Source organism: Taudactylus pleione, unplaced genomic scaffold (genome assembly GCF_031769625.1).
Source record: "Taudactylus pleione unplaced genomic scaffold, aTauple2 ptg000090l, whole genome shotgun sequence".
NCBI lineage: Eukaryota > Metazoa > Chordata > Amphibia > Anura > Myobatrachidae > Taudactylus > Taudactylus pleione.
In genome coordinates this window covers 7,901,646-7,973,734 of record NW_028284492.1, presented here as the reverse complement: position 1 = coordinate 7,973,734, position 72,089 = coordinate 7,901,646, and positions in this window count along the sequence as shown.

Genomic DNA, 72,089 nt, shown 5'->3' with positions numbered 1-72,089 from the left:
CAATCGGTCCCCCTTCACAGAAACCGGACATTCCTGAACCGACCAGGATGGTGAACACTCTAAAGTAGAACATGAAAATGAACACAGCAGGCCCTTCCATTGCCACAACAAGACCTGCAGATTTCTTTTAGTTCAGGTATCTCACTACGACCTTTTCAATCCTCCCGGAACAAGTTCGCGAGCGACAGGTCCACGCTATCAGCCTTGTCTACGACTTGTTTCTCCACCAGTTGATTGACCTTTTTGCAGTGAGTGGAATGGACCCAGGTATCTCTCTCAGCCACCTTCAAAGATGTAGTACTTGTCAGCAGCACCTGGTATGGACCTTCCCACCGATCAGTCAAACAACCTGAACATAAGAAATTTCTGATCATAACATATTCTCCTGGTTCAACATCATGACAGTTAGTTTCAGGCATATCATTGGACAACAATTTCAGTTTCTGCTGCTGTTGTTTTAACTGCTTACTCATTGATATAAGATGCTTTACAGTTACCTCATTGTTACCCTTCAAGTCTTCCTGTGGACTTATAATCAAATGAGGTTGTCTACCGAACAGTATTTCAAATGGGGACAGATTTAGAGGGGGTCTAGGAGTGGTCCTTATACTATGTAGGACCAAAGGTAACGCTTCTGGCCATCCTAGTCCAGTGTCTGCCATGATTTTACTGAACTTATTTTTAATAGTCCTGTTCATCCTCTCTACCTTGGCACTGGCTTGCGGTCGGTAGGGGGTGTGAAGTTGACTATTAATACCCATCAGCTTACACATATTTTAAAAAACATCACCTGTGAAATGAGTACCCCTGTAACTTTCCCCCACTTCTCCTATACCTCCACTCTCAACCACCTCCCTCCATGGTCTTGTTACCCCACTACTAAGCCCCATTCCCTCCTCGTTCTGTCTGTCACCTCCAGGGCTGCCAAGAGAAATTCTGGGCCCGGGTACTGCAACATCCTGTGGGACCACATCATGTATGGCTGCACCCATTTGTGAGTGGGTCTAGCATGTGAGATGCACCCACTCACAGGAGCATGGCATAGCACCCAGCAGCTGGAACTAAAGTAGTCACTACTGTATTAGGATGGCGGGACAGTCCCATAATAGCTGCATTTCTTGTCAGGCTGTATATAGATGCTAAAATGTAACACACAAATTAAAGTGCTTCTACTTTACTTTGTACATCTCTCATGTAAATAACACAAACAATCTATTTTCTATCATAGAGATAGATGTATGAAGGACTTAATTTTTACATAACATCAGGTCGTCTTATACACACACATTCCGCAGCACATATCCTAACCCACTGCTCCATGCTCCTTCTTCACTATCTACCCCTCTGTGTCACCCCTGTCTGTCTGCCCTTCCCCTTTAGAATGTAAGCTCTCACGAGCAGGGCCCTCATCCTCACGTGCTTCTCCTCCCCCTACTTATAGTATAATTTACTCCTAACTCCCTACAATGGCACCTACCACCTGGTTGCTCATGTCCTGCTGCTTGTGTTTTGCAGCTGAGTTTATAACCTTGTCCTTGTCCTGCATTGTTTTGTATTACTATTAACTGTTTTTCTTGTGTGCTCATTTATGTACTGTGTAAGGCGCTGCGGAACCTTTGTGGCGCCATATAAATAAAGGATAATAATAATAATAATAATAATAACTCTCAATGATTTTAGGGACACTGTATCTGCATACAAATTCCTGAACTATTTTCTTGGCAGTAAACGCAGCAGTATTAGTGGCCGCTGGGTAGGCCTCTACCCAATTAGAAAATGCATCAGTGCACACTAATACATACTTAAGATTCCTGCAGGGTGGTAATTGGATGAAATCAATTTGTATCACCTGGAAAGGTCCATCAGTCGGTGGAATGTGGGACGGTTCGGTAGGGATCGCTTTCCCTATGTTTTTCCTCAAGCAGGTCAGACAGGACATTGCTATCTTTTCTGCTTGTGAAGAGAAACCTGGTGCGCACCAGTATGCTCTCACCAACTTGCACATACCTTGCTTTCCCAGATGAGTCAGACCGTGTGCTGCCTCAGCCAGGCTGGGGTAATATGCCTTGGGGGCTACTGGCTTACCTTGTCCATCCCTCCAGAGCCCAGAGGACTCTTGCCCACATCCCTTGGACTTCCAAATGGACTTTTCCTGAATTGAACACAAATTTTGCATCTCAATTAATTTCAGCATATCAATTGTTTGAAAAGACATAATTTTTTCAGTGAGAGAAAACATTTTTAACCCTGCTGCCCATTTTGCAGCTTCATCGGCTCTTTTGTTGCCCAGCGACACTGGGTCATCCTCACATGTATGGGCTTTACACTTGATTACTGCCACCGCTTTGGGCAGTTGGATTGCTTCTAAAAGATGTTTTATGTGTCGTGAATGTGCAACTGGTGTGCCTGCTGCTGTCATAAAATTTCTCAGACGCCATAGAGCCCCGAAATCGTGCACCACCCCGAATGCGTACCTCGAGTCAGTGTAAATGTTAGCAGATTTGCCTGCTGCCAGTTCACACGCTCTAGTTAGTGCTACTAACTCTGCTACCTGGGCTGAGTGAGGAGGACCAAGAGATTTAGCTTCTATGATGTCTGTGTCATTTACAGCAGCATAACCTGTACATAATTCACCTGTGTCTGTTTGTCTATGACAACTCCCATCCGCGTAAAAAGTCACATCTACATTCTCTAAAGGTGTGTCGTATATGTCAGGTCTAGCAGTAAAGGTCTGATTCAGATATTCCATACAATCGAGTGTATTATTATGTCTGCTGAACTCACCCCCCACCAGCAACTCGTCTCCTTCCACCCTTTGTACATCATGTTGTACATATGGTAAATACATTGCTGGATTCAGCATGCTGCAACATTTAACAGTGATGTTTGCAGGTGCGATTAGAGCTAGTTCCCATTTGGTAAACCTAGCCGAAGAGACGTGTCTGGTTTGAGCAGAGTACAGCAGAGCAGATACAGCGTGGGGAGTGTAGACAATCATACCATGACCCAATACTATGTCCTCACTTTTACTCACCAATAGAGCGGTAGCTGCTACACTTCTCAAACAGGTGGGGAGTGATCTCACCACAGTGTTCAATTGTGCACTGTAGTATGCTACGGGCCTACTGGCATCACCATGTTTTTGTGTAAGGACACCTGCAGCACAACCATCGGCTTCCGTACAATACAAATCAAAAGGTTTTTCATAATCAGGTATTCCCAATGCAGGTGCTTTTGTCAGACTATCCTTAAGATTAAGGAAAGCCTGCTCTGATTCCTCTGTGTGTATGACATGATTGGGCTTGGAGGAAGAGATTAAGTCCTGTAAAGGTAAGGCCAAAATAGAAAAACCTGGGATCCACATTCTACAGTATCCACACATTCCCAAGAAGGTATGAATTTGCTGTTGATTCTGTGGCAGTGTCATGTTCTGTATGGCCTGAATTCTATCATTTGTGAGATGTCTTAACCCCTGGGTTAGGCAGTGTCCCAAATATTTTATTCTGGATTGGTATGGCTGTAGTTTGTCCTTAGCCACCTTGTGTCCTGTATGCGAGAGATGAAACAACAACAGTTTAGTATCATTCAAACATGACATAAACGAATCAGAACATAGCAATAAGTCGTCCACATATTGAATTAGAACAGATCCATTGGCAGTTTGAAAAGATTGTAAACAGTCGTGCAATACCTGGGAAAAGATACTGGGGCTGTCTATGAAACCTTGGGGCAACCGTGTCCATGTATATTGCACACCTCTGTATGTAAATGCGAATAGATACTGACAGTCAGGGTGGAGAGGCACAGAGAAGAAAGCAGAACAGAGGTCAATGACAGTGAAATGGGTGGCATTTGGTGGGACCTGCATCAGGATGACAGCTGGATTTGGCACTACGGGGAATTGGCTCTCTACGACCTTATTAACACCTCTAAGGTCTTCTACCAGCCTATAACCCCTCCCACAACTCTTTTTCACCGGGAAGATGGGACTGTTGGCTACACTAGCTGTACAGACTAAAATTCCCTGTTGTAATAATCGTTCAATTATTGGAAAAACCCCTAATTCTACCTCCTGTTTTAGTGGGTACTGGGGAATTTTTGGAGCTTGCCTACCACTTTTTAAAGTTACCATTACAGGGCTTACGTTTGCCATTAATCCAGTGTCCTGTCCATCCTTAGTCCAAAGGGAATCTGGAATTTGGGACAACATTTGATCTATCTGGGATGGATTTTCATTTAAACTGGTAGAGTGATACTTTATACTTTGGGGAGTGTCCAACATATCCCGCACCTCGTGCGCAACTCTCTCGGGGATATCTAAAAATACACCATCAGGGATGCAATATATAACACATCCCATCTTACATAACAAGTCTCTGCCCAGCAGGTTAGTAGGAGCCGCAGCAGCCAAAAGAAAAGAATGCCTGGTATGCAACGGCCCAATAGTAACCTCTGTGGACTTTGTTAAAGGATAATGTTCCACTTTACCTGTTACACCCATTGTTGGTACTGTCTCGTTGGTCACCTGTAAATTAATGGGAGATTTTATCACTGACCTGGTTGCCCCTGTGTCTACAAGAAAAGGATATTCAGTACCAGCTACATCAACCATCATGACCGGTTCTTCTCTAGTACTTCCCATTAACCTGGCTATCTGTAGACTACAGGTATGACCTGACCCCAAGCGTTGGCTACCATTCTACAATAAAGCATTAACGGCCACAATTGGAGCTGGTGCCTGCTGGACATTTGCTGTTCTCTGTGCATATCCATTATGGGGATATCCAGGTACTCTCTGGTTTGGGGGTCCTACCCTTTTTACTCTACAGTTTTCAATTAAATGTCCTGGCTGGTTACAATTAAAACATATTCGTGGATCGGATGAAGACACGGGTTGTTGTGAGGTTTGAGCAGGGGGAAAAGTTGGTGGATATGGGTAGGGATATGGATGATAAGGGTATTGTGGGGAATATGAAGTTTGTGAGTAGTGTGGGACCTGTAGTTGTGTAGAATAGAGCTGTGTTTGCTGTTGCGTGGGATTAGTGAGGGCATATAACTGTTCAGGTGTAGGTGTGTGTGTAGATGCAAGTGTGTCTGTTGGCTGTGATGTTACCGTCATTCCTTCCAGAGCTTGAATACTGACAGCCATTAGTTTTTCGCTCTGGGTCTCTTCTTTGAGATGTTCTTATCATGTTCTATGGCAGATTCTATGAGTGTATCTATTTTGACTCCCCTCCAGCCAGGTTGTGAGGTCTGACCCGAGTCTTTAAGTTTTCCTTAAGACCGTCCATGAGTACCGTGACTATCATTCCCCTGTGGTGAGTGCTATCTTTAATATCTTCTATCCCAATGTACTGGGTGATAGCCTGCAGAGCCCGGTCGCAATACTATTCTGCAGATTCACTCTCCTTTTGCTTTATGGTGAAAATTTTGTTCCAGTTAACTACTACCAGAAAATATATACCCAATTGAGTTACAATGCGGGAAATGTTACCTTGGTTTACTTGGTCTGTTAAGGGAACGTCACCTTCCAATACACAATCCGTGATAAATTTTGTCACGTCAGTATTACAAGGTAGACAGGCCCTTAACACCACACGCCAATCTTTATTAGTTGGCTCATGAGAACTACCCAAATTCCTCAAAAATCTTTGACATTTGGCTAGTTCCTTTTTGGGATCGGGGAAATCATTTATGATGGAATTTAGTTCTGCTCTTGTCCAAGGACAATGCATTACCACTTCCCTCATGGGCACTACACCGTTCGCATCTGCATTTCCATTCGGAACAGTTATTGTCCGAATGGGATGCAGACCGGTAGCGCTGCTACCTTTGACCTTGTTACCTGGCTGGGGGTTTAATCTGTTGCTGCTACGTATGGTATTAACAACTTCCTCTATGGATGCAGAGGGTGTAATCACTTCCCTTGCTGTTACCGATGGAGATGGCGGCACCACTCATGATTGTCATGGTGTAGCATCTATCATTTGTACAGCATGGGAAATGGCAGACATTACAATAGGCTCATCATCCACATCATGAACATTTTCTTTATAGTTGCTTAAGAGAGGGTACAAATTGCTTGTTACATTTTTGTGGGTATTTTTGATAACTGTACTTGCACCTCCATCCACATAAGATGGGGGTGGTGTGCGTGAACTGCTGGCAATACCTTCCGCAATGCTACCTTGCTGCACGTGCGCACCAATTTGCGGCTTGCCGCATTGCAATTCAGCGTTGCGGATGTATTCTCTGTCAATGCACTCGCAATGCTAGTAGCATTGCTTGCGCACTTTTAAGCCACGCATCCCCTTTATGCTGCCACAACTTTAAACATTCATAATATTTTATCTTTTTCTCTCGGGAGCGCATCAGACTGATGTAATCCCGGACATTATCTAATACATCTTTATCAAAACTACCAATTCTGGGAAACGGTCTAACACTCTTCATCATCATTTTAAACCATACTTCACAATACCTTATTGCATAAGTACCATACTTAGTATGCATAATACGATGGGCCGATCCAAGCGGCGCTCCCATTCCGAGACAACTCCTACGTTTTTAAATAAAGATTTAAACTGGTGAAAGACAGTCAAGATACTTTCACTTACCTGCGAACGTCTTGGAAAAAAGGCGTATTCGCAAACCTTATGGAGGACTTCTAGACGCTTCCACTCACCTACGGAAGTAAAGGCCGCTTCCGCTCAGCAATCCCTTTTTGACTACCTTTCAACTGCTAGGGGGCAGCAAAGTACCCCTTGTGCTCCAGTTGATTTTGTCCACTCTCCCACCAGCTCACAATCACAATCTAGCCAAGATTATGCGGTTCAATTATAGTGTTCAAATAAGCCTAACAGATCACACACATTGATTACTGAATGCTATAATCACGCTGGGGGCCGAACCCTAACAAAAATAACAAACCATACACCTGCTTTGTGTAAAGTAAACGGTAAGCTGCTACCGAGTCACTAGGCCAACTCCTGCGCCTAGCACTTAAGGGTCCTACAATACCCTTAACATTTAGGTCCCGTGTTACACCCTAAACAAACACTCACAGTTACACACTTTTTTCCTGCGCAGAAAAATACACGTTAACCCAGATATTGATAACAATTGAAAAGAATGTAAACCTCAACGGCTTTGTTTAATCATGTGGCAGCACAATCGGAAGTACGTATACGCTATTGTGCGACCAGTCGCATACACAATAATGCGACTACCACACAACCGTATGACAACCTTTAGCTGCGTACACAAAAGTGCGCCTTTACTGTGCACAAAACTGCGACTCAGCCACGTGTTCAATACTGCGGCACCCCTTTAAATAGAAGAAGCAGCTGGAAAAATCAGGTTGTGTAAACAATGTAACAGGTTCGTTAGTTTTATATAATATTTATTGTCAAAAATGTATCAAAACATATATTATGCCTCTATTAGTATATGTTTTAAAATAAACATTAAAAACACAAATTGTTGCAGAGTATACAGTCTTGCGACTCACTTAGAGTCTGTGTGGTTTCTGATGTATTTAAAAACAAGTTCAAAAGGTATATATATACTTGCCAGCCAATCGGAAAATTGAAGAAGTATACTTCTATGAAAAAGGATTTGAATAGCACTGACAGCCAAAATCCTTAGGAGCAAAATGAGTAATTCCGATGTCACTGAAGGCTCAAACCTAATTGAAGGGAGCCTGGATCTCCGTGACTCTCCTGAACCAGCACAATTTGTCCTGATTGGGGACACTAAAATCCTCGTCCGGCAGCCGCCCCCGTGGGTAGCAGGGGGGGATACGTATATGTGCCGTAATTTGTAGATGTCCTCTGTTGGAGCAGCGGGGTTCACGGTGTCACTAGTAGGGCTCAACCTTATTGCGGGAGCCTGGATCTCCGTGTGGTTTCCGCAGGAATGACGGGTCTCTGTGAGGTTAAAGAGGAATTCACCCAGCAGAGAACCCGAAGTGGAGGAGTGATAAAACGCTGGTAGGAATGTCCAAATGCAGGAGAAAAAATCACGTGGGCTAGTCAGCAGATGGTGTAACCGGCTTTTCAGTGAAGCGGCAGGTGGAAATAAACCTGTAGGTTTAATCAAGGGATAATACCCTGAAAGCATCCATGCTTAAAAGTGGCTGTAAATAGCAATGTGTCCTTTAGTAGATCTCTGCAGCAATCAGGAAATCTTGGCAGGGGAATCACCTACGCGTTTCAACGCTATTCTGGCATCTTTGTCAAGATGTGTCAAAGACGCCAGAATAGCGTTGAAATGCGTAGGTGATTCCCATGCCAAGATTTCCTGATTGCTGCAGAGATCTACTAAAGGACACATTGCTATTTACAGCCACTTTTAAGCATGGATGCTTTCAGGGTATTATCCCTTGATTAAACCTACAGGTTTATTTCCACCTGCCGCTTCACTGAAAAGCCGGTTACACCATCTGCTGACTAGCCCACGTGATTTTTTCTCCTGCATTTGGATATTCCTACCAGCATTTTATCACTCCTCCACTTCGGGATCTATGCTGGGTGAATTCCTCTTTAACCTCACAGAGACCCATCATTCCTGCGGAAACCACACGGAGATCCAGGCTCCGGCAATAAGGTTGAGCCCTACTAGTGACACCGTGAACCCCGCTGCTCCAACAGAGGACATCTACAAATTGCGGCACATATACCTATCCTCCCCTGCTACCCACGGGGGCGGCTGCCGGACGAGGATTTTAGTGTCCCCAATCAGGACAAATTGTGCTGGTTCAGGAGATTCACGGAGATCCAGGCTCCCTTCAATTAGGTTTGAGCCTTCAGTGACATCGGAATTACTCATTTTGCTCCTAAGGATTTTGGCTGTCAGTGCTATTCAATCCTTTTTCATAGAAGTATACTTCAATTTTCCGATTGGCTGGCAAGTATATATATACCTTTTGAACTTGTTTTTAAATACATCAGAAACCACACAGACTCTAAGTGAGTCGCAAGACTGTATACTCTGCAACAATTTGTGTTTTTAATGTTTATTTTAAAACATGTACTAATAGAGGCATAATATATGTTTTGATACATTTTTGACAATAAATATTATATAAAACTAACGAACCTGTTACATTGTTTACACAACCTGATTTTTCCAGCTGCTTCTTCTATTTTATGTTTTTTGGACTATTGGGATTGACTAACCCTATCAGCTGTGAATTATAGGCTGTGGTATCCACTCATTAAGCGCCAGGTACTTTATCCATTTTACAGGCACCCCTTTAAATGTTAGGTCCTATCAACAAAGGAAAACAAACTTTTTCCTCTCTTGTCCCTGGATTCTAGTCAGCGTCCCTGGCTCACCCGAAAATGGGTAGCGATCTCTCAGCACCGAGCGGTTGCAGGTAAACCCTGCATGTGGCCACTCCACCCTTTGGTGAGATATAGATAACCGTATGTGCCGTGTGAGTAGGTAAGTGACTTCACTACGAGCCCCCAACTAACGATACTGCCTTTGAACCTCTATACACCCCTGCCTATACCTTCTGATATCCTGCCTATAAACCTCTAAGGATGACGCTATTTTGCGTATGCAGTTATACAGTATATAAAGACTCCAGACCTAGAACCTGTGGTTCCAAAGCACAAAGTATTATTCAAGTAAAAGTACAGTCAGTTACACGCTAGTTATAAGTACAATTTAGCGCAAAGGAATTATACAGACCCAAGTACAGTTATACATACGCAGCGCTCTGGACCAGATGTAGGCATCAGCAAGAAACCCTTTGTCAATCAGCATTCAGCACGAAGACTAGAAACCCAGGGTCAGAGCACACATATTTATACCCCCCTAGAGATCGACAACACAATAGAGAAGTTTGTTGCTAATACCATTGGTCCTAAAGGAGAGGGCATATGTTACAAGGCATCTAACAGGTTGGTTCAAATAGACACAGTCCAGCCTCTAACAACTCTCTGGTTTCCTGCCTCATGCAAATCCTAACAGTTGGTCATATAATGTACATTTTGTTGCTTGAAGTCTCTGCGGTCTGTAAGTTGAGAATGCATGTTGCGATCTCTACATCGATGTTACCGGAATACTGTTGAGAGAGTACGCATCAGTACAATACCAAACATGGCTTATTTATCACGTATAAAACCTTAGTTACAAAATAATCTTTATTTCATAGCAATTATAGTAAATGTGCATACTTGAATCTTATACCTTAAAGCTTATGGAACCTTGTATGTGAATATGTAATGTGTGAGTATGTGGGGTTTGATGTAAAGACACTAGTTAACTTGGGGCAGATGCGTGAGCATGAAGCTAATATTCAGCGTTTTCATACAGGATCTTATGCATTCGCTAATATGCGACTAGTTAACTGCGCAATTGTGCGTATTAATGTGTGTATGAGAAATGGTGTAAGATGCAATCGCATGATGCTAATAGTAATATCGCCACATGTACTAAAGGGTGAGTTTATCTACAATGGTGCTTGGCGGCCATTCGCAAAATGGCATCTTGCAATTTCATTTCCAAGATGGCATCTTGCGGCCAGTCGCAAGATGGCATCGCTGCGATTCAATTTTAAACTGATCTTGTCTCAGCCAATAATCCAGCTTCGACAGTACCTTGAGAGAACGCATGGCCCAACACCGGTCTGCGATCAGGGCAGCTATAGCCACTGGTTCTGATGAACAACCAGTGGCGAGACATTTTGCCGCAGTGAGGCATAATCTTGCGTCTCTCAGGTACAAAATTATTGACCATGTCCTCCTCCCATTAAGTAGAGGAGGTAACCGATCTCATAAATTGTTACAATGTGAAACGCAGTGGATTATAAAACTAGACACCTTGTCCCCTCGGGGCCTTAATGAGTCATTGGGACTGCATTGCTTTATTTGACTCTTTTCTAGCTATGTTGAATTTATTAGTTCTGATTATGTCAATTTAACCATGGGAGTTGTTCAGTATCTAATGGTATCAGATATGATTAGTGCGCATATTTTACCTTTCCTGATATGTATATAGCACTCACTACATGTTCCTGGTTGTGGATTAATATATCCTACTGGTACTTTTTCTGGGGTGCCATTTGGCTGCTATCTAAATATTTTGTAAGTTGTGGGGTATAGGTTCTTCAGTGGCACAAGTACTTTTAAGAAAACACAAAAATATTTTTTTGTTTTTCCATTTCTTGTTTTTTGTTCTTTCGTTATTAGTGTCATTATTAGTATTATTGTTTATTTTGCTATGTTCTTTATGTGATTTTGTAATATTTGGGTGATTCATGTCTCATTTGATGTATTATGTACTTCATTGTAATTGTAACTATTTTGTAATTGTGTATGTTGGTTGCTTTAGGTACTTGAGCTCTGACATCACTTCCCGTACGTCTGCCTGTGGGCACCGGAAGTGTGCAGTGGCGTCTTACGAGCTAGAGGGAAAGTGGCTTTATATGGAGGGTAAGTGTTGTACTTTGTTATTACTTGGCTTGAAAAAGTGCGATTAAAAGCACTGAAAAAGTTGCATATAAGAAGCAGACTGTTGTTCTTATTTATTCGACTGGAGTGCCGCCATGTGGCCTATATATATATATATATATATATATATATATATGTATAGGTATATTAATATAAAATCCCCACAGCAAATATAGCAGAGAGGTTCTGGGGAGTGTGGTGCTGCCTGCACTCACTGAGCGTGTGACCACCAGGCACGGCTTTTCCCACGAGACCACACTCCATTAAGTTTTTCACACGCGCAATAGTGCTCCTGGGGGTGCCATCCATATATGTTTGCTTACCTCAGAAATTGAGCTTGGGCCGGCCCTGCCTGTGCACCTGCTGGGTGACCTGTTTGGTGTACTGAGGACCGAGTTTGGGAACCACTGCCTTAGTGTATATATAACAGTCCCTGATTCTTCTCACATTACATGATGAGATTATAGCACCATGCTGTACTTATCGAATACATTTTAAACTTGCTCTTTTCATATATTTTAAAGACATTAAACAGAACCCGTCAATATTCAGATAATTGATTGATAATTGATTTCTAACATTGATAAGTGCACAGTGTTCTGTTTGTATAAAATAACAGTTTTTCTATGCTGTCCCCACTATGGAGAGAGTATAGAAAAACAGTGCACATTGCCTGTAAATGTATAGATGTATCTTGAAAGTCACCCTGTGTATTACTCTGTGCTCTCCCCCTATTTGCTAATCATGAGACAGGAAGGTGATGGAAGAGTCAGTGCAGATGACTATGCAGGATGACTGAAACAAAATACTGGCAATTGCATTGTTTTTCTATACCAAGCAGAGTGAGCATAGTACGGCTGAGTGTTTTAACATCTACTCTCTTTTCCAGTAAGCAGTATATAAAGAACAAACTATCTCAAAAGTGACACGTTTTCTTTATATAGACAAACATACATCATATAAAATAATATTGATAATTTGTAATCATATAGCAAAATATACATCAATGCTATCACAATACTCGGAATGGCAATGTTTAACACTGAAAAAGACGATTTAGCCTAATTATGATCTTTAAGTTCTGCCTATAATAGCCTATTAAAGATTCAAAAACACACTGTTCCTTTTTGACTGTCTGTGAATAACTGATCTCTCTTTGGGGGAGATTTATCAATCCTTCTACAGTAGAGAACAAGTGAAGGTGTTGCCCGTAGCAATCAGATTACAGCTTTCATTTATTTAGTGTATTCTAAAAATGATAGCTGGAATCTAATTGTGCAGTATCCAGCATATGACTTATTGAAGCAAATACATGTTTGAGTGGAATTACCCTTTAAAATTTTAACTAGAACTTGTAACATAATTAAATTAAAGTAATGTAATATAAACTATGTATGTATAAATTGAGACAGAGTTGGATGCCCCTTACTTGAAAATCATGGGTGTGACATCCTCATTTTATTACAATTTCTTTTATACATAATTAAATAATCATAAACTATTGTCATATTTTCTTAAAATGTTGCAGCTACTGTACCAACTCTTTCAGTTGTCTTGCTGTCAAAGCCACCTTTCCTCTGATCATATTCATGTGGATGAATATATTAATGGATAAATAAAAATATACTACGGGAAACTTTAATTATCTCTTTCTTTAATCCATAATCTTCAGCTATGGCGTATTAGGTGTACCTGCCAAGAAAGCAATGACACAAGTGAATGTTATCTTATTTTTGACCTTGCTATTTGTTCACATGTCCAATATATATGACGCAATCAAGCTTATTGTTCCCTGTGACCTGTTTGAAAAGAACTACTAAACAATACTTACCACATACTGCACTGCACTTTCTTCTACTGATAAACGGATGTCTGAATCACACAATCCCACCATGCTTACAATTGCTCCTTCAAAGACCTTTTAAAAAGGTATCAAATAAAAGCACAACAGCTAGCTAAATATAACCGCTAATAGCTGTTCCACGTGTATAAATGTCATATTCGTCACATACTGTAGCTGACACACTTTTTAGATTAATGACTGTTTAATGAGTCATATGTTATAATTTGTTTTGGTTTATCACAAATATTCTTTCATAAATCCAACAGGTGAAAATTGTGAATATACTGATATCGTATCGATATTGTATTTGCGAGGTCTCTTTCAGTATTTTACTCCAATTATATGATGTACACTGTTAGAACATACATCACTTCATTTAAACTGGTTTAGTTGTGTCTGCAATGAAGAAACTTGAGTTGTTGGGAGATAGCAAAAATATAGGTAATTAGTTAAAATGGCAATGGTATTAACACGTAAATTAGTTTTATTTACGTATGGATAGGCACAACCCTTCATTGGCAATCAGATTATCTAGGTTTGGCATAAATGGAAAAACAAACATAAAACTTTCGGCAGTTAGTTAGGAAGCATTGATGTACCTCCAAAAGTCATTAGCAACTGTATTCCTATTTCCGTGTTATGATGACTAGCAATAAAATATATGACACAGGACCAGATGGCAAGCCTGGCAAATATGTATCAGCTTGGGGTGACTAGCAACATAGAACAAATAATTCTGTTCTTGTGAATGCAATTAGATTTGATCATATATATATATATAAAACACAACCTAAAAAGACTGAGTTTAGGTACCGAAAACATAATAAAGGTTTATAACGAAGGCTTATGCTGGTTTAGACAGAGGAGTAGAGCTAGATAGCACAGATTAGTGTGATCACATAATGTTGGAGGAGTACGCTCTGCACTGTCTCCTCTGAACCACCGGGCCCCGTACTGCAGGCGTGCGATCTTGACCTAGCCAAGTGAGCTGTGCTACTGCGCATACATGGCTTATCCAAGCGCCTTCCTGCACCACGCATTGTGGAAGGAGGTGTCTCTTTGTGTCTCTCCTGTGAGGAGAAGGTGAATAATGTGCCACTTGATCACCACCACTAGTTATGCTAAGTACTCCACTGCCATCACTGTGTATTAACACAGGTGCGTGACTCACTATAGAGCACGCCGCCTGTATGTATTAACTCTGACACGTTCCTGACTGGATCTGTTGAACCTGCTGCACACAATGTATGTCTGCTGCATGAACCCTGGGTTATTACTGCTCCCACAGGCTGCATAGCCGGAGGCTGCCATAGTCTGTGTTAAGATTCAAAGTGTTCTGATTATAAGTGTAAATACAATTTGATAACTAAGTCGGAGTTACGCTGGAGTTAAACTGGAGGAAAACGAAACTCAAAACCAGAACACTTTCTGAACAACAAGAAGCAACATACTTATGTGAATGAACAAAATCAACATCTTCTGCTGTATCCAGGCAACTACTTACTGCACTCACTGCTTGGACACTGCAAGTGCTCCCCTGTCTGTGTGCTGCTCTTGTTGATTGATCTTTGTTGAACAGAACACTTTGGACTGGATCAGCTCGGGTACATTGTAATTTTGTCCTCATTCATTTTGTATTGCCTTTTCCAATTGTGTCACATCTATCCACATTAATCATTTGTTTATAAACTAATTCCTGCACCCACTACTCACATACCTCTCCTTTATATATCACTTTTGGAGCTGCGCTCATACATTAGCAGCACTGTTCTTTACATGTATTTTTGAACATTTAACAACTTTAATCCACACTGACTCTATATCTCACTGTCTCTACATCACACAGCCTCCACTCCAGTTTACATCTCAATTATTACCTTGTCCACAGCATGAACACCCTTACTTCACACAACCCCCATATTCTATGTCCACATAATCCTCTACTTTATCCGTCCCTCTCTTCCCCCTCCTGTTTCCTCCACTTGCTGTTCTTCCTTTTTTTCTCTCATCAGTCTGCTTCCAACCCTCTGCTTCTTTCCCCCACTTCTCCTATACCTCCACTCTCAACCACCTCCCTCCATGGTCTTGTTACCCCACTACTAAGCCCCATTCCCTCCTCGTTCTGTCTGTCACCTCCAGGGCTGCCAAGAGAAATTCTGGGCCCGGGTACTGCAACATCCTGTGGGACCACATCATGTATGGCTGCACCCATTTGTGAGTGGGTCTAGCATGTGAGATGCACCCACTCACAGGAGCATGGCATAGCACCCAGCAGCTGGAACTAAAGTAGTCACTACTGTATTAGGATGGCGGGACAGTCCCATAATAGCTGCATTTCTTGTCAGGCTGTATATAGATGCTAAAATGTAACACACAAATTAAAGTGCTTCTACTTTACTTTGTACATCTCTCATGTAAATAACACAAACAATCTATTTTCTATCATAGAGATAGATGTATGAAGGACTTAATTTTTACATAACATCAGGTCGTCTTATACACACACATTCCGCAGCACATATCCTAACCCACTGCTCCATGCTCCTTCTTCACTATCTACCCCTCTGTGTCGCCCCTGTCTGTCTGCCCTTCCCCTTTAGAATGTAAGCTCTCACGAGCAGGGCCCTCATCCTCACGTGCTTCTCCTCCCCCTACTTATAGTATAATTTACTCCTAACTCCCTACAATGGCACCTACCACCTGGTTGCTCATGTCCTGCTGCTTGTGTTTTGCAGCTGAGTTTATAACCTTGTCCTTGTCCTGCATTGTTTTGTATTACTATTAACTGTTTTTCTTGTGTGCTCATTTATGTACTGTGTAAGGCGCTGCGGAACCTTTGTGGCGCCATATAAATAAAGGATAATAATAATAATAATAAATTCTGCAAACCATTCTGCCTGGTGAGTAAACCAATACCTGGTTAAGTTATTCATTGTGATGGACTGGCCTCCATCACACACCGCTGCCACCTATATCAACATCTATAGGTTCTGCCAATACATAATGATTAGTATATGACTGGCACATTTACCTCTAGAAAGTAAAGTCAATTAAACTGTGTATTAAACAATACTAACTGAAAGGCAGCAACATTAACATTAGGCTGCAGTTTCTGGGCTTGTTGTATCCAGTAAAATGTGATATAAAACTAAACATCTGATAAGACATAGTTTTGCATTTAGGAGTCTATTCATGTAGATTGGTGGTATAGTTTTTTTTATCACTCCACTTATACAGTGTTCTGGCTGCTTGTTTTGTAGCAATTTTTGTAGTGCAGGCTGTTTAGTGAAGCACTCCGTTATATTGCCTAACTGCGATCTTCTTTCCCCTTTCCTTTCATTGTCCTTCGTGTGTTATCGGGGTGGGTGTTTTTGTTTTGTGCATGTGACAAAAAAGCCCACAGACTAGCAAGAATAGAAAAAGCAGGAAAACAAGCAGCAGCAGAGGCTGATGGGAGAAAAGGGGGCGGAGTTATCACAGAGGAATGACGGAAAAAACAGGGAAGTGGACATGGTAGTAATCGACTTCCCTGACATTAAGGGTATAACGAACAGATTACGCCGTTCAAGGACGGTGAATCTGTAACAGCAGAGCCGGCCCTAGCCAATTTGGTGCCCTAGGCAAAATTTTGGCTGGTGCCCCCTAGCAGATAATCCCACCAGCAAATATATTATGTATGACCTGGCTGTCGCAGTGACGGCCCAAGCTTAATTTTTTTGGTGAGCGAAAAAAGATTTTGGTACCCCTTAATGAATAAACCCTTATATTTATATGTTCAGATCGCATTTTGGCATGCATAGTCGATATAATTAGTTGTGCAGTTTGTAATAATCTTGTTCTAGGTGGAATAGTAATATAAATGTGGGCTCCCTTTATAAAAGAGTTACGTTACCATACAGAATCCTTAGTAATAAAATACAATGGCCCACAACAGGAAAAAATAAAACACATTAACCCACATAGGAAAAAAATAACCAAACACAGTGGCCAAATAGGAAAAAAACAAACACATTTGCCCCAATATGAAAAACAAACAAATACATAGACACCCGCAGAAAAAAAATAATTGTAACAGATAAGAAAAAAAAATAAAAAACAGTACTTACACACACATACAGGCATATAGAGACATTACATAAAGAAACACACAGCAGATGGTGGCTCTGGTCGATTAGACCAGTGGTCGGGGAACAGGGGTAAAAATGAAATTCCTGAAGGTAATGGATGGACAGCCGGGCATGCATATGTCCGGCTGTTCCGCAAGGAGGCTCTAAGCCGGACGCCCGCTGAAATGTTATTACCAGCGGGCACCCGGCTCCTTCCCTGCAGTGCCGCGTTAGCTGGAGGCTGGAGTTCTCTTCTGAACTCCAGCTTCCCCCTCTCTCTATGCGCACTATGGGAGAGATGTCATGATGTCTCTCCGATAGTTCCGAGGAGCATCTGGGCGGTCAGGACGGCGGCAGATGCAGGAGCGGGGATTAAGGCAAGTGGGGGTTTTTTGTTTTTTTTGTACAAGCGGCACTACAGGGGCATTATATGGGGGCACTACTACAGGGGCATTATATGGGGGCACTACTACAGGAGCATTATATGGGGGCATTACTACAGTGGCATAACTATGGGGGCACTACTACAGGGGCATTATATGGGGGCACTACTACAGGGGAATAACTATGGGGGCACTACTACAGGGGCATTATATGGGGGCACTACTACAGGAGCATTATATGGGGGCACTACTACAAACTATGGGGCCACTACTACAGGGGCATTATATGGGGGCACTACTATAGGGGCATTATATGGGGGCACTACTATATGATTTCCTTCCTTTCAAATGAAGGGGGTAACGTCAGCGTATCTAAATATATTTTGGGGTAAAAGGTAAAAAAATTCCCTGACCCCTGGATTAGACTGTGGTTGCATACATTGTGGGTGAAATGGTTGGTGTGCGCATGTGTGAGACAGTGGATGAGTAGAGGTGGTATGCAAGAAGCTCTTTGGACATATAGCCCTGTCTAGACCATCAATTACATAAAGCTGAACACCTTCTCTCTCACATGCCCATCCCTTCAATTGAATGTTACACCTTGCCACCAGATTTTCCCTCAAAATGCTATCTGACCCACATGGCCCCAGGTTCCCCCTGACATGCCCCCACTGCAGCCAGGTATTTCTCACCTATATGCCTTAAATAACCCCAGCATCTGCCACCCTCCAGCAGTGTGTTTGCATCATGTCCCCAAGTGCCCAAAATCCTACCATCTGCCCCCCTTGCAGAATGTCAACCACATGCCACCCTGTGCCCTATATGTCTGTGACATGCCCCACTTTGTGCCCCAAAATAACCACAGCATCTGCTCCCCACATGCCCCCTGTGCCACATATACCCCCAGCATCGTTGACATGCTAATTCCACAGCAGGATTTTCCCTATATGCCCCGTGCCCCAATCTCCCCCAGTATCTGTCTCCTCCAGCAGCATCTTCCCCACAATCCCCCCTGTGCCCAAAATGCCCCCAGCTGTCCCCCAACTGTATGCTCCACATATTCCTCTGTGCTCTAAATGCCCCAGTACCTTTTTCCCTATCAGCTATGCCCCAAAAGTCTATGATATGCCCCGTACACATCAGTGTGTTCACCACTTGCCCCACTTTGTGCCACAAATGTCTCCAGTGTTTGTGACCAACCCCCCACAGCAGCATGTTCCCCAAATACCTAGAGTCTTCCTGACATGACCCTTTGTGTGCCCTATATGCTACAAGCATTTGCACCCCATCTGCATGTTCTCAATATGTCCCCCTGTGCCATGCACCCTCCACAGCAGTGGGCTCTCCACATGTCCCACATCCCTGTCTGCTTCTTACCTTTGCTGCTGCAGCTGCAGGACCCGGGGACGCTGTATGAGATCGGTCACAGGGACTGATCACATGATCAGATAACAGCCAACCCGGAGCTTGTCTGCCACCCCATTGCATTTCATCTCTGTCTGGACTGCAGTTGCTGCATGGCGATGGCGGCAGCACGGCCTCCTGACTATGGCATTCTATGTGGCCGCGTATGCGACGCATGGTCGGGCCGGCCCTCACGTGATCACAGAGTCACCTGACAGGCTGCGCTCCGATCGCGGCAGTGGGGGTGGGAGGAGCTGCAGAGCCGAATGCCCCTAGGCATTCAAGTCGCCCCTAGGAATTTGCTTAGAATGCCTATGCCTAGGGCCGGCTCTGTGTAACAGGTCTGCTAATTTTTTGTTAGACCCTGGCGATAAGTAGGGTTTTTTATTGTCGTTAATCACGACAATAAAAATTAGTTACTCATCATTGCAATAAAAAAAATTACATGAGGCTTGGGTGAGGCAAGGCACAGTGCAAGGGAAATCTGATAAGTAGGTCAATGCATAGGCAGAAGTAGGTACATAATTAGGCAGAGGTGAAGAGAGGCATAGGTAAAGTTAAGCCCAATAAACAAATCAAGTTACAAGCAGAGGTTGTTACACAACAGGGATGAACAAAGCACTCTGGAACTAGATATAGGAAACAACGAGGTCCTGGTGACACCAGGAGCTTTCTGGAATAGCCAAACACTGAGGTCTGAACTAGGGAGCCGCTGGATGAGGTCACTGGCAGCACAACAGTGAGTAGCAACACATCCTTGGTGAAAGATTTCTGGATGAAATTGGATGGATCTCTGCATATGCTCATTTCTGAATAGTCTGCATCTTTATTCTCAAGCCCATGACTCCTCTTCTATGACAGAAGCCAGGTGTTACAGGAGAATGTCACACTGCAGCACCCAGCTCTTGTCACTGCAGATGAGCTGGCATTTTGGTGTCACCCCCTCCGAGGGCGACAACCACATGCGGCCTGCACCCCCCTCATGATGGCACTGAATATACTGATAAATTTGATGTGTGACATTTGTACCTCTGTTTGTGAATTATTGAATGAGTCTAAATCTGTATACGAAGTGCTATGATGCAGGAACCTCGTTTTTTCACACCAAGTTCCTGTGCCTGAGATGGACGCAGCACTGATATTTATCCCATTTCAGTGATATTTTGCTACTGCACATGCAGGAAAAGTCCAGGAATCCCTTCTGTGCACATACGAATCCAAGTGTCTGATGGCGTTCTCAATTGTATATGGCACAGGTTCTCAAACTCAGTCCTCAAGGCACCCTAACAGTCCAGGTTGTAAGGATATCCATGGTTGTGCAGAGGTTATTTAATTAGTACCTGAGTCAATTTGATTTACCTGTGCTCAACCATGGATATCTCTAAAATCTGAACTGTTGGGGTACCTTGAGGACTGCATTTGGGAATTTCTGGCATATGGCCTCAGTAACACTTGAAAAGGGGTTTGCGATCCCTGGGTGTATAAAGGTTAAGAGTGGGAAGTTATCTAAAGTGATTGAAAAAAGTGGCTGATTCTTGAGCTTGTTATGGGAGTGTCACAGGCATGTCTGGGAATGTTGCCGCCTTTCCAATCGCAAATCTATTGCTTCAGAGGCCATGTTGAGTTGGGTTTGTGGAGAGTAACTAGAGTAGCTAGCTACCGCAAATGTCGATGGTGCAACCAATGTTGTGTCAATGTTGGAGTGTTTACATTCTACATTGCAATTGCACAGAGCATGCAGCCTGAAAGCGGGCTTCCCAATGCTCGTACACGCCATCGGACCATAAAGCACAGAACAAAGGCTGAGATTAGCATTTTGTGTGGGAGATTGAGAGTGTGACTGCATTAGCAACTATCTCTGAATCAAGCCCTTTGTAGGTTGTACAACTAAGAGGTCTATTTATCAAGCAGTGAAAAGTATGGAGAAGTGGACCAGTGGACATGTTGCCCATAGCAAGCAATCAGCTCCTACCTATTATTTTATAGACTGTACTTAATAAATGCTACTTCAAAGCTGATTGGTTGCTATGGGCAACTCTCCACTGGTTCTCTTCTCCACACTTTTCACTGCCTGATAAATAGACCCCTTAGTCCTGTGTGGATAAAGCCGTAGCGCAGCGTCTCTGGTACACTTTGAGCAGCTTTTTGGTGCGTCTGCGATGCAAATAAGACTTAAAATTGAAATAAAAAGATAGTACGCTACATCTCTCAGAGTGGCTCAGTCACGCAGTGCATCTCATTCCATATGGCATATAGATGTATATGTGTATGAGGAGAGGACACAACGGTATATGGTTATAGCCATATTTACTTCTTTGTGCTATTTGCCTCAAGGTTTTTCGCAGTGTTTCCCTAGCATTTATATCTATGGGATGTATTCAATTAGACCCAAAGCAAACTGATTGCGCCGCATGGGCAAATGCTATTCAGTTGAACAGTATTTTCACTGCACGGTAAACAAGGGGTTAACGCATGCTAATCTATTGCTTGTATGTAAAATGAGTTTTCCCCACACATTAAACTCCAGATGTTGCCTTTTCTCTCTTTTCCTCACAGCTCTTGCAGTCCACCCCTGTGGTTTAATGCATGGGGTAAACCGTGCTAATTTAACTAGCCAGCTCGGGTATTATGAATGCCAACACATTCTAATTATATTACAATTTACATTTAATGTGGAAGGCAAGAATTAAGATCTCAAAAAGGCTCTAAACTATAAAGTGCTGAAAACAATTGGAAAGGAAATTAGCATTTCTCTAACAAACGCCCCTTAGTGCTTTATATCATTCTCAACCACTTACCAGGCTGGACTTTCCCTGATCATCTGAATGCGACCAATCAGAAACGGCCACTGAACGTTTGCTGAAACATAATGTTCTAGCAGCCGCCAATCTCAGACGGACCTCCCAACCCCTGTGCATCCTTGAATCCTCCCCCAGTGTATGTCATGCAGCCAATCACTGCTGAACGGACAGCCCAGTGGCACTACCCCCCCTACCCAGCAGCTGTGGGGAGGAGCAGCCATCAGGGAAATGTAAATAAAGCAAGCCCCAGTTCCTCATTGTATACCCGGCAGAGGGAGAGAAGAGAAGCCACCAAGGATATATAAAGTCCAGATGTCACGATGACAGTTATCGATGGTCTGATATTCTGCAGTCAATGTTTTAAAAATCGATATTAATGTGGTGTTTAAAACAAAGTACTTTGCACATTAGTTAACATGTACTGTACTGTATACACTCAATCATAATATATTCTTGCTTCAGCAAAGATTAGATAAAGTAATCCTGGCTGGTGATAATAATACAATCTTCATCAGTCACCTGGACAGATATAGACACCCCAAACCCCACATATCCTACAAAACATGTAATTTGAAAATCTCCAAGGCCCTAGCCAATCTTTATCCAGCATCTCTTATTTGATCTATGGAATGCAGAATTAGGTAGCCTACTGCAATGAACAAATCTATTTACTCTCCATTGAATAATGTCCATACTAGGCTGGACATGAGTGTCCTAAGGTCTTAGCTCTTCTCTGACAATGGCTGTTACACTGCATATTGTTGGCACTCCTACTATAGGTCATGTCCAACATTGGCAAGTCTATGACAGAATTTTTGCTCCATCACAATTACAATGAAAATACAAAAGAGAAACAGAACTGTACTGGCGAACCACTTTGCAACAAACTGACCTCCAGAAATCTCAGGAATACTATCAATCACATAAAACCTTTCGTAATATATTGATAGATTTCTACAACCACTGGTAACAAAACAAAGAAGCTACTTAAGGGACACTTTACACATCCTTTAGATCATAGAAAAACTTGAATGGAAACATACATACAGTATGAACATATATTCTGCACCATTGACATCAAATTGTTTTACACCTGTACTGACCACAAGGACAGCTGCAAATACCCATAACATTATCTGTCATCACAATTTGATCTACCAATTGCACAAATTGATTGTAAATGATGGGTTAGAACTGCGCTCTGCTGTATGGGCAGATGGGGTGTGAGTATGTTGTATTTGTTTTTGGGGTGCTGCACCTTCCTGAGAACAGGAGTACTGGGTCCTGCATTGCGATAGGGTGAGGTGGAGAGTTTGGACGGTGCGCTCGCCCTATGGGTGTGATGCTAATGTAGTTACCTGTCGTGATCTGTGTGTGCTCAATGTCGAGTAGGTATGTTAATCCTGGGACCGAACAGGATTAGCATTGTGACTATTCCAATAAATCGTTTGGTCACCAAGTCTGTTGTTTGTCTTCATTTCCTCATCCCACACCTCCATTCCAGCCGACCCACCTCCCCCCCACACCCCATCACTCCCTACTCGACATTGAGTACACACAATTGCACAAATCAATTTTCCTACAGCCAGCAAAGACCTTATATAAACCATAATTTCTTTTGTTATAAAGAAGAAATCTACAAACAGATTAAAGGCACTGCTATGGGCACTTCATTTGTGCCCAGTTACTCAAATTTGTTCATGGCTAAATGGGAGGATGACAAGTATATTCCAAACACTTGACAAAGACTACAATTGTTGAAACACGTTGGTGTTCAAGGGGAAGGTACAACCACAAATGTGAGGATCTGTTTGGTTACATCAGTGATCGTGAAGACAGGGGCTTTTTCCGGGATTGCGTCCTAATTCGCATGTGTTTGCTGGTGTACAGATACACCTCTCCATCTGGTACGTTACCTAAACCCTTAAAGTGCTGGAGGATAATATATTTTAAATAATTTTGTTTCCAAATAAAAAGATTGTACTTCACTATATTTGGCAATCTTTTTTCTTTTATATATCTGGAATATATGCCAGGTGGCAATTGATGTGGAAAAAAAAGGAAAAGAAGAACCACCTACAAAAGGGATCTTCATCGAAAAGAATTTGTAGGACTATATTTGATAGTTTATATTGACCTAGAAGGAAGCGCTAAGACTTTACTGTTTTTTGTTGGATGTCTATGTATATAGAGTTTTGTGACCTCTATTTATTGTCCTAGCTGCATCCCATATTGAAGCGCACTGTTATATGAAATTCTTTTTGGTACTTATTCTGTTGGCACAGATTCATAGACAATGTCTCCTTCGTGTGGAATAGACCTGAGAATCAACCCAAAAATTTAAAAACAACATACATTAATAAATATAGCATTAGCCTACAATTTACCACTACTACAAGTAGATTGTGCTTTCCTTAGACCTAGAGATTTTCACTGAAGATGCAGGATTGAAAACACAAACTCACATTAAAAATGGATCACAACAATTTACTACTGGCAAATAGCAACAATCACCATGGTTAAAGAATATCCCAAGGAGGAAAATTCCTAAGACATACTGTAAAAGGAATTATACCAGTTCAGAAACCTATGGAAGACAAATCTTGGAATTGAAAAAAAAAATTCACAGAAAAAAATTGCAAAGAAGACAGTGGGCCTGATTCAGAGCCGGATGCTCTTTCAGAGCGCTCGCTCTGAATCAGTGCCCTCCCTCTCTTTTTTTAGAGCGGCCTCCTGGCCGCTCGCATAGCTGTGGGTGACCACCCACAGCTATAGCAAGCGGCCAAAAAGATGGTCGTGATGGTCAAGACCATTGCGACCATTGGGCTTGCGACGAGACCCTTGTGGTAGGGTCTCGTGGCCGCAAGCCCTGGAGTGCTTTCGGCTCTATTAGAGCCGTAAGCACTCCCACTGACATCACTTGTGATGTCAGTGGGGCCGGCCCCAGACGGTAGGTGTTCCCATGGGAACGCCTCTGTCTGGGCAGCCACGCCCCCAGCACGCCCACCAAAGGGGGCATGCTGTCACTCACCATCACGCCCCCCTTTGTAGCGAGACCCATAGCGACGGCTTGCCCATCACTATCCGGGTCTCGTGCATGCGCACTGGGTCAACATCGACCCGCTTGCGAGCGCTCAGCGTTCGTGAGCGGGTCTGAATTAGGCCCAGTGTACAAAAAGAACAAGTGAAAGTACAACAGATCGACAGAACAGAACTGATGAAATATAAACAAATATATAGCTGACAAAATGGATACTATTTTTATCACACAATACCAAAGTAACACCAAGGTGATAGATAATGTGATTAAAAAAAAGCACTGGCATGTTCTCAAACTTGACAATAACTTTAAAAATGTCATCACAGAAAACCCCCACATTGGGCCTGATTCAGAAGTACATGCAGTTCCCATGTAATGCCCATATTCACATAGTTGAAAACTTGTTTACAAATGCACATACCCAACGAAATAAAAAAAACCTGTACAGCGCATGGGTTACACAGAGTGTATGTACAAAGATGATGTTGTGAATAGGAAAGATGGTTCCAGAAATGGGACAGCAAAGTAATGGGCATTCCTGGGTGGTGACTAGGGGGTATATTTACTAAAGTGAGAGTTTTTAGAAGTGGAGATGTTGCCCATAGCAACCAATCAGATTCTAGCTATTAAAGTGATGGGCATTCCTGGGTAGTGACTAGGGGGTATATTTACTAAAGAGAGAGTATTTAGAAGTGGGGATGTTGCCTGTAGCAACCAACCAGATTCTAGTTATTATCTTCTAGAAGGTGCTAGTTAAATGTTAAATAGAATCTAATTTGTTGCTATGGGCAACATCTCCACTTCTAAAAAGTCTCACTTTAGTAAATTTGCCCCAGGGGGGGAATGCAAAAAAAATTCAGTCTCAGGGACGTGTTGTGGGCGTGTCAGTGAAAGCAGCTGCGTTCCCAAATACACCGCTGCAGCCACAGATGCCATAGTCAGATGGAGAAACTGCACCTACCATAGGGCTGGTGCAAGTGCTGATGGTATGTGCAATGGTGTGCCGACGGTGGCATCTAAAGAATCACCAGCATTATTACAATGTGCAGAGACACAGGAAGTGGGCATCTCAGTCCTGGCATATTCAGAGGCATCCTTCTACACCAGGGGGAGGCTGATTCAGCATTGCATATTATTACAGTGACCACTCTGGCAAAAGACTTAAGAGCAGATGCAGCCGCAGCCACCTCTGAATCAGGCCCATTGTATATAAAACAAAAGCAAAAAATCTCTGGAATGCAATAACACATACAGTAGCTTTATATCTACTAAACAGAAAAGGAACAATGAAGAAGAAAAGATTCAACAACTGTCTAGAATGTAAGTTATGTAAATCCCTAAAGATCCACAACACATTGCCTACCCTCAAATTCAATCAAAATAATGAAGAAGTGGACCATTTTCTTGCAACAATCAAGCCAATTAAAAATAATAATAATAATAATTATTATTATTATTATTATTATAATATATATATATATATATATATATATATATATATATATATAGTGCTCATTCTCCAATAGGACTCAAAGTGCTTGAGAGAGTATCTATGAATATACTGTAATAAGAGGTTAGATATTCATGAAAATACAGAGACCATGGTGGTAATACAAAGGGTGTGGAAGCCATTTTGTCTCATCAGATACTAGGATTATTCATCCCACCCCCCAAAGGATCCAGGTAAGGCAGCCATTTTGGGTAATCCGATACTAGGATTATTCATCCCACCCCCTAAAGGATCCAAGTGAGGTGGTTGCAATGTGTGAATAAGCAATACATGGAAATAAGACATACCTGGATAAATTGAGCAGTGATCTGACAGGAAACCCACAATGGGTTGCCCGTCCTGCCCTTTAAAGTACTAGGTGAGGCAGCCATCTATGGCACATTGCATAGGTTATAGTGGGGCAGGATGAGCAATTCACAGAGGTGTAACATGTGGTGGGAAATTAGACAATAGAAAAGTAACAGTTGAAGTGTTAACCATGAAGAGGCAGTAAGGAGATACAGTAGGAGGCAGTATCAGTATAGGGCAAATAGAAATAAAACAGAATTTAAAAATTATACTTCAAGATGAATGTGTAAATTAAATCATGTGTACCAAACAAAGTGGGCAACATAAAGGTTCTGCAATAAGTCACACAGGACACAGGGGGCTAGATGAAAATGCTCCAGGAGAAGTGCAGTGCAGAAGAACACCAGACATGTACCACTGCAACAGCAAAAGGCCAGGTGGGGGTGGCCAGAGGGGGACCAGCGTAGGGTCCAGAGGCCTGGGAGGTCCCTCCGCAGCAGCAAGGAGATCAGCACCATACAGAGTGCTTGGGCAGCGGTTGTGGTACAAAGAGTCAGTGATGACCAGAGGAAGCCTGATCCAAGTGGCAAGCAGGGAGCTGATAGAGCCAATCACTAAACAGCAGGCTGAGGAGTCAGAGGTACAGACAGTCCAGCGGGGTAGTATGCAGGTAGCAAGATGGTGGCTGCAGCAAGAAGGTGCCCACTGGCATCTCCAGCACCAGTATCCTTCTCAGGCAGTGTCAGTGACTGGGGGTCTCTGCAGGCAGTGCGGCTAGATGCTCACCTCAGGGATGTCTGGGATGCACGCCTTGGGTGGCGACAACATGGTTAGCAGCGAGCAGGGCTGCGCCTTAATGTGGGAAGCCCAAAGATGCTGCTGTGGACAGCGAGATACAGGTCTAATATACATGCTGGAGTGTCTTTGTGGACTACAATTTGTGCACCAAATAAAAAGAAAGAAGTAGCACAGACGGTGTAATGGTTAGCATTACTGAGGTCATGGGTTCGATACCCACTACGGGCCTAACTGTGTGGAATTTGTATATTCTCCCTGAGCTTGCGTGGGTTTCCTCTGGGTGCCCTGGTTTCCTCCCACACTCCAAAAATATACTGGTAGGCTAATTATGTCCCAACAAAATTAACCCTAGAGTGTGTACGTGTACATGTGGTAGGGAATTTAAATTGTCAGCTCCACTGGGGCAGGGACTGATGTGATTGGACAAATATTCTCTGTAAAGTGCTGTGGAAAATGTGTGCGCTTTATAAATAACTGGTAATAAATAAATAAAGAAGAAAACTTGAACAGCTGAGCACATATTTAATATTCAAAAGTACATAACAAGAATCCAAAGGCATGAAGTTCTATAGAATACAGAAAATGGGTACCAATTAGTGAGGAGGAGATCTGATTCCTGCGTTAAAAAGAAGCAAAACTAGGGCTGACTGAAAAGTAATGAGATTGCCTCTGTGTTTCTGTCCCATAAGTAGACGTGGCAATGCTATGCTGGTTATTGTAAAGCTCATACATCGATGTGTCTGAACCTGCAGTTGGACTGCCGTAGTCTTCTTTGTTTGGTCACAGCGTGTGGATGATCTTTGTACTTTTTGTCATGGTGGATGAGGAAGATGTGTTTGTGAGATTATATCAGAGATGTGTGATTGAATTTTGTGTTAAACTTGGAAAAAGCGGAAATGAAACACATGAAATGTTACAGCAAGCATATGGTGGAGAAACAATTATCCGTGCTGCAGTATTTCGGTGGTGGAAGTACTTCAAAGAGGGTAATACAGATGTCAACATTGCCAAAGCTGCGGAGATGTTGCACAATGACAGAAGGTTACTTTATGCAAACTTTCGGCTTCATTTGGCATCTTATTCGAACGGGTTCAGCATATTGTGACAAAAGAACAGAAAATGCATCGCATGTGTGCCAGGTGCCCAGAAATGTCACAGAAGAGCAGATGCGTCGACAAGTTGAATCGTACAAGAACACCATTCGAATGTCGGAGAAGGTACCTGATTTCCTGACATCGATTCGTGTTGAATTGTGGATTTGTCATTATGATCTGGAATCCAAACAACAGTCCAGTGTATGGAAACACGTGAATTCACCTCCATTAAAAAATATTTGTGAGAATCCTTTGGTGTGTAAAGTCCTGCTTCTGCTGTTCTTTTATGTACATGGTATGATCCTACAGCACTGTGTTCCCCGCAGACAGACAATTAATGGTGACTACTATGTCCTGAAAATCCATTTGATTGGTGCCATGAGGAAGTATATGCTGAAGAAACCACATATGCTGAAGAAACAGTGGTTTTTGCTCCAAGACAATGCTCGGCCACATGTTGCATTGGCAGCACTGACTGAAATTGATGGAACAGCCTTCATATAGCCCGGACTTAGTGTCCTGTGATTTCTGGGCATTCCTAACCCTGCAAAAAACAACTGCGCGGAAAGAAGTTCTCAACAGATGATGAAGTGAAAAATGCCAGAGCTGCAACACTAAAAGTGATCTCACAAAACAGTCTACTGCACGTCTTTGAATCATTGATGAAATGCAGCAAAAAATGTACTGAATGTGAAGGACGTTACTTTGAAAATGAAAAATGTTCAGATCCTGTGGAGTCATCTGGTCCTGAATAAAAAAAAAATCAGTCTCATCACTTTTCAATCAGCCCTCGTAGATGGATATATAATTTGAAAACATACTTCTGTCTTTTTAGATTTCGAGGTTAAGTAACAATAAAGTTTAATAGGGATGGGTATATGTACACGCACACAACATTAGTTATACTTGATAAAGTGCTGAGGCATTGTTAGGACTCTGGGCCAGATTCAGCAGCATATGCTAATGCGAATATGAACGCAGATGGAGTGACTGTTTGCCATCGCGCATGCGTATAAGCCACAGTGCAAGTGAGCAGCAATCGCATTGTGATTGTGGATGCACAGAGGACAGGTGACAGGCTGTCTGCATTGGGAGTGGTAACGGGGGGGGGGTGTCAAAAACACAGGCGTGTCTATACATTTGAATGCTTTTTCATGGGCGTGCATAAATTGTCCACTGCGATTGCATACGCAGCACGGGAGCTCTCTGCATATGAGGTGACTTCCAGTGTCTGCGTCTGGTCAGACTTGTTGTAAATGCTGCGTGACTGGCTAATGTGCGTCCATACTTGCCTACAAATTGGCTGCCTCTTCCAGGAGGAGGCAGCCAGCTCGGCACTGCAGTAGGGGGGAAGGGGGCGTGACCCATTTTGGGGGCTGAACAGGGGGCGTGACCACATCTTCGTGTCATCGCGGCCCCACCCCCACTTAACAACGCATTTATTATCAGCGTTGTGTAGCCATGGGCGGGGGCACTATGAATCGCGTCATCAGCTCCCCCGACCCAGCCACTTTGACCAGGTAAGTGGTGACACCGGCGGGGGGGAGCGGACGCAAGCGGGGGGTGCAGGTGGGCTGCGCCAGCCGGGAGACTTGCCCCCTTCTCTGGGGGCTCGGGAGTGAAACACGATTTTCGGGAGGCTCCCGACCATTTCGGGAGGGTAGACAGGTATGTGTGCGTCACTGGTACCAATCCTTACGCAGAAGAGCGATATGGGATACATATGAGAAAGCAGCAGTGGGCGTTTTTATGCTGGCTAGCTTTGGCAGGCATTACCATATTTGCGCAGATGTGTTCTATGGAAAATCGCAGCTGCAATCGCATTAGTGTACGCTACTGAATCAGGCCCTCTGTCCTTTCTTTTTATTTTACATGTTTATTTTAAATTTTCCAAAATAAAAGAAAAGTACAAAGATACATGCAAAGGCAAATAAAATATGCGGGATATACAAAAACAAAATACATGCAGTTGCATTTAAACATGTAGATACAAATTTAGCAATAAACTGATCAAAGATAAAATGAGAACCGTTAGATGCCCAGGCACATATTAAAATGAGCTGTAGACAACCAAACAAAGCATAAAATGAAAACAAATCAAAATCGTAAAAGCATGGTAGAAAAGAAGATGAAGAAACAGAAGTGAGAAAAGGAAGGGAAGAGAAGGTTGTAGGGGGTGGGATAGGGAAAGTACTCTGGGGGTGATTCGGCAGTGGACAGAATTGCAAAGCTGCAATCAGCCATTGCAAATATGCAAATACAGCAGTAGGTGTATGACACCCAATGCTGCATTTGCGATCCCAGCACTGCGACCGAGGTTGCAGGCTGGGATCACCATCGCGACCATCTTGCTGAAATGTTTTACTGCTTAGTTTGAATTCAGTCCTGCTAATGACACCTGCAATAATCTGGTTACAGCAATTGTCAGTGCTTCACAAATTGCATACATTTACCATACTAAAGTTTTGACTACAGAGACACCTATATATGTTCCCTGCTCCCGTCTGACTATGGAAGTACATCATCGCAGAAGGACTTATGGGGCCAAATGTAATAGGGTGAGAGTTTAGAAAATGTGAGAGTTTAGCAGTAAGCTCTCACATTGGTCCAGTTTTATCTTCAAAATAGGAAAACATCTGGATAAGAGTTTATAGCGTGAGAGTTTTCTGAGTCTAAAAACATGCAAGTTTGTTTGTTCTCGGACTCTATTACATTGACTGAGTTTAAAAAGTGTGAGAGTTTACTGCTAAACTCTCACATTTTCTAAACTCTCATCCTATTACATTTGACCCATTGTCTTGTCTACCTTGCTAGTCTAGATCATGTTATACAGCAATGTCCTAATAGAAAGTACAATAGGTACAATATTTGGATCTGTTGGGTTTGAATTTCGCATGATACTGTCATACTTCATCATCTGTCGAGAACTTCTTTCCGCGCAGTTGTTTTTTGCAGGGTTAGGAATGCCCAGAAATCACAAGACGCTAAGTCCGGGCTATATGGAGGCTGTTCCATCAATTTCAGTCAGTGCTGCCAATGCAGCTATACATGATCTAGACTAGCACAGTAGACAAGACAATGGGCCAAATGTAATAGGATGAGAGTTTAGAAAATGTGAGAGTTTAGCAGTAAACTCTCACACTTTTTAAACTCGGTCAATGTAATAGAGTCCGAGAACAAACAAACTTGCATGTTTTTAGACTCAAAAAACTCTCACGCTATAAACTCTCATCCAGATGTTTTCCTATTTTGAAGATAAAACTCGACCAATGTGAGAGATTACTGCTAAACTCTCACATTTTCTAAACTCTCACCCTATTACATTTGGCCCCATAAGTCCTTCTGCCATGATGTACTTCCATAGTCATTTTTGGATCCACCTCTTCCAGCATTTCTTTTTTAACTTATGGGTCTATTGTATTTGACAAATTCTACATTTTGTGATTGTTTTATGTGTACCATTTATATGTATTGACCGGTCAAATAAACAAATATTAGCAAAAGATTTCTATATTTTATATATTGTGTGTATTGTGTCTCATTCATATCGATCTTCCTGTATGTATATAAACAGCGCAGAAATACTAGATTTTTACATTGATAGATACACCTGGTATTCAGGTGTCTTTATGTGCTGCCACAAGCACATTGATTTTTTCTGCTGCTAAATTTAGTGTGATCATTATAATAACCTACAATTCTTTTATATTTTTATAATATCCTATGTATTACTATATTTAAATAGCGCTGGGTTTTGTTTGTTTTTTTCTTCATTTGTATCAGGTGATTCTATTGCCACAACCCCAGGAGGGGTCTCTAGTGTCAAAGCTGCGGGACTCAAAGCCTTGCCATCCCAGTGGGGATTTCCAACCTTGCCAGTTCTTAAGTGGGTGCCAATCCTTGAGTCTGCTGCAGAGCCTGAATTACCTCCCAGGTTCAAGGAGGAGAGTGCCACCATGTCGGCCGCCAGTCCGAGTGCCACCGCATCAGCCATTAAACCGAATGCCTTTCCTTTGGGCACGAGGAGCCAACTGCCCTTGCCTTTGGGCATGAGGACCCATCTGCCCTTGTTTTTGGGCATGAGGACCCATCTGGCCTTGCCTTCAGGCATAAGAACTCATCTGCACTTGTCTTTGGGCATGAGGAGAGTACCGCCTTTTCAGCTGCCAGTCTGTTTGCTGTTTTAACTTTGTGTCACCCAGTCATCAAAGGCCAGAGGACCGAGAGCGGTCCACCTTGTCAGAGGTCCGAGTGGGGTCCACCTTGCCACAGGTCCAAGAAGGGTCCACCTTGCCAGAGGCCCAAGAGGTGTCCATCTTGCCAGAGATCCAAGAGGTATCTGCCTTGCCAGAGGTCCAAGAGGTGTCCGCTCTGCCTGTGGTGCCTCCGATATCTGCTCCATTTGAGGTGTCACCGATGTCTGCCCTGCCTGAGGTGCCACCAGCTATTAATGATCATTCCTGCAATGACCATTCAGTTGTTTTGATGGGGACATTACCCAGTTTGTGGCATTGATGCAACTATGTGTGAGTAAATTTCAAATTTCTTTTGACACCACTCAGCATGACTTAACTGCCTCCCTATTGATGTGTTTTAGAGGAGAGGCTTTAAGATGGGCTTATTTCCTCATTATTTATAAAGACCCCATTCTACAGGATCTTAATGCTTTCAATGCTGCAGTTGTCAAGAAGTTTTGCCCAGCATCGATTCTTGCATATCTAGAGGAAACAGTTTTTCCTATACTCACTTTGGACCATCAGATAATTTCAAGAAAAAGCAAGCGAAAGATGAAGAGAAAGAGAACCTCAATTTATACTCTTGTGGAGTATCTGGAATACACTCCCTAAAGGAGGCTATGTTAGGACTCAGGGCCTCATTCAGAGGCGGTCGTTGGATGCAAGCGGTTGCTCTGAATCAGGGTGGCCGCTTGCACCCACAGCTCTAACGACCGACATGGGTGATGGTAGCGATGGTCAAGACCATCGCGACCATCGGGGCTTACGACCAGACCCTAGGGTAGGGTCTGGGCACTCGTAAGCCCCAGGGAGCTTCCTGCTCTGTTCGAGCAGGAAGTTCCCCACTGACATCAGCAATGATATCAGTGGGGCCGCCCCCAAATGGCAAGTGTTCCGACTGGAATGCCTCCGTTTGGCCGGGCACGCCCCCGGCTCGCCCAGCAAACGGGGCGAGCTGTCACTCAACATCGACAGCTCGCCCCGTCTGCTACGAGACCCCTAACGATGGAGCGCCCGTCATTAGCCGGGTCTCGCGTATGCGCACGACGGAGCCGGCTCCATCGTGCGCATGCGCTGTGGGGCAACATCGAGTCGGTTGTGAGCGCTCAGCGCTCTCGACCGACTCTGACTGAGCTCCTCTGTCCTTTATTTTGTATCTGAACTGCAGTACTTCTTTATTCCACTGCCTGAACCTGCACTCCTGTCTACTCGACTCCTGCAAGCTACTCCTCCAGTGCTATCTGTGAGTTTGTCTCATTTACTCTGCAGCTTTTAGCCTTTGCTTGTATCCAGTCTGTATATCTCCATCTTGTATTCTGTGCAGCTCCAGCCAGCTGGGCCTCTGCAAGCTGTTCCTCCTATTGCTGCATATTAATCTGACTCACCACTCTGAAGCATATGGTTATTGCTTGCATCCAGTTGTGCATACCTTCAAGTTTGTCTTTACCACCAGTGCCAGTCCAGTTCAAGTATCACTTCTGTTTTTTTTGCAATGCCTTGACATTATTTTTGTTTCAAAAAACAGTTTATATTCACTATTCTCCTGACTCCACAGCTGTAATTGCAAAGTATCCAGTTATATTAACGGGCATGAAACTTGTTGGACCAACTGATACAGAAGCTGAGGACAGCCATACCCGGACCATGGGGCTCATTCTGCATTGCACGTAAGTGTAATGCTGAACGGAGATTCCTGATTTTCAGGAATCTGTGTGTGTGCAGGACTCATTCTGTGAATGTGCAGAATGGGTCCGGCGTGATCGCACGCAGCCCCTTCTATGCAGGCAGAGGCATTTATGGGGCGATGTGGGGGCATGTCCACCCTGTTTTCTGGGAGTGTCATGGCCAAGGGCTGTGTCCACAGATGCAGTTTCCTTTCCTTGCAAGCCAGCCAGCCTGAGTAAGCTGTGGCTTACTCAGCTGGCCAGTGGCCCGGCTCCAGCCACCATTGCAACCGATGGTCCTGATGGTGATTCCAGTCTGCGACCTCTGTCATTGGTTTTTTAGACTATTCCAGTGGTTCTCAAACTCGGTCCTCAGGACCCTACACAGTTCACGTTTTCCAGGTCACCCAGCAGGTGCACAGATGTATTCATTACTCACTGACACATTTTAAAAGATCCACAGGTGGAGCTAATTATCTCACTTGTGGTTCTGTAAGGAGACCTGGAAAACATGCACTGTTTGGGGTCCTGAGGATCGAGTTTGAGAACCTGTGAACTATTCCATTAGAATTGAGCTGCATTTAACATCAGCGTGGGAACTTGTATTTTATGTATAGTATTTATTAGACTGAAAATTCTGTTCATTCTTATATAGATTTGTATATGATGTTTCAAATATAAATTCATAAATTCTGGTCACAGTTATATTGTTTAAACATTAAGTGGTAGTCTCTTTCATTTCCATATATAATAATGCCTGTATTATTCATACCTTCCTTTTTATCCTTGAAAGATTGTCAATTTAGATATCAATCTCTATTACATTATAACTTTTTAGCATTATGAGAATACAAAGGTTGTATGAATGTATGTTGCTATTGTGTATATAGCATTTCCTGGAAAAATAATAATTATTAATATCATTTTGAAGTTGGATCTTTGATAAATAATACTTAGCATAATAGTGCATATATGTTAGCAAATTCAGGTTTTTTTTGCCCTGAGTCAAAATCTTTAAGTATATGAGATAAGAGTATTTCTATTCATCCATTGTGTTGTGTAAAAGCTGAAGTGCAGCAGAATATTGTTAATAAAAATATAAAGATTGGAAATCCCTAAACAGGTGCTAACATAAATAGTTAATACAATACATCCGTTAGATATTATGGGCTTTAATTATGAAGAAGCAGCTTTAGTAAACCACTGCTTCCCGGCGGGTTACAAAAGAAAATTTTAAATGGCAGCCGCAGTCAGTGTACAGTATATCGAGCTTTACATTGACTGTTGGGCGCCGTTTTAAATTTTTAATATAATATATATAATTATAATATATATAATTTTTTAATTTTTAAAATAGAATATTCAGCTTAATGCAATGTAGTAGGTATATCTCATATAATATTTTGACCCTGATAGCAGACTCTCTCATATATATTATGACACAGAACTTATTAGTTCCTATTGAACTATATCTACGAGTACAGTATATCTATCATATAGACGTGTAGATATTGTTAAATACAATTATTATATTCTACAACAATGGTTACAGTATTCAATATATTTAATGGATTAATTGTAACCTTAACAAGTGGTTATTTAGTTGCAATCCCTTCTGTGTTCCATTAGGAATATTGTGTCACTGAAACTAGTGAATTCAAAGAGGATATTTATTTAGTTGCTATAATTGCAACTTAATACTTTGTGATGAGTCACAGTTGAGATAAAAATACTCTTTCACCCTCCAACCATTAATGATTATACAGCAAGGTAAATCCTCAGTTTGGTTTATAATACCTTCATATATGTAGCCTGGGTGTCTGTTGTACCAGTAAATATGTTTGCGGCATATCGACTCAATAGTACAATAACAACATCTCAGTACACCTCCTATTGCACATATATGCTGGATATAACATACCCAACATCTATTACATTTTTACCAATAATTAGAGGGGGTTTGTTTGTTTCTCCGTCCGTAACTGCTTTGTGACATTGGGGTCTATGTAATAAGTCTTGGAGAGAGTGAAAGAGGATGGAAATAAAGCAATAACTATTCAGCTCCAAACGGTCATGTTACAGGCTGTGTTCAAAAAATGACAGTTAGGAGCTGTTTGGTTGATACTTTATTTCCACTTTATCTCTCTCCAAGGCTTAGTACATAGACAACTTTATCATTCACTGTTATGCTCTGTGCATTCTATGAGTCTTACTTGCCTGAGAACCTTTAACGGTCTTGGTACTAGACATGCCCAACAAGAACAGACCAGTTGTAACACTTACCCACCCAGTTATTGCACTGGCAAATTTGGGACCATTGAAGATCTTCATTTATGCTAATAACTCTTCCATCTTCCCTAACCCACTATCTGCCCTAATAAAAGAGAACCTATATAAGATTCACTAGACGTGATCTGGTTTTCACTAGGCTCCACAGGATATGTAGCTCAGCCTCTCCAATGTGCAAGAGAAATGGGGTTCCAGACTATAGATACACAGTAATTAGATAGACACCAGATGTTAGACATTCAATAGTTAGACAAGGACAAAAGGTCGACAGAGACAAAAGTCAGACACACATAAGTTAGACATGTAAAAAGATCTACAGGTACAAAAGGTCGACAGTCAAAAGTTCAACATTAAAATGGTCGACACAAAAATGTTGAAATTTAAAAAAAAAAAAAAAAAATTAGGTTTATGTTTAGGGTTAGACACTTACTCGAGGGTTAGGCAATACTCCCACGGTTAGGGTTAGGCACTTACCTAGATGGTTAGGGTTAGGCTCCAAGAGGGAAGGCTAGGGTTAGGCACCAAGGGGAGGGTTAGGGTGAAGATTAGAGCTAAAAAACTAAAAATAAAATTGTCGACCATTTTTGTGTCAACCATTTTCATGTCGAACTCTTTACCCTGTCGACCTTTTTACATGTCTAACTTTAATGTGTCTGACTTTTGTCCTTGTCAACTTTTTGTCCCTATCTAACTATTGACTGTCTAACATCTGGTGTCTATCTAGACATTGTCTAATTACTGTCTATCTCTTATACCACACCCCATGTGGGTGATTCAATTAAATGCTATGTAGGGGTGATGCAGCCAATGTGACGCAGTGACTGCTTTTGAGCGCTGACAATAGTACGCATCATTGCCCCTACTTTGCCGCTATGTGGTACCCTGAATAATTTATTATAGATGTTGTTGTAGGGCAGATTCATAAGATGGAAATAAACTAGTAAACTTGCCCACAATTTCTCGGGTGTGGTATAAGAGATAGACAGTAAATCGCCCCCTACATTTGTTTCATGCACAGAGCATCCAGAAAGTATTCACAGAGCTTCACTTTTTCCACATTTTGTTATGTTACAGCCTTATACCAAAATGGAATAAATAAATTTTTGTCCTCAAATGACAACATGTAAAAATGTTTTTTTGAGTTTTTGCTAATTTAATTATAAAACAAACCTAAGAAATCACATGTACATAAGTATTCACAACTAAGAAATCACATGTACATTTGCCAAGCCTTTGCCATGAAGCTCAAAATTGAGCTCAGGTGCATCCAGTTTCCACTGATCATCCTTGAGATGTTCCTACAGCTTAATTGCGGTAAATTCAGTTGTTTGGACATGATTTTGAAAGGCATACATCTGTCTATATAAGGTCCCACACTTGACAGTGCATGTCAGAGCAAACCAAGCATGAAGTCCAAGGAATTGTCTGTAGACCTCCGAGACAGGATTGTCTCGAGGCACAAACCTGGGGAAGGGTACAGAAAAATATCTGCTGCTTTGAAGGTCCCAATGAGCACAGTGGCCTCCATCAACTGTAAATGGAAGAAGTTCGGAACCACCAGGACTCTTCCTAAAGTTGGCCGGCCGTCTAAACTGAGCGATCGGGGAGGAAGGGCCCTAGTCAGGCAGGTGACTAGGAACCCGATGGTCACTCTGTCAGAGCTACAGCATTCCTCTGTGGAGAGAGGAGAACCTTCAACAAGGACAACCATCTCTGCAGCAATCCACCTGGTAGAGGGCCAGATGGAAGCCACTCCTTAGTAAAAAGCAAATGGCAGCCTGTCTGGAGTTTGCCAAAATGCACCTGAATTACTCTCAGACCATGAGAAACCAAATTTTCTGGTCTGATGAGACAAATATTGAACTCTTTGGCATGAATGCCAGGTGTTATGTTTGGAGGAAGCCAGGCACAGCTCATCACCAGGCCAATACCATCCCTACAGTGAAACATGGTGGTGGCAGCATCATGCTGTGGGGATGTTTTTCAGCGGCAGTAACTGGGAGACTAGTCAGGATAGGGGGAAAGATGAATGCAGCAATGTACAGAGACATCCTGGATGAAAACCTGCTCCAGAGCGCTCTTGACCTCAGACTGGGGCGATTGTTCATATTTCAGCAGGACAACGACCCTAAGCATACAGCCAAGATATCAAAGGAGTGGCTTCAGGACAACTCTGTGAATGTCTTTGATCCCAGACTTGAATCCGATTGAACGTCTCTGGAGAGATCTGAAAATGGCTGTGCACCGACGCTTCCCATCCAACCTGATGGAGCTTGAAAGGTGCTGCAAAGAGGAATGGGCGAAACTGCCCATAGATAGGTGTGCCAAGCTTGTGGCATCATATTCAAAAAGACTTGAGGCTGTAATTGCTGCCAAAAGTGCATCAACAAAGTATTGAATAAAGGCTGTGAATACTTATGTATATGTGATTTTTTTTAGGGTTTTTTTTTTATTAAATTTATAAAAATCTCCAAAAAACTTACACGTTGTCATTATGGGGTATTGTGTGTAGAATTTTGAGGACAATAACGAATTTATTCCATTTTGGAATAAGGCTGTAACATAACAAAAAGTGAAGCGCTGTGATGCACTGTATACTGTATGCCTTTGATATATATAAAGTAATGTCAAAAATTTATTAAAAACAATAATAAATTATATAGAAATTTAATCTAAAAGAAAAGCACGATTTGTGGCTTGCTATAGCAAAATTTCACATATTTGGCTGACTAAAATCTACTTTTAATATGTCAGTACACAGCAAAGAATAAATAGTTACTTATTCACAAACTATCATGGCCTAATTCAGAGTAAGACGCAACTGCAAAGGTAAAACGCAACCAGAGATAAAAGTAACACTTTATGAATTATTTTTATTTGGCCGATGATGCGAAATGCGACCAGCTCTGCACAGGTAGCAAATTTGTCTCATTCCCCATGCAAATAACAGGAGTAGGTGTGCCAGAAATAGGATATGAGGTGTGGCATCACTGTGAGTACAAAAAGTCTCCAAAACACAGTACACAACTCATACACATAATAGTAAATTGCAGGAAAGCATAGATAACAAGTGCCCAAGTTACTTGGAGCTTGTGAAGAGCAAAACAAAAATGAAGAAAATATAAAAGCCTTGCTATAAACATATGAGTAGCTGGTCTCTACCTAAACAGAGTTGGAAACCATCTTATTCATAATTTGGGTCAACAACACATCTTTACTTTACTTTGCCAGACTCTACACGCCTGCCTTAAGGCCCAGATATGGCACCCTTGTTGTAGAGAGCCAAAAGTGAAGTAACTTCTTTTAAACAATGTGCTGCCTTAGTAGTTATTGTTTGGTGATCATCAGACAATAACGCCCCTTACTACAGAAAATGATAGGAAATCCAGAGAAGGGAAGGCTCTTAGGCACAGATCTCTTCCATCCAGGGGTGGCTCAAGTCATGTGTTGACAGGGTCATCGCCCGCAGCACCATTGTCTGGACGGGCACCCCCAGCCGCCGTCTGAACCTTTGGCTTAGACACTGCACAGGATTTCCAAGGTGCTGTGTAGGTGATTGTCACTATCAGTGCTCCATTAGTCACTGTCTCTGCCCATCCCAGCCCGCCCCGTGGCAAGCCTCCTCTGCAGACTGCATGTGGGAGAACACCACACAGTACAGTGGGAGACGCAGAGGCTGGGGCAGGTGCAGGTGGAGTTACCTGACTGCGGGTGTGAGGCTATGGTGGGAGTGTGTGTGTGTGTGTGTGTGTAAAAGTGAGGCTAAGGGGGCAGTGTGTGTGTGTGTCTGTGGATGAATGAGGATATGGTGGCAGTCTGTGTCTGTGTGAAGCTATGGGGGCAGTGAGTGTGCAAGACTAAGGTGGGCAGTGTGTGTGTGAGTGAGGCTATGGGGCAGTGTGTGTGTAGCCATGGAGCATTGAGTGTGTGAGGCCATGGGGCAGTGAGTGCATGAGGACAGGGTGAAGTGGCGTGCATGTGTGCACGCGTGTGTGTGTTTTGTGTCTGTGTGTGTAGCCATGAGGCAGTGAGTGTGTGAGGCCATGGGGCAGTGAGTGCATGAGGACAGGGGGAAGTGTGTGTATGTGTGCAAGGCTATGGGTCAGTGAGTGTGTGTGAGGCTATGTGGGCAGTGAGTGTGTTTGTGTATCAGGAGTGGGGGGTTGCAAAAGAAATTGTCACCCTGAGCTCCACTTGGACTAGAACCAGCCCAACCTCGGTTGTGGTATATAAGATAGACAGTTATAGGGTGAGAGTTTAGCAGTAAAACTCTCACACTAATACATTAAATGAGTTATATTTTTAAAACAGGAATCACCTGGATGAGAGTTTAAATCTTGAGAGTTTTTTGAGTCTGAAAAACATGCAAGTTTGAATGTTCTGCGACTTTATTACATTGGCTCTCACATTTTCTAAACTCTCACCCTATTACATTTGGCCCCAGATGTTAGACAGGCAATAGGTTGACAGGGACAAAAGGTCAACAGGGACAAAAGGCCGTCACAGTAAAGGTCAACGTGGAAGTGTATGGGTGAATAGACAATCGTCCATTTGCTCACAAACACTGGAAAATAGGCAAAAATAGTTGTTCAGACAAATTGGTTAAAAGTTAAAACACACAAATTTAACCAATTTGAACAATTTTTTTGTTGTTTTTTCAGTGTTTAAAACCATATGATCGATTGTCATTTGCTCCCATACATTACCAGGTTTTCATTCCAACCAGCCAGATTGGGCAGATATCTGACAGAAAATTGTATAGTGGATGCCCAACTCTAGACATTGTCGACCTTTTAACTGTCTGTCTATAGTCCAGAATCCCCCAGCCTCCATCCTCTCATCAAAGTATTCCTTGGTGGTTGTTGGAACGAAAAAATACAAACATTTGCTTTAGGTTCACTTTCTTGCAGTTTTAATTAAAAAATAAATAAATAAAAACTTTTTGGACTTTTAGGTATTTGGTTTAGGTGTGCTAAAACATATATAAAACTAACACTATACTACGGAGAAAAAACAAGGTATAACTTGTGTGGGTACTGCATAAATAATTACTGATTTTAATGTTGGAATATGGTTTGAAAATTCCAAAAACATTACACTTATCATTTATATTTATTCGTACTTATCATATAATGCTAAATATTACCCATTTATAACACTGTATATACAGTCAGAAGAAGATATGTGGCATAATTATTGGAAATATATACAAGAAAGATGTGTTTACAGTTTAGCACTTTGAGAGCCATAGAAACACTGAATCTCTTATAAATTACAAATTCAATACATTTTCTTTTTTGCACATTTACTGTAGTTTGACATTAGAAGGTTTCACCGCTTGAACAGTGAACGATGAATGAAATAATTAATATTTGTAAAGAAAAACAGATCCTCAGCTTGTATAAGCTGCGGGCTGAAATTGTGGATAAATATACCCTATATTTATGTTTTCGTTAAATGACCTACAGGAAGGTGATCAGACCTGCTTTCCTCCATGACCCATGCACTGACTGTGCTTATACATTAAATAAACCAATATTTCCGGTAAATTAGCTTGATCCTCATACCACACTTTGTCCTATAATTGTTGAAAATAAACAGTGTTACAAGGCGACACGGGGTGTAACTGATTTCATGGTAAAATAAACCAGAATGGATACGTTTTGTAATTTTCTTCCTGTAATGCACATACCGTAACCTATTTATTTATTTTAATGTAGAGATTGCATCTAAATGGAAGATATATTACATTTGTTTTTCCTGTATGAAAAAAATCCTCAGTTCCTGTAGAGCTCCCACTGTCCTCCTATGCGATGACTGCGATATGCCAGTAGTAGTCATTATAAAGCTGATCATGTTATTATTATTCTGCTATTCCCTACCTCTGGAATACCCAGCCTTTCAATGCATCTCACTCATTGGGCTAGATTTACCAAAGCTTCTAAAACAGACAAGTGGAGGTGTTGCCCATAGCAAAAAATAGGATTCTGTCTATTTCTACAACGAAATAGAGAAATTATACCTAAGCTCCACTTTTCATTTTTAGAAGCTTTAGTAAATCTGCCCCATTCTCTTCAACATCTGCAAAACTCTTTCTAAAGCATTACTGTAATGGGGGACGTTCCAGGCAGCAGCAGCAGCATACAGGACATATCCCCAGTATTGGCAAAAATGCAAATATACATTGTTTAATTCACTGCACCATATTACTCTATGCTCCCACAATGCTCATAGCTGTTGGGCCTAATTAAATCAATATACTGTATATCATTCAGAATGTAACCAAATAAAACAAGAAACTTTTGAAGGTGACTACCACGTGTGCACAGACACATCCTCACTGGGGACCGGTATGATTTGCCCCCGGCCGCATGGCCTGCGGTTCAAATCCTGACAGCGGAAGCCCAGCAGAGGTGAAGATCCCGACAGCAGTTAAAGTAAGTACAAATTAACCTAATCCCCCCTAACCCTAGCCCTCCCTTAGGGGTGCCTAACCCTAACCTTCCCCCCCCAAAGTGCGTAACCCTAACCCCCCTATAAGTGCCTAAACCTAACCCCCCTTCCCCGCTGCCTAAACCTAAGTCTCCCGGGGGGGGTGCCTAACCCTAACCTCCCCCCGCGGGTGCCTAACCCAAACCCCCCCTTCCCCTAGCCTAAGCCTCCTGGGGGGTTTGCCTAACCCTAAGTGTCCCCGGGAGCCCCTAATCTAACCCCCCCCACCCGCGGCTATTAGACAGTTGGGATGCCAACGGTCGGAATTTAGACCGTCAGCATACCCTTCACTGTCACCAATGGTAAGTGTAGCAGAAAATGTTTATCTTCTACTCTGAGCTGTTTTTCTCCAACATAGTATATATACATTCATTTAAATTATAAAATGTAAATTGATTAGATAAGAGGCAGCCTGTCGCCCTGTGATTCTGCCTCCCTAGACTGTTGCTTGTGTGGCCTTTCCCCATGGTGCTGATAATGTTTCCTCCATTATGAATCAGTTTACTTTACAGCAGGCATGTCAAACTCAAAATACCAATCGGGCCGAATATTCAAGGCCTTAAGAGTCTGTGGGTCGCAACAAAAAAAGTCTTATATGCAATTTTAAAAAGTTTATTATTAATAAAAACCAATGCAGTGCCCCCTGTAGTAGTGCCCCTTATGCAATGCCCCCTGAATTTGTGCCCATTATGCAATGCCCCTTATGCAGTGCCCAAGTAATGCCCATTATGAAGTGACCCAGTAATGCCCCTTATGTTGTGCCCCCAGTAATGTCCCTTATGCAGTGCCCCCAGTAATGCCCCTAGTAGTGCCCCTTATGCAGAGCCCCCAGTAATGCTCCTTATGCAGAGCACCCAGTAATGTCCCTAGTAGTGCCCCTTATGCAGAGCCCCCAGTAATGCCCCTTATGCAGAGCACCCAGTAATGTCCCTAGTAGTGCCCCCAGTAATGCCCCTTATGCAGAGCACCCAGTAATATCACTAGTAGTGCCCCCAGTAGTGCCCCTCATGCAGAGCCCCCAGTAATGTTCCTAGTAGTTCCCCTTATGCAGTGCCCCCAGTAATGCTCCTTATGTTGGTCCCCTTATGCAGAGTCCTCAGTAATGCCCCTTATGCAAACCCCCCAGTAATGTCCTTAGTAGTGCCTCTTATGCAGAGCCCCCAGTAATGCCCCTTATGCAGAGCCCCTTATATTGTGCCCCCTCCCAGTATAAAACAGGCCCCACTCATCTGTGCAGTACTTACCTTTCTTCACGATGGCTGCTGGGCACCGCCATCTTCACTCCCACCGTCCCGCGTAGACGCTGCCACTACCTGGATCTAATTAGATCCAGAGCGGCAGGAGCAGGCTCCTCTCATCGTGGGAGACGCGGGTGACATGACATCAACCACACGTTGCATCACTGGGAACGCTGGCCTCTGAAGCGATCATTGGCTTCTGATCGTTTCAGAGACCAGCGTTGCCAACTTTAAATAAAGTAAACACTGCCCATTCGGAGCTGAGCTCCGATCGTGGTAGGGGTGTGGGCAGCTTATTATATATATGTAGGCTCACACTGTCGGGCCTCACAAAATGTTTGACATGCCTGCTTTACAGCTATGCTCTGTTATCACTAACCTTCTTTACAGTATGTCTAAACCAGTGATTTTCAACATTTTTCAACTCGAGGCACACCATCCGGCGATGCGGCGTGCGCGACCTATGCAAAAACATACACATTGGCTCTCACATAAAAAAACACGCATTGGCCTTCACAGGAATAAAACACACATACAATGGCCCCAAAGATATAACACACACATACATTGGCCCCCACATTAAAAAACATAACTTAGGCCCCCACAAAAAAAAAAACATAGGCCCCCACAGAAAAAAATAACATGGGCCCCCACAGAAAAAAAAATAATAGACCCCCCACAGAAAAAAAATAACATAGGCAACCACAGAAAAAAAAAATAACAAGGACCCCCACAGTAACAAACAAAAAAACAACAACACATTGCTCTCCACAAACTCAAATCATACTGGCTACCACATCAAAAATAAATGTACATTTTTTTAGACTTACCTGTCTGTCATCGGCTGCAGGTTCCCATAGTGCAGAGCTGTCAGCAGTGGCTGGCTGGGCGCGGGCGGCTAGGAGGAAAGAGCTTTCTGGCCGCTGGAGGGAGAGCTGTACTGGCTGGCCACGGGCGGGTGGGAGAGAAGGGGTGGCTGGTCGCGGGCGGGTAGTACTGGTTGGCCGCAGGCAGGAGTTAGTGAAGGGGTGGCTAACCGCTGGCGAAGGTGGGAATACTGCCTGGTTGCAGGTGGGAAGGAGAGAAGGACTGGCTGGCCGCGAGCGGGAGGAAAGAACTGGCTGAGACTCTGTTGGGGCGGGCAGGCAGGCCAGGCAGGCAACGCGGCATGCGTGACCTGTGATGTCACGCTGCCGCGTTCAGGCAGGTCACGGCCCGGGCATTCCCCTGAGACTCCCAGAGGAGCTCAGTGGCAGCGCTGCCCGGGCCACAGCTCTTTAATGTGACCGGCGGCTCTAGTACTGCGGCACACCTCACAACCGCCGGCGGCACACTACTGTGCCGCGACACAGCAGTTGAAAACCTCTGGTCTAAACTATAAACTCTTCTAAGAGAATAGATTGTTCAGTTTGCTGCTTTCCTGTCTATTTTTAGTTTTCTAACAGATTTAATGGCAGTATAGTAAAGTAAATAATGCAGTCACCTAACTTGTAGCATCTGATTGGAGTACATTGAAACCTGGCAACAGTGCTGCACTCGATTAGCTATTAATACTGATTTCTATGGCACTACCTGCGGCATCAATGTGGCTTAATAATGAGCTGAAACAGGGATAAAGGCCCCCATGCATCAGAGATGGATCGCTGCGATCAGATCGGAAATGCTGATCGCTGGTCGGGAATGCCGACCTGCGGACATCGATGTTCCGCGATCCATCGCAAGATCGGTGAAATGCTACATGTTAAATTTCACTGATCTATCAATCGCAATAATTTTTTGATCATGATCGGCAAATCTGTGAAATCCAACATGTTGGATTTCACCGATCTGCCGACCTGGCATCTGATGCGGCGATCCATCGCTGCTGTATGGGGAACTTTAGCCTTTATATGTCCAGATGTTCCATGACATTTGTTGTTGCATTTTTAACTCAGAATCCTAACTTTTATATACAATTCAGATTGTTGATACCCCTTGATTTTCACTATGAATGGGGATAGGCTATCAGTATCATTAAACTGTTTACATCCAGCTGTAATTGTGTACTTTGTGGATACAGACTTGCAATGCGCTTCACTGCTACTAAATAGCTACTAATTGTAACATTTATGATATGGAGATTAAGTTATCACAGAAAGTACATTACATCGTCCCCAATGCTCTGTGGATTATTATTGCTCAGTGTCTGCTAATATTTTCAACCTTCAGCAAAGACATATGACATTGGTACTGTAGTGGAAAAGCTCATTTCACATCAGCATGGACATAACTGCACATGATATTGTGTTGGTAAAAACATATGTATTTACCTTCACCATTCATGTAGAGTCTGTGTAATCTAAGAGGGGTTGTAGGAAGGTCTGTCTTCCTGAACAGCCATAAACCTGTCTCGCTGTATATGGCATGAAAGAAATATGTCTGTGGAGTTATATGACAGCTGACCAGACCCTTGCTAAAACAGTCATTAAGAGCCCTGTGTTCTGTTTGGGAACAATGATCAAAGAATGGTTGTTATACAGAGATGTGTGAATTTCCTCCCCTAAGTCGCTTTGCAAATTTATGACCTCAGCCTGCTTCCCAACTTTAAAGAGAGCTGAATGTATAATTAAAGAACCCCTGCTCATGTGGCCAGCAAACTCTGACCTTCAGCCAGCTGGACAATCCACTCTGAGCTGAAAAGGGTTAAAATCACCCCAGGTGGGGGTGAGGGGGTGCCTGGAAAAGCAGGCATAAATATGTGGCTCAACCCTGGCTTATTGTTTATTCTGCATGAGGCTATTGAAGGATACAGATGATCCAGATTTCGTCATCGGAAAGGCCTCATCCCAAAACCATTTAATCCGCCGTGACTCGAATGGTTTGTTACCCCTTTTATTTTATTTTATATAAAGTGTCAGTAACTGTGTGATTCTCTTTAACATTATTATATTCTTTGTAACTTTTTGTACATAAGCTTTGAAGATATTCTTGAATTAACCATTAATTCTAGCTATGGGTCTGTATTTTTATGACCGAAGGCCTAATGGCTCATGTTACCTATTTTTCTAAGTATTGATAATTGTGCTTTAGCGTTACATTTTTCTTCTGCTGGTAGCAATTACCAGGTTTAGTTAACCACACATGCTGAGGTAACCTGTAAAAGTGACGGGCGGCGATTCTCAGACTGGCGTATCTGGAGGGTCGGTCCGCAGGACCGTGACAGGTACATTTTTATTTTTGTTTATTTAAATCTAATTATAGCTCATATATGCACATATGTTCTTCTGCAGGCTTTTCAGTATTATCTTCTATTATATTCACATTTTATTATATTGTATATTCCATGTTCCATTAGTAACTTTAAACTCTGATGTACAATAAATTTATATCTTGTAATTCATTTCTTCTGCACTATTTGTATTTGTCTTTGGCTGTAACCCTACTGTGTGCCTGGGCACACCCTGGACCCTTTGTGCATATGCCTATGACTACAATCAAAAAGATTTTTAATGCAAAAAGTGCAGAATTATGAATCTACTCCAAAATTCCTGTGAATCTTTGGTATCATCCACAGACGGCAGCATTCAGCAGGCCTTGGATTTGTTTTGTTTATTTACCGAGCCCTTCACCACATCCAAGCTGTATGAACTCAATGAACATGTTCTCCCAGTAATTAAAGAAGAAGTCTGTAAAGGAGAAGTGGGTGACTGTGCAATGCTTAGTATATGCTATTTGCATATCTGTCTCTATGCCAAACATTTTCTTTGCTACGAGATGTAAACAGACGGTACATAAAAGTGGAACTGCCAAAGTAAATAGTGCCTTAAAATTATGCTTGGCTTTTGCTAGTAACCCATGGTTCAGGTTTTAATAATAGTAATATTAATAATACTAATAATAGTAATAGCAACAATAGTAATAATACTAATAATAACAATAAATTATTATTATTATTATTATTATGATTTCTATATACGTATAAGCATCATTTTACCTATATATATATATTTTTATCGATAAATATGAGCACTAGTCACTTTCCTCCATGGAATATTTATATATCTTTTGAGGCATATAGCATAATCATGTATTAATCATGATTATGTGTTAGATACTAATTATAACTTTTTGCCCCTATAAGGATTACAGGGCTGAACATGTCTGGAAAACAACCCCAATAAGGATGATATCTAATTAAAAACTAAAAGGAACTATGTTGTAGATATCCATAGAGAAAACCATTCATAAAATGGCTGCCTAAACCAGAAGGATATGCGTTCCAAAATGCGCTCCAAAGAGGACTTCAACAAAATGGCCGCCGAAACCGGAAGTATATGCCACGGAAGCCGGAAATCTCAAAACACTCTCCATAATGTATGAGAGAGTAGAGGGGAGAACAGGAGGCCAATAATGCTGTATAGGAAGGATTGATTTGGACAAAAAACAAAGGAACTATGTATATCACAATTGGAAGAGATATCGAAACTGGAAGTTGACGAGTGACGCACTTCCGGTTTATCACATACGATTATATGGATGAAAATATTAAAATATTAATGTTTTACATACGTTTATAAGAGTATAGTACAATAGAGGAAGGCTGTCTATATGTTACATTACTAGAGATATAGAATAGTATCAATACCCCAATATCGCTAAACAGAAATAATTGCTTTCCAGACTTTCATTGTGGTTCCAAAGCACAAAAAGTTCTTATTGCAACAAAAAGTAAGTTACACGCTTTGATCTATCACAATTAGTGCAAGACAATTAAATACAAAAAGTACAGCCAATACTGTACATATGCAAGCGCTCTGAATCCAGATTCCCGGCATCAAACGTGAAGCCTCCGTCATAAGAAAGAAAGAAGATGACTGACTACAGGACTGAGAGCGCTTGAATATATAGTGGACAACACAATAGGAATGAGCTGGCATAATTCCATTGGTTCTTGTTCTTGTCATTCTGGTACGATGCAGGTCATAGGACAGTTCATATGGTGACAACAGGTATATGGTCCATCCCTCCAGATGAGATAACACTACATACAAAGTACATATTCTAACCAATAATTCCCTATAATCCATAAAAACCGAACGCAAGATGCGACTCCTTCGATGATAGATTCAGATATCTGGAATTAAACAGGGTATCAGTATGATACCAAACATGACATGTCTACTAAGTTCTATATCTTACATATCATATATGTACATTTGACACCATAATGATTGTCTAATAAAACCTTTTCTATATGCGCTTGCATAAGTAATAGTGAGATATTTACAGAACTACATAAGTATGCGTTGTGTGTCTGAGCACAGCGCAAATGTTGTGGTGCGTGTATGTATTGTGCACAACGCAATTATGCCCTGTGTGTTTGTGCATTTTATCTTACATACACTAATGTGCGTTGTGTGTCTTCATATTAAAATAGTTACAGGGTATGTTTGTGGGTATGTGCGTAAGCATAAGAGCGTCTATATGTTCGCATTGTGGATACACATGCGATTGTCTATGTGTATGCATGTGTGTGCAAATGTGCATTAGTGTTTGTGTCATGGATTCAAATTATATATATCATCTGTCTTTGGTGGTGGCTGTGCAGTTTGGATGTTCTGTGTCTTGACAAAGATCCAGGAGGACCGAAACGTCGACTAGACTATCGATTGAAAAATATGTGAGCTTCAATAAAAATGTTTTCATTTTTTCTACATTGAGAGTGCCCATCTATGTGCATGTTCTAAATTTTGGTCCATTCAGTTGGCCCTTAATGGAGCACCTCATTAATAGTATATAATACGCTGGATGTGCAGTTTCTCAGTTGGATTGATTATATATATATATATACATATATATACACTGTATATATACATACAGTATATATCTCCATCCAGTAACTAGTATTTTGATATTATATCTGTCTGAACGAAGTTCAACAAATGACAGACAATGAAGTTGTTCTGATCAGAGATGACCAGCAGATAGATACTTGATGGAGTCATAATGTCTGATGGTTAATCAAAGGTCTCTTCTGCCTATTTGGAATGTAAACATTAGTTCCTTTAGGCATACAATGATAGTCAGACTTATGACAATGGTTTCTAATTTTGCCTTTAAAACACTCGTCTGCACCTCACAGCATGTGTGTGTTTTTCAATTATCTGCCACAGACATACACAGAACCTGCCTCCTATACAATGGCTAAAAGTTGCATTTTTAAATATATATATACGCATTTGTGCGCATCGGCTTGCTTCTGACGCAGAGTAGCATCCGATTTTACTCTTTATCAGCCCATAAATGACTAGATCGTCAAATAATAATTACAAATGATCATAACCAATTATTTGACTTTGACAGTCCACCATTTTATAGCAAACAATACGCTATCACACTCTGATCTTAACCTTTTGTAGTCATGCATAATAATGTATTATTCAAGGTTATAAACGGTGCGACACAAGTAGGTCACTGAACCATTAATAATGCTTTTCAAGAGGGTAGAACAACCCTTATACGCCATCTGCGGATCTATAGGGATCATTGGTGGGATGTGGGATCTCATCAAACCTATCAAGGAAGTTTGGGGACTTGAGACTACATTATCTAGGATGTTTACAAATAACATTAATAATACATCTATGCATGACCACACAATTTTATATTTCATCATCTGATGGTACAGTCTAATTCAGGGTTGTAATACAGTTCTTCCTTGACCTTGGTATCTATAATATCATTGCTTACCACCATCATCTCTGTTTCTCTGTTTGCCCTTGTACATTTTCCACACTTCAATACATTAGGAACACATATGACACATAAGCCAATTACTAAGATGACAATAAGTATGAGGATCAGGAGCTTATCCACAATAGCAACCAGTTCCTTTACCCACTCTCCTAGACTGGAGAACCATGTCACAGGGTTCAACCAAGAGAACCACTCTTCTACCTTTTCCTCTACCTCAGCCAGTGAAGCATTATGGTTCTTTCGAAATTCCCATTTCAGCTGCAGAATTTCATCCATCATCCGATCTATCACCTCCTTGGGGTCACTAGTGTTATTTGTGGTGTACGTGCAACACTTGACATCAAATTGGGTGGCTAGAGTCACACAGTATCCGCCAGTAACAGCTGTTAAATAATTTAACACTAGCCTATGTTGCACAAGTTCTTTCTTATAAGCCTGTAACTCTTTACCTGTATACCTGAATGTGTCATCATATATCTCAGTGATATTATCTATTAATTTAGCAAGATCTTGGATGTATCTAAAATTTAAAGTACCCCGAGCGATCCTGGTTGGATCTAGTGCTACCAAAATTTGGAAACCAGTTGTTTCGCTAATCAACTGTGTAGCTGTATGTATTTCACCAGGTATCATGTTTCTTTTGTCATGGTGTTCACAATGCGTATGAAGATACGGGGATGGCGTGTCTTTATGGATACCAAGCATTTCACCATGTGTAAGGGTCATAAACTCTGGAAGCACCATTCCCAGATAACATAAACTTTCGGAACTCGAAGAGAGCCACTTATACGCTTTCCTTCCACATATAAAATACACATCATCTGGGAGTACATAAGGAATAGAATGCATCATTATCATCGGGCACAATTCTCTGACAAATAATCCTACCGCAGATTTTCCCATTTGACTGATACACGTTTTAAGTTGTACAATAACTGCACAGTACCCTTCTGGTACTCTGCCAACCATTACCTTTGTAGAACTAAGTGTATACTTATACCGGAAGTATCTTCCACTGGTAATGTTGCGTATAAGTCCACCATCTACTGGTTCATTATCAGCTCTGTGTGAAAGGTCATTGTCTGATTTTTTCTGGACACCTCCCAATTTCCTGGTTTATTGGAATTGGTAATGTTTAAACATAACAGGGATCTACCCACCTGGTACTGATGGAGCTTAAAATTTGGAGGCTTGGACATAATAAACTTCCCATCCAGCATCTTCCCCTTTTGTAACCCAAGGACCTCAGAGACGTTTAATGGGAATGGTACTAGTCCTACATTATGTTGTTCCTGAGGCACGTGAAAGCACACCCAACATTCAGTCTGATTTAAGACTTTGCCCACCAATGTATGATAATCCTCTAAAGGATGCCCACCCCAATAATGGTTATACTTGGGCTGATACCATTGGAGGCATCTCTCATCGATTAGGGACCCACAATACTCACAAATACAGTATTCCTCAGACAATAACCACTCACACTGTCTCCGAGTTTCTAGGATAACAGATCTCTTAGAAATTAATGTACTGAGTTTGGTCAGATACCGCCCTTGTGAATGTATTGCACCTTCTCCGGACTCCACTCCATCGAAATCACCATCGACCTCTCCCTCCATCATCTGTCCTCCATTACAGAAACAGGACATCCCAAAACAAACAAGGATGATGAGTGTCACTAACCTAAACAATAGAAATATATGGATCTGCGCTTCACGGTAGGCAGCTACTGATGGCAAAAGGTAATCCCTAAAATTACCCCAAAAGAGATATATAAAACACAATATAGTCACCAGAGCGCACAAAATACAAGGACATAGAGTCAGAATAGTAGATGCTGCCACTGTATGCTCGTATACAACGTGACAAAAACCTCAATAAAAGTATGTGGTAAGAGTCTCTGTGGTCACAATAGGAGGGTTGCTTTGTTATGTTCAAGATGCTTTCTTCATGAAGGTCTCCTTATTCCCATGTCACTCACGTGCACATAAAAGAAAGGAAAAGAAAGGGACCTTCCTAGTGTATTACCATTTACTAAAGTGAGACATGTAAATACAAGACATAAAAAATATCCGCCGTATTATGATAAGAATCAAGGCATACCGGAAAGTGGGGGTGTAGACAAAGTACACCAAAAGCGCTATAGGAGTCCTTCCTGAGAGACAGGAACAAGGGGTCCCAAAACGATCTGCAGTGTCTTTGAAAAGAGCTTCACTTCCTGGATCAGACCTTGAACTGGAACACCAACGCGTTTCAACTATAATTTTAGTCTTTTTCAAGGTGTAAAAAATGGTGGAGTTAAGTCCATATATATACCCTCCCTAGAGATCTCATTGGTTGATCCAACATTAATTCAAATGTACACAAATAGTATTAGAAAATAGTAAAATCCACGTACATTACATAAAAAACCTTAAACATATGTGCATAGAGAACAATAAACGTTATTAAAACTTAAAAGCAATGTATAACGCTAAGACGGAACGCGGAAGTGGCTAGCTTCTGGTTAGTGATGACACGCATGCGTCACTTCCTGTCCATGTAAAGCGGGTGTATGGTGAACCTCGTCACATCCGGTCCGGAGTGACACGCAAACGTCACTTCCGGCGTCGGAAGAGGTAGATGCGCATATCATTTCATAAAAGGACTTGATCCCCGCTACTACCCCAAATAGAGAGTTTGATACTGTTAGCATATAAGTATTGTCAGGGGTGTGTGCACAAGAAAAAAGCCATTTATGAGCAGCTAAAAACTTGGATCAGGGAAAATAAATAAAAAATATAAAATCCTAATAAGTTAGAACTGGTATAGTTAAAAAATGGATAATGACAATAAAAATGCATTAATCATAAAAACCATTTTAGCTCGAAGTATGTGTTAAGACCATTGGGTTTGAGAGTATTAAAATCAAATATATATTTCATTTCTGTCTGAGCCAAACGGGCTTCCTGATCTTTCTTTCTCCAATGGTTACACACCTGCCTAATTCCAATCATTTGTTTAATATTTCCAATTCCAATTTTGCCTGTTGACTTACCACTGCCAGCTGTCTCCATGGATCTGTATGTGTAATTTGCCTGGAGGACCTGTTCTGATCATGCTGGCTGCAGCACTTCTCCCTGCATTCCTTCCACAGTGATTATTTCATCTGGGCTTTCCTCTGTCTGTGAACATTGCTAGTCTTGATTGGAATTGCAGGTGTGGTTCTGATTCTCAGTGCTGCAGAGATGAGTACTCCCTCTGCATGTTGTGCCTTCCACCACTCAGAATGCTACTGCCAGACAACCTGTCCATATCCACCAATTGCAGCCAGACCCAGGGTATATATATCTCGTTACTTCCCGTGGTGTATGGTTCGTGCGCTTTCTGTGTACAAGTGTATCCCTGGCTCCTGTTGACAGCAACCCCTGGTGCATTCAGAAAACCTGCTGGTTCCCAGACCAGTCCATCTCCCCTGGCAATCCAGAAAATCTGCTACAGCGATACCTGGCAATCCAGAAAACCTGCTACAGCAATACCTGGCAATCCAGTAATCCTGCTAGTTCCCAGGCAGTGCAACTCTTGTGTTTTCAGCTTCAGCTATAAGTGAGTTCCTGTGCTTCTGACCTTAGTCCTGTGCTCTGCTGCTAGCCCTACTCCTGGTTGGTCCCTGGCACCCTGCAAACCTGCATCGAGTTACCCTGCATCGTGCTTCCTGCTGTGGATCAACTCCTGCTCCTTCTACCTACTCACTCCCTCCCTGAACCTAAAATCCCAAACCTACCCATTCCTTCCTGAACCTGTTATTCCCAATTACCCTATCCAGCCTGCTCCTGAGTTCCAGCCTTTGTCACACAATTTCCGGATTACCCTGTTTAGCCCTCATCTCAGCATTACCTGATTTCCCTTCAGCCATTGTCACGTTATTCCAGTCCAGAGTCAAGTTCCAAGTTCTTCAGTTCAATCCACATTATTCCAGTCCAGAGTCAAGTTCCAAGTTCATCAGTTCAATCCACGCTATTCCAGTCCAGAGTCAAGTTCCAAGTTCATCAGTTCAATCCACGTTATTCCAGTCCAGAGTCAAGTTCCAAGTTCACCAGTTCAACTCAACAAGTCTTCCTGCCGGTCCCAGTCTGGTTCCTCTAAGTTCCTGTCATTCATCATCAAACCCAGTTCTCACTGCTACATAAATCTTGCAATAGAGCAATCTACGTCATCTGTGGTTCCAGTCATGTCGGTCTCCATTGAATCCCACTCATCACCTGAGACAGGTAACTCACAGACACCATTCATGACAGAATGTTCAGGCCCAACGATGGTGGCGGATCAAGCACCTATTAAGGGATCAGATGCTTTCCTTAACCTGGACGCTCGCTTGGATTCACAGGAGCCCGTACACCATCAAGTGCTACAGCTTTTGCAAATCCTGAATAATCGGCTAGATGGTACTCAAATCACACCTGAACCTCTAACTACCTTCCATCAACAGCTGGAGCAGCTACAGACTTTACTCATCAAAATTTTTCAGATCATTCCCGAGTTTCTTAGAGCTACCCCTGTCTTAACTAAAATCTCAGCCTTGGTATCCCTAAGAAACAAGGATTCTTCCGAAACAAGTAATGTCAGACATCGTAGTTACTCATGCCTCAAGCTCTCTGTGGCCGAATGCCAGCGGCACAAAGATTTACAGCTCTGTCTCTATTGTGGGGGTTCAGACCACTTCATTAAAGACTGTTTACTTTGCAACTCCAGCCGTGGTTCCAAGTATCAATGTCTCAGTGCCTGTTCCGGCAGCAGCCCGGATTCTGCCCATTCCGGTCCCAGCTCGGATTCTGCCCGTTCCGGTCCCAGCCCGGATTCTGCCCGTCACGGTCCCAGCCCGGATTCTGCCCGTCCCGGTCCCAGCCTGGATTCTGCCCATCCTGGTCCCAGCCCGGATTCTGCCCGTTCCGGTCCCAGCCCGGATTCTGCTTGTCCCAGCAGGGGACTCCAGTTGGCAACCCCAGGAGGGGACTCCAGAGCCTCAGCCCCAGGAGGGGTTTCAAGTCTCGTATCCCAGCAAGGGGTTTCAAGCCTCGCACCCCAGGAGGGGGTCTCAAGTTTGGCACCCCAGGAGGGGGTCTCAAGTCTCATATCCCAAGAGGGGGTTTCAAGTCCCATTCCCCAGAAGGGTATCTCAAGTCTGGCACCCCAGCAAGGGGTCTCAAGTCTCGCACCCCAGGAGGGGGTCTCAAGTCTTGCACCCCAGGAGGGGGTCTCAAGTCTCATGCCCCAGGAGGGGGTTCCAACTCTCATACCCCAGGAGCGGGTTTCAGATTCCAGTCCCCAGAAAGGAGAGGCGTGTACTACTAATCCTGATCATGGTTCCTGTTCACCATCTCCTACAAATATCATTCCAGAAAATCACAATCTCTGTAGTCTATTCTCAGCTTTGATTGTTGATGCTACTGTCTCTAGCTCCTCTGGACCCCTCCAAGTCCCATCAGTTGGTCCGAATACCGAACATCTGTCAGCTTCAGTTGTTCTGACTCCTCATCAATCGGATTATCCTCTAGTCTCTTCCAGCCCTGCACCTGAATGGGCTCCACAGTCCTTGAACACACAGGATTTGTCAGATACTCCACCATGTATTTATTTTGATGGGAACTTATCTCAATACTATGCTTTATTGAAACAATTCTTTGCTATGATGAATTCTTCTTTGCAATGTGGAGTCAAGCCTACTAATATTGTAGAGTTTATTATCCCATCTTTTCAAGGTAAAGCTTGTGACTGAGTTGCTCCTATTTATGCCTCCAATGATCCAATGCTTTTAAATATAAAGACTTTCAGTGAAGCTGTTGTCAATGAATTTGGTCCTTACCCTGTAAACCAAAATTCTAGCGAAGTTCTCAGTTCCAAAATATTGTCCAAACAGTCTGTTTGTGCTGCCAAGAATTTGACCTCCACTCCCCTGAAGTCCAAACAAGGTCAAGTTTTAAAGGGCCAGTGTGCTGAATCCCAAGCATCCAAGGAAATTAGTACTACAGAATCGGCATCCCTGAACTTGAGATGTGCGCACACCTCCTTGTTACCTTCATACAACTGTACCTCCCAAAATATAGACTCTGACAAAGTTTCTAGTAAGAGGTTGTCAGCATCTGATGTTGTGCTCCAATATACCGCTTGTATGGTACAGAATGAAACACTTCTCCGAGAGAAGAAGTCTCGAAGGACCCTTAGGAACCAACATTCTAATACCATTAGAACTCGCCAAGTTTCGTTTAGAACCTCCCAGGTGTCCTATCTGTCTTCAAGCCATACTAATTATTGCATTTCACCTTTAGACACTGACTCGGAATCTGAGTTTGATCATGCACATGATAATTCTCCATTCCCTGATGACCATCTGTCATTTGACCCTGTCCTTCCCAGTCATGTATTTCCTCAGGAGTTGCCAGAGAGAGCTACGGCTTTCCGGGGGAGACTATCATCTTCCCACCAAAGATACCAGCGAAATAATGCTGGTTCTACATCTTCTCATACCAAATCTTTGTGTACTACATTTCCAGAAGAGTGTCCTCATTTTGGGATTACTAAAGACTTCTTAGGTGATGAAGGTTCCACCTGTAGTGAGAAAGAATGGTCTACTTACTCTGCGGATGAAGATGTCTGAAGAGGTGTTTTTAGAGTTATGGTGTCCCTGTGTTTGAAGCTCCTGGAATGTCATGTTTGGAAGAAAGTTTTTTTTCCATGTGGCCGGAGTCCACCCATAAAGAGGGGGGTACTGTCACGAACCTGTCTAGTTTTCACCTTTTGCCTGTTGACTTACCACTGCCAGCTGTCTCCATGGATCTGTATGTGTATTTTGCCTGGAGGACCTGTTCTGATCATGCTGACTGCAGCACTTCTCCCTGCATTCCATCCACAGTGATTAGTTCACCTTCGCTCTCCTCTGTCTATGAGCATTGCTAGTCTTGATTGGAATCGTAGGTGTAGTTCTGATTCTCAGTGCTGCAGAGATGAGTACTCCCTCTGCATGTTGTGCCTTCCACCTCTCAGAATGCTACTGCCAGACCACCTGTCCATATCCACCATTTGCAGCCAGACCCAGGGTATATATATCCTCCCCTGATAGCATTCTGGGCCTGAACATCTCGTTACTTCCCATGGTGTATGGTTCATGCTGTTTCTGTGTACAAGTGTATCCCTGGCTCCTGCTGACAGCAACCCCTGGTGCATTCAGAAAACCTGCTGGTTCCCAGACCAGTTCATCTCCCCTGGCAATCCAAAAAACCTGCTACAGCAATACCTGGCAATCCAGACGTCCTGTTACAGCAATACCTGGCAATCCAGTAATCCTGCTAGTTCCCAGGCCAGTGCAACTTCTGTGTTTTCAGCTTCAGCCATAAGTCCTGTGCTTCTGACCTTAGTCCTGTGCTCTGCTGCTAGCCCTACTCCTGGTTGGACCCTGGCACCCTGCAAACCTGCATCGTGTTACCCTGCATCGTGCTTCCTGCTATGGATCAACTTCTGCTCCTTTTACCTACCCACTCCCTCCCTGAACCTAAAATCCCAAACCTACCCATTCCTTCCTGAACCTGTTATTCCCAATTACCCTATCCAGCCTGCTCCTGAGTTCCAGCCTTTGTCACACCATTTCTGGATTACCCTGTTTAGCTCTAGTCTCAGCATTACCTGATTTCCCTTCAGCCATTGTCACATTATTCCAGTCCAGAGTCAAGTTCCAAGTTCATCAGGTCAATCCACATTATTCCAGTCCAGAGTCCAAGTTCCAAGTTCACCAGTTCAACTCAACAAGTCTTCCTGCCGGTCCCAGTCTGGTTCCTCCAAGTTCCTGTCATTCATCATCAAAGGCAGTTCTCACTGCTACATAAATCTTGTAATAGAGCTATCTATGTCATCTGTGGTTCCAGTCATGTCAGTCTCCGTTGAATCCCACTCAACACCTAAGACAGGTAAATCACAGACACCATTTGTGACAATGAGAATTCTGGAAGAAGATAGGAATGCAACCCCAGCCCTCCACTCCATTGAAGGAATAGTGGACTGCAAATTTCCCTAGCTCAGGTATCTCACTGTAGTCTTTAACTCTCCCGAAACAAGCTCGCACTGGACAGGTCTACATTATCTGCCTTGACTCCGTCTTGTATCTCCACCAGTTGGTTGACCTTTTTGCAGTGAGTGGAATGGACCCAGGTATCTCTCTCTGCCACTTTCAAAGATGTCGTACTTGTCAGCAACTGATCTGTCAGACAACCTGAACGTTAGAAATTTCTGATCATAACAAATTCTCCAGGTTCAACATCATGACAGTTTGTTTCTGGCATATCAGGTGACAACAATTTAAATTTCTGCTGCTGCTGTTTCAACTGTTTACTCATTGTTATAAGATACTTTACAGTAACTTTGTTGTTACTCTTCAAGTCTTCCTGTGGACTTACAATCAGATTAGATTGTCTCCCACACAATATCTCAAAGGGGGAAAAATTAAGAGGTGTTCTAGGAGTTGTCCTGATGCCATGAAGGACTAGCGGTAAGGCTTCTGGCCAACCTAATCCAGTTTCAGCCATGATCTTACTCAGTTTGTTCTTAATAGTACCGTTTACCCTCTCCACCTTGGCACTGGATTGCGGTCGATAGGGGGGGGTGAAGTTTACTATTAATACCCATCAACTTACACATGTTCTGGAAGACATCATCTGTGAAATGAGTACCCCTATCACTTTCTATGATTCTAGGGATACCGTACCTGCATACAAATTCCTGAGCAATCTTTTTAGCAGTAAACACAGCAGTATTAGTGGCAGCTGGATATGCCTCAACCCAATTAGAAAACACATCCATACAAACTAATACATACTTGAGATTCCTGCAGGGTGATATTTGGATTAAATCAATTTGTATTACCTGAAAAGGTCTGTCTGTAGGAGGGATGTGGGATGGCTCGGTTGGTATTGTTTCTCCAAAGTTTTTCCTCAAGCAAGTCAAGCAAGACATTGCCCTCTTTTCAGCTTGGGAAGAGAAGCCCAGTGCACACCAATATGCTCTGACCAACTTGCACATACCTTGCTTTCCCAGGTGAGTCAGACCATGCGTTGCTTCAGCCAAGCTAGGGTAGTATGCCTTGGGTGCCACCGGCTTACCTTGTCCATCTCTCCAGAGTCCGGAGGACTCTTGTCCACATCCCTTTGATCTCCAGACTGCCTTTTCCTGAATGGAACACAAATTTTGCATCTCAATTAATTTCTGCATATCATTTGCATGAAAAACCATAATTTTATTAACTGGCATGTTAATTCTTAACCCTGCTGCCCATTTGGCAGCTTCGTCTGCCCTGCTATTGCCCTGTGACACCGTGTCTTCTTCACATGTATGGGCTTTACATTTGATGACAGCTACTGCCTTTTGTAACTTAGTATACATAAGTTTTATCACTGCAGGATTTATTAAACAGAAAAAAAATGGAACAGAATAAAAATGGAATGATATAGCATGAATGTATGTGTGTGAAGTGTACATGCGTGTGTATGGGGGGAAGGGAATTTTTTTTTTTAATTATTTACCTGCATTTCCGGCCTGACTACTCCTCTATAGATAAATTGTGGAAAACAATCTATCAGGGAAAATAATTATTGGTGCATGTATGTGCGTGTGTGGGTGGGGTCTCATGGTAATGTAGCCATGACAGTATAAAGAGATAGTTCTTCGTTATTTAAAACAGCATAATCCTATGCATATTCTCCTGGTTCAGTTTGCCTATGACAACTCCCATCCGTGTAAAACCATCAAATCTGCATTTTCTACTGATGTATTACATATGTCAGGTCTTGCAGTAAAGATCTGATTCAAATACTCCATACAATCCTGTGTATCAGTATACCTGCAAAACTCACCTTCAACCAGCGACTCACCTCTCCCCACCCTTTGTGCATCTTGAGGCACACATGGCAAACACATCACTGGATTTAACGTATTCCACTGTTTACCTGGCTGAATAGACGTGTCTGGTTTGGGCAGAATTCAGCAAAGCAGACACAGCATGTGGTGTAAAAACAATCATGTCATGAGCTAATACTACATTCTCGCTCTTGTTTACCAGAAGAGCGGTTGCTGCTACACTACACTTCTTAAACACGTTGGGAGTGGTCCTGCCACAGTGTCCAATTGTGCACTGTAGTATGCTACAGGTCTGCTAGCATCACCATGTTTTTGTGTGAGGACACCTGCTACGCATCTATCAGCTTCCGTATAATATAACTCAAAAGTTTTTTTCATAATCTGGCATTCCCAGGGCAGGTGCTCTTGTCAGACTATCCTTAAGGTTAAGGAAAGTCTACTCTGTTTCCTCAGTATGTGTGACGCAGTCGGGTTTTGAGGATGACACCAATTCCTGCAATGGTAATGCCAAAATAGAAAAAAAAAACCTGGGATCCATGATTTGCAGTATCCACACATGCCCAAGAAGATATTGATTTGCTGCTGGTTTTGCAGCAGTGTCATGATCTGTATGGCCTGTATACTGTCAGTGGTCAAGTGTCGTAGTTCCTGGGTTAGACAGTGTCTCAAGTATTTAACCTTAGTCTGACATAGCTGTAATTTGTCCTTTGCAACCTTGTGTCCTGTTTGTGAGAGATGAAGCAACAATAGTTTAGTATCATTCAAACATGACATAAACGAATTAGAGTACAACACATATTCAGCAAACCCTTAAATCATAAACTGCAATATTATATGCGGTTTACATGCGATCTAATACACAGATAATACAGTATAATACACCACCTGTTACCTTACTAAGAAGTGAATTCCTTAACTGCTGTATTGCAAAGATTTTTCAGAAGTACATACACATGCGCACATACAAAATGCCAGACAGAAAATTCTCATATGCAGCATGTACAAACTTATACATAGAGAACCTTCATATTTGGGTTTGTTGTGATTAATTATGAATGTATAAGTTTCAATGCAGATTACCTAGACTTTCAAGGAGATCAAGGAATAATTAACACATATAGTAGCTATTCTGGCCTCAATTCTCAATCTCTAATTACTGTAAACAAAGACACCTGATTTTTTTTTTTCCTAGAGGTGCAATGACTAAGGCTACACACTTAGAATTCCTAGATGTGATTTAAAACACATTTTCTTTTCTTTTTTTTCAGTTACATTTTTCTTTATAGTTACTTGTTACGATTTTTATAATTTTTTTTGGCATTGGCTGTACCATCGCCTGCAGCCACATAAGGTGGCGGAGGTAAGCATGCACTAATAGCAATACCTTGGGCAACGCTTCCGTGCAGTGCGTGCACGTTCCCTGGTTGCGCACACCCGTCGCTAACTTGCATAGTGGGCATGCTCCCTGGTGGTGCCTGCGCAATGCTGTTTTGCGTTGCGTGCACTCTCTTTAGCGGCGTGCTTGTGGCGCTACTTAGCAGCATGAGCACGCCACTCTACCATGTGTTCCCCTCATGCTGCCACAATTTTAAACAATCATTATACTTTACTCATTTCTTTAGAAATTTCACCATACAGATACCATCTCTAACATTATTCAACATCTCCAGATCAAAATTCCCAATTTTAGGAAAAGGTTTCACACATTCCTTGGTCATGTTAACCCATACATTACAGTACACAGTTGCATGCGCACCATACTTATATACATTATATGCCTTGCCAATCCTGTCGGCACTTCCAAAAGCAGCACATTGTCCACCATACCCAGCGTCAGCCTGGCACCCATCTGGGAAAACGCTAAGCACTTTTCGCTAGTATGTGGACTGGTGAACGATTCAATAGAGCTACGTTCACGCACTCCTGTCCCGTTGTGCACAGCCGGCCCGCTAACCGTTATGGATGGCTTGCACAGTCAGGGTACAGAATAACGTCTTATATGATTAGACTGTCTTTATGGACACCTTTCAGCCCTAGTCCGGTAGCTTGCCCTCTTTGACTACTCTCCCCTGTTGGAATTTAAGTGTTCCAAAAACACTTACCCTTTCCAGTGATTTCATCCACTACCCCCAAGCTACAATTACAATTTGCCCAACCGTGCGGTCTAGTCGCAGTGTCCAGAGAACCTAACTGATCACTGGGCCCTGCGACTCCTATTGGGAGCTGCTTTTCGAAAACCCCTTGTTTTCTTCAAGGTCCAAAATCCCTGTCCTTGCTGCAATACACCTGCTATGTGTACATACTCAGTAGCTTTCTGCCTCGTCAGACACCTACTGAGTCTTTTAGGCCCAACACACGGTACCTCGTCTATAGGTCCCGAAACACAGTCTCTATCTTTCAATTTACAAGCACACGTTTGCTCACACACACTTTTAGTTTTCTGCGCAGAAAATAAACTCACTAGTATGGCAGTATGATACAGAGGTTTTAAACAATGTAATCGCTATCAATATGACAATACTATCAGAATGATTGTCTGAACACATGGCAGCAATACAGGAAACACGCATACGCTATTGTGTTTAAAATATAAGAAGCGCTGGTCCAAAATTAAATAGATATATAACTGTGATTGCTTGTGAAACAATAAATTCTTAATATATTTTGTATTATTTATCTGCAAGACCATTCAAATAAAAGGAAATAATAATAAATAAGGTAAAAGTAATATGATGTATGAAAGACAAAATCAAACTGAAAATGAAATAAAAATAATAAATGTAAAAATAAAAATAAATACAAATAATAATAAAAATGGAAATAATAATAATGTATAAATGATCGCAATGATGTTTATGCTCTTTAAGGGTCGGATGGGTGCCCGCTGCTATATTGCAGTGCTGCGGGTTTCTGTCCCTACCTTTCCCTGAGACACGGGGTTCAGCTCGCTGCACGCGCCTTCAAATCCGGTGGTGACTCCGGCGCTCAGTGTTGGAGAAAACACTTGTGCTCTGTCCCGTACTGGATGCGGTGTTGGTTGCTTGCCACTTGCTCCGGTTCGCTACCGTCCGCTTTTTCCTTCAGTCCCCTTGCTGGTTAGCTGGCCAGAATGGGGTAATGTCAAATGCTGTGTTGGTGTTTGGTAAAAAAGATCCAACGCGTTTCGTCCACGTGACGGACTTTATCAAGGAAGCTGGTCTGCCAGTCACTGTTCCCATTAGTACTCTGGGGTCTCTGGTGATTGGCTAATAGGTGCTGTTGCACCTGTGATGATTAATTACCTCATTAGGGTTCTACATTTTATTAGAAATACTTTAAAATCACCTAATGCAAGTAAATAAATACTGCTATAGGTTTAAAAACTTGTGCGATCATGTTGTAAAAAATATAAAAATGATTAAATGTATAAATTAATAGATAAATAAAATAATTAAATAAATAATAATAGTAACTGGTAAATGTAAATGATTATAAATGAATAAGTAATAAAATATAAAAATAAATAATAGATAATAGAATAAAATAATAAAAGAATGGTTTGCAGACAATTATAAAATGAACTTTGGCTGTGGTTTCAGGGCAAAATTAAAACAAAAAATAAAAATAAAAAATGAAAAATTATTTTCTATCCGTCAAAAAATAACTCAGTTCAAAATCTATATTGAGGCCCCCTGGGTGCAGGGTTTTGAGCTCATAGATCCATTGGGTTTCTTTTTTTGACATACGATGTAGATAGTTTCCTCCTCTCCAATCTTGATCCACTTTATGTATTGCCATAAATTTTAATCCTTTTGGGTCATTATTATGTTTTATGTGGAAATGGTCCGAGACACTGTGTGTTCTTAGACCTTTTCTAATATTGTTAATATGTTCATAAATTCTCATCTTCAGTTTTCTTTTTGTGCGTCCCACATACTGTAATCCACAGTCGCATTGTAATAAATATATAACCCCCTCGGTGTTGCATGTTAGATTCTGTTTCACTGTATATTCTTTATTGGTGACCTGTGACAGAAAATTCGTAACTGCTTTGGTTGATACTGTATTCATTGTGCTGCATCCTCTACAATTGTTACAGTAATAAAATCCCTTGTTACTTTTGTTGCCACTTGGTCCTGGCAATGGAATATAGCTTGAGATTAGAGACGTTTTCAGGGTGTTTGCTCTTCTGTAGATCATTTCTGGTTTTGCTGGGATGATCTCTGTTAAGAGTGGGTCTGTCTTGAGAATATGCCAGTGTTTTGTCAGTATATTCTCTAGTAACTTGGTGTTACTGTTATACTTTGTAATGAAGGCAACCTGTGGTCTCTTGTTTTCTTCTGGTTTCTTGTATTTAATGAGGTCATTTCTACTCTTTTTGTATGTTACTTTTAGACTGCTTTCTAGTAGTTCTCTGTTGTAGCTTCTATCCATAAATTTCTCCTTCAATTTACTACTTTGTACTATGAAGTCTGAGTCCTTGGAACAGTTCCTTCTTATTCTTTGGAATTGTCCCCCAGGTATATTCCTAATCCATTGAGGATGGTGATTACTTGACGCCAATAAATAATTGTTGCAATCCACTTCTTTTATGAAAGTTCTTGTTTCAATCTTGTTGTTTTCTATATATATTTCAAGATCCAGAAAATTAACGCTATGTTTACTGAAGGATGATGTGAACTCCAAGTTGAAATTGTTCGAGTTGATGTACGTCAAGAACTTTTGCAGGTCTTCTTGGCTTCCGTCCCAAATTAATAGCACATCGTCTATATACCTTGTCCACTTGTGTATATTTGTTCCATAGGGGTTATTCTCCCAGATGTAGTCATCTTCCCATTTAGATACAAACAAATTCGCATAACTTGGTGTGAATCGACTGCCCATTGCAGTCCCAGTCTGTTGTTTGTAGTAATTGCCCTCGTACCAGAAATAATTATGTTCTAGAATAAATTCTATGCAGCTCATAATAAAATTAGCTTGACTGTTTGGAATGTCTGATTGATTGCACAGGTAATGGTAAGTATGGGCACATCCATCCGCATGCCTAATGCATGTATAAAGTGATTTGACATCACAGGTGACAAGTATAAAAGAGTCTTTCCACTTGACCGTTGCAAGTCTCTGTAGCGTTGCTGTTGTATCTTTTATAAAACTCTTCTGTACACTTACAATTGGTTGTAAAAAACAGTCCACATATCCCGATAGATTGGATGTGATAGATCCTATGCCTGATACTATTGGGCGTCCCGGAGGGTTTCTTTTGTCCTTATGAATCTTCGGGATTTGATAGAAGACTGGTATTCTGGGTTCTGTTGTGTTGAGATAGGTGTATTCATTTCTGGTAAGTATGCTTAAATCTAGACCTTCATCTAAAAGTTCTGTAAGTTCTTTCTGATATCTCTCTGTCGGATCCATTTCTAGTTTTTGGTATGTTTCTGTGTCCATAAGAAGTCTAGCTGTTTCAAGTTTATAGTCAGCAGTGTTCATAATGACCAGGCCACCGCCTTTATCTGCTGGTTTTATTGTGATATCCTTATTAGTTCTTAATTCTTCCAAGGCTTCTTTCTCGTTTTTTGTTAGGTTCATTTTAATTTTAGAATTTTCAGGTAACATGTCAATATCCTTCTCCACCAGTTTCTGGAATGTTTCCAGACCTGCTCCTTTCACATGGTAAGGAGTAAAATGACTTTGCGGCTTAAAATGCGTGTGTTTGAAAACTTGATCCGTACTGCTTAGGGCTGATGCTTCATTCCTTAAGATCGGTTCCTTTGCAAAGTACTTTTTTAAGCAGACCTTGCGTATAAATTTATGTAGGTCTATGTACATTTTGAATCTATTAGGTTTTGATTGTGGTGCAAATTTCAAGCCTTTACTTAATAGGCTCAATTCCCCTTCATTGAGTGTGGTGGAGCTTAGATTGAATATGCCTTCCCCCAGAATAGAGTTGGTATTGTAGTTGTTTTTTTTGCTCAGACCCCAGAGTACTAATGGGAACAGTGACTGGCAGACCAGCTTCCTTGATAAAGTCCGTCACGTGGACGAAACGCGTTGGATCTTTTTTACCAAACACCAACACAGCATTTGACATTACCCCATTCTGGTCAGCTAACCAGCAAAGGGACTGAAGGAAAAAGCGGACGGTAGCGAACCGGAGCAAGCGGCAAGCAACCAACACCGCATCCAGTACGGGACAGAGCACAAGTGTTTTCTCCAACACTGAGCGCCGGAGTCACCACCGGATTTGAAGGTGCGTGCAGCGAGCTGAACCCCGTGTCTCAGGGAAAGGTAGGGACAGAAACCCGCAGCACTGCAATATAGCAGCGGGCACCCATCCGACCCTTAAAGAGCATAAACATCATTGCGATCATTTATACAAACCAAACATTTCAGCGCCAGGGTCTGCCACGAGACTGTGGCTGAAATGATTGGTTCATTTGGGCCCCCACAAAACAAGCTGGCAATTAATCTGTCCCTGCACAAACTGGCTCTATGGAGGCAAGATGTCGTCCTCATCCTCCTCAACCACCGATTCCTCACCCTCTTCAGTGTTGTGTACATCCTCATCCTCACAGAGTATTAATTCGTCCCCGCTGGAATCCACAACCACAGGTCCCTCTGTACGTTCTGGAGGCTCGTCTCCCTGGAAGAGTTGATAATTCATTTTGTGAACATCATCTTCTCCACATTTTGTGGAAGCAACCTCCTACGCCTTTTGCTGACAAGGTTCCCGGCTGCACTAAACACTCTTTCGTACACACTGGAGGGGGGGCAACTCAGGTAAAATAGAGCCAGTTTGTACAGGGACCTCCAAATTGCTTCTTTTTCCTGCCAGTACAGGTACAGACTGTCTGACATGCCTACTTGGATGCTGTCACCGAAGTAATCCTTTGACAGACGCACGCTTGTCGCTGCTGCTTTAAGGATGCAGGTGCGGCTACAGCCCACACATTTCACAAAGACAGAAAAAAAAGAAGAATATTTTTATTGTTTGTGGAGCGCACTTTGAGGGTTACACCACCCTTTAACAGACAGACGCACGCTTGTCGCTGCTGCTTTGAGGAGGCAGGTGGAATCTAGATGGGATTTGGAACCGGGGACACACTACCTCCATCAATTGTCTAAATCCCACTGCACTAATGGCGGATACCGGACACACGTCTAACACCACCATAGCAGTCAAGGCCTCAGTTATACATTTTGCTTCAGGATGACTGCTGTCGTACTTCATCCTCATCGCTAGGGACTGTTGGAGGGTCAATTGTTTAGTAAAAGTAGTGGTGTTCCTACTTCCTCTCTGGGATGATGAACAACTCCCAGCAGCAGCAACAGCACTAGGAGGAAGAGGTTTTTGATCTTTCCCTATTTTATTTTTTTTGGAGAAAGTTTGGTCCTCCATTTATGTTATATTGATATATACGTGCGGCTAAGGTGCACACAAACACAGAAAATATTTTTTTATTTTTGCTGGAGAGTAGTGCACTTTGTGGGTTACACCACCCTTTAAGAAATGAGCCAGCCGGCTCTTTACTTATGGGACACAGGCGCATGCTTGGCGCTGCTCCATTGTTGATGCACGTGCAGCCACAGTGCACACAATTCACAAACACACAAAATATTTTTTTATTTGGTTTGGAGTGTACTTTGGGGGTTACAGCACCCTTTAATGGTCAAGCCAGCCGGCCCTTTACTTATGACACAGGCGCACGCTTGGCACTACTTTGTTGATGCACGTGCGGCTACTGCGCACACAATTCACAAACACAGAAAATATTTTTTTATTTGGTTTGGAGTGTACTTTGGGGGTTACAGCACCCTTTAACGGTCAAGCCAGCCGGCCCTTTACTTATGACACAGGCGCACGCTTGGCACTACTTTGTTGATGCACGTGCGGCTACTGCGCACACAATTCACAAACACAGAAAATATTTTTTTATTTGGTTTGGAGTGTACTTTGGGGGTTACAGCACCCTTTGATGGTCAAGCGAGCCGGCCCTTTACTTATGACACAGGCGCACGCTTGGCACTACTTTGTTGATGCACGTGCGGCTACTGCGCACACAATTCACAAACACAGAAAATATTTTTTTATTTGGTTTGGAGTGTACTTTGGGGGTTACAGCACCCTTTAACGGTCAAGCCAGCCGGCCCTTTACTTATGACACAGGCGCACGCTTGGCACTACTTTGTTGATGCACGTGCGGCTACTGCGCACACAATTCACAAACACAGAAAATATTTTTTTATTTGGTTTGGAGTGTACTTTGGGGGTTACAGCACCCTTTAACGGTCAAGCCAGCCGGCCCTTTACTTATGACACAGGCGCACGCTTGGCACTACTTTGTTGATGCACGTGCGGCTACTGCGCACACAATTCACAAACACAGAAAATATTTTTTTATTTGGTTTGGAGTGTACTTTGGGGGTTACAGCACCCTTAACGGTCAAGCCAGACGGCCCTTTACTTATGACACAGGCGCACACTTGGCACTACTTTGTTGATGCACGTGCGGCTACTGCGCACATAATTCACAAACACAGAAAATATTTTTTTATTTGGTTTGGAGTGTACTTTGGGGGTTACAGCACCCTTTAACGGTCAAGCCAGACGGCCCTTTACTTATGACACAGGCGCACGCTTGGCACTACTTTGTTGATGCACGTGCGGCTACTGCACACACAATTCACAAACACAGAAAATATTTTTTTATTTGGTTTGGAGTGTACTTTGGGGGTTACAGCACCCTTTAACGGTCAAGCCAGCCGGCCCTTTACTTATGACACAGGCGCACGCTTGGCACTACTTGTTGATGCACGTGCGGCTACTGCGCACACAATTCACAAACACAGAAAAAATATTATTTTTTTTAGCACAGCCAGCGCTAACTCCCACCCTCCCTCTTCACTGTCCACAGCCGAGTGAGAAAATGGCGCCGACGCGGGTCCCTTATATAGGATCCAAAACCTGCGAGACCCGGAAGGCGGGATGATGACGTTTTGCCTCGATTTCAGATCCGAGTCAGGCGGGAAAAGTCGAGCCTGACTCGGATCGGCCTCGGATCGGGGGGGCTCGGGGGGGTTCGGATTTCCGAAATCCGAACCCGCTCACCCTAGTGGATACACATGTGTGTCTATGTGTATGCATGTGTGTGCAAATGTGCATTAGTGTTTGCGTCATGGATTAAAATTATATATATAATATATATATATATCTCCATCAAGTAACTGGTATTTTTGATATTATATCTGTCTGAACGAAGTTCAACAAATGACAGACAATGAAGTTGTTCTGATCAGAGATGACCAGCAGATAGATACTTGATGGAGTCATAATGTCTGATGGCTAATCAAAGGCCTCTTCTGCCTATTTGTAATTAAACGTTAGTCCCGTTAGGCATACAATGATAGTCAGACTTATGACAATGGTTTCTAAGTTTGCATTTAAAACACTCGTCTGCACCTCACAGTATGTGTGTGTTTTTCAATTATCTGCCACAGACATGCACAGAACCTGTCTCCTATACACTGGCTAAAAGTTGCAATTTTAAATATATATACGCATTTGTGCGCATCGGTTTGCTTCCGACGCAGAGTAGCGTCCGATTGTACTCTTTATCAGCCCATAAACGACTAGATCATCAGATAATAATTACAAACGATCATAACCAATTATTTGACTTCGACAATAGTAATAACAATTAGATGCAGCTAGTGACCCTTGACCCGGAAGTAATAAGACTGAACAGTATATAAGATGATTCTTGGTGATCCTGGTCATACAGCCTTGAGGAAGGGAGGAAAGCTCCTGAAACCCGTCGGCACATTGTGACATGATCATCTGACCAGTTAGAATTGCATGAAGGAGACCCTCTAATAAGGATCCGTGTGTAGAGGTTATCCGGAAACCTCCACCTTTAAAATCTACGGGCCCTATTAAGATGGACTTCTGGTAATTCTCTATTGAGCACTATAGAGGATATATACACGTATTCTTTTGTGTGTATTATAATTGTGCATACAAGTGATTGTATTGCATGTAAGGTGTGTCCTGGAGGATACACTGATCTTCATCTTTTAAATATAAGTTTTGAATAAATTTGTTATTTGATTGTATTACACTATATTTGCATATTTTATATTTTCCATATATTATTGGAAAACATCACCTATGGAGATTTGAGAACTGTTTACAAGAGCTACACATCAACTTGTTTGGGAAGTATTAAATTTTATCAGTTGAGCACTGTGCGCACATAAGTTGATACAAATGTATCTATGTTTTAGTATCTAAGGGTGGTACTGCTTTGACAACATATCTACAGCAAAAGAGTGCCAGGCACCAGTAATCACTACTCATTACTTACATTACATTGAGTCTATATAGTAGTGTATAGGCAGCCCCTAACTGGGGGATTGCCTCCATTATGTTTAAACATTTGAGAAATAGAGAAGAAACCATAAAGGAAATTTTTTGTGAAACATCTTCAATATTAAGTGATGACAACATAGATACTGCATTGAAAAAATTAGAGAAACTCATATGAAGGAGAATCGATTATGGTGGGAAATAGTGACACTGGAGAAATATGTGTCAGATCAGATCATCCCTAAAGGATTGAGGCTAAAGAAACTCCCTACGTTTGAAGATACAAATGAGAACTTTAGGGATGAATGGATCAGGATGCTAGAAACATGCTCCTTCTCATTAATGGACTTAATCTTGAGAGAACGTAGAGAGAAATTGATGGAGATCAAAGAGCAAATCGACATTTTAAAAATTCGAGTTGAACCTTACCATGAACTACCTGAATATAAAAGAACAGAGACTATGATAGAACAGAAAATTATAGAG